Source organism: Salvelinus sp. IW2-2015, linkage group LG33, assembly GCF_002910315.2.
Source record: "Salvelinus sp. IW2-2015 linkage group LG33, ASM291031v2, whole genome shotgun sequence".
In the NCBI taxonomy this organism is placed as follows: Eukaryota; Metazoa; Chordata; class Actinopteri; order Salmoniformes; family Salmonidae; genus Salvelinus; species Salvelinus sp. IW2-2015.
In genome coordinates this window covers 15,207,948-15,280,036 of record NC_036872.1, presented here as the reverse complement: position 1 = coordinate 15,280,036, position 72,089 = coordinate 15,207,948, and the positions used below count along the sequence as shown (strand labels likewise).

Sequence of the window (72,089 nt, the reverse complement as noted above, 5' to 3'; positions counted from 1 at the left end):
ATCCATGTCTCCTTCCCTCTGTGTCTACTAGGGCTCCTCCCCTCCTAATGAACAGTGATCAGTAACCATGGAAGTGTTTGTCTGAAGTACTATATGCCTGTCCTTTTTAGCTGATTTATTGACAATGCCACCAGAGGGGGCTAGAGGTTAAACATAAATGGCAGTGCCCTGTTGATGCAGAATACAAAGACATAGTTGTAGTAGGCTACCTGTATGTTTATGCGACTTTCCTTACTATGCATTGATTGAGGAGAGCAACAGGAAATAATGAATTGTTATTCTCCCCTTTTTGATTGTGATGCTAGACAAGGCTGTGATCATAAAGAGGGTCGGTCACGAAAAACTCCTGGCTTTATAGGCTTCTCTTCCTCTTTTGGTTTAATTAAAGCGGTCACCTTGTCTGTTTTGGTAAAGCTGAGGGATGAACCTGAAGAAATGTAACCACAGTTATGTATGCAAGGGCTGACCATACATGATATCAACATTATAGTTTTAACCCTGTTTTGAGGCTATGTGTAACAAGCTTATATTTTGTGTTCTGATGGGGTATGACAGTTGAACTAAGCTCATGAGGCATTTATAAATTATATTCTTCAATGGGTATATCATTCATATGTCCAAAATTGTATGTAGCAACTAAGGATTCTAACTTTAAGCCTACTTGAATAACAAACTTCAAAGACAGTATGACAAGATGAGACTGTCTATATTGACGTCATTGAGTAGCCTATTTAGAGGAGGATAATGAGGTTACACCGGATATTATGCTTGAGTTTAAAGTGGCTGCATGTGGATTGACTTACTGCTCTATTTTCTGTTTTGGTCCAGAGGAGGAGGGGATGGCTCTGATTGAGGTACTGAAGATCAGAGAAAAGTGAGATGACCTCATTTACTAATATTTAGTAGACCAATAGGCCTATTTGTTTTGTACTCTGCTTGCTTTGTTAAGCTTTAGAAAATAAATGGATGCTTATGATGAAATTCAGTTTCAATTTCTTTCCTAAATAACATGATAACATAAACTGAGGCAGCTGAAACCTGAGTTTGTGGAATCCCAGTCACTGAGCTTTTGGTTGTGAAGCCTAGCTGGCAGTGAGCTGACCCACATTACTTTGACTGATGAGGCTTAATGTTAGAGCGTAACATAAAGTACATTTACTACCAGCAGCCCCTTTTTTCTTCTCAGTCTCCAGTTGAATGTTCTGTTTAATGTTCTGCTGTCCGCATAGTTTTAACATATGCATCCACAGTGGAAGATACAGTAGATTCATCAAGTTGCACAGCTGTGCAACAGCTAGGTCCCATGCAGACAGTGTCAGTGTGCTATGATTTTGGGGCCCTAATCATTCGATCTGAGAATGAATTGGACTTAAATGGAGTAAATGTCAGGGAGACCTTGCCACATCTATCATCTGCCATGGGTTTAAATGGTTTTCGATCACCTTTGCAGAGTGGATTTCACAGTTGTCATGTCCCACTGTTGGTATTCAATGGTTTGCCAATGTTTAATTGCACCAAAATTGGTTTCTACTAAGCCTAGTTGTCTTCGGAGTTCATTATTTTTAAGTGGATAAAGATTTGCATGTTAATTTACTCCTATTACTGTACTCGTCTATTTGATTAGGGACTTCCTGCTTTTTCCATACCACAAGGTCACATATTATGTGAAAATGTATTCAATATTGATAATATGGTTTGTCCATGTTGAATTCAGGAACCGGGGGAAATATATTCTCATCTGAGAGTGCTGAGTCCACTCTACATAATTGTATAGGCTAGCCTAGGCATATAACCTGGACAACTCTGAGATTTTTTGCAATAAAAGTATGAGTTTTTAATGGTGCAGATTGTTTTCCCACAACTGCTTTTTGGCATGTATATGACTATTTATGTATGCTTTTGTTGGCATTATATCATATTATGGGCTGTCATTGTTTAGTAATGTATCAGCGGCAGTAGCCTCCATTTAACAAAGCAGATGTGAAATGTGCTTTCAGTCGTAGTTGAGGTTGCATACACTCAGTAACTAAATCATTAAACAATCTGATCCTGAGATGACACTTTAAATCACTCTGTTCAGTGAAATAAAGAATACAAACGCACCACACAATGAAAACCTAGGACACCCTGTAGTAGTGTTTTATTTAGCTAACAGGGTTCAAATAAGCACTCAGACGGTGATGTACTGTAATGGCCATGGCTGCTCTAAACATTACATACTGTAAACCTGATGTTAGAATTTCACAGGCCTACTCAGGCTAGGACAGGGGTTATCTTACCGTCACTAGCAGTTGTGGCTGGGTCTCCCTAATCTGTTAAGATGGTCACAGGTCTTAGTAAGATGTTTTAAATCGGAGTGAAATCAAACTTATTTTTTWAAATGTTATACACAAGTGTATTTTTTTATTGTATTAAAATTATTGATTACAGCTTTCAACTCAAAGATGAATAGGCATTATACAGGTTGTTATAGCAGACTATAGCAACTGGTTGCCAGTTGTTCCACGTTTACGTCGTCAGAGCACTATGAAGTTGGAAGTACATTACCAGTCAAAAGTTTGGACACCTACTAATTCAAGGGTTTTTCTTTATTTTAATTATTTTCAACATTGTAGAATAATAGTGAAGACATAACTATGAAAAAACACGCATGGAATCATGTAGTAACCAAAAAAGTGTTAAACAAATCAAAATATTTTTTATGATAAAAATTCTTCAAATTAGCCACCCTTTGCCTTGATGACCGCTTTGCACACTCTTGGCATTTTCTCAAACGGCTTCAGGAGGAATGCTTTTCCAACAGTCTTGAAGGAGTTCCCACAGATCCTGAGCACTTGTTGGCTGCTTTTYCTTCACTCTGCGGTCCAACTCATCCCAAACCATCTCAATTGGGTTGAGGTCGGGTGATTGTGGAGGCCAGGTCATCTGATGTAGCACTCCATTACTCTCCTTGGTCAAATATTCCTTACACAGCCTGGAGGTGTGTTTTGGGTCATTGTCCTGTTGAAAAACAGATGATAGTCCCACTAAGCGCAAACCAGATGGGTTGGCATATCTCTGCAGAATGCAGTTGTAGCTATGCTGTTCAGTGTGCCTTGAATTCTATATAAATCACTGACAGTGTCAGCAGCAAAGCTGTGGTTTCTTTGCTGCAATTCRACCATGAAGGCCTGATTCACGCAGTCTCCTCTGAACAGTTGATGTTGAGATGTGTCTGTTACTTGAACTCTGTGAAGCATTTATTTGGGCTGCAATATCTGAGGCTGCTAACTCTAATGAACTTATCCTCTGCAGCAGAGTTAACTCTGGGTCTTCCTTTCCTGTGTTGGTCCTCATGAGAGCCAGTTTCATCATAGCAATCGATGGTTTTTGCGACTGCACTTGAAGAAACTTTCAAAGTTCTTAAAATGTGTCTTAAAGTGATGATGGACTGTCGTTTCTCTTTGCTTATTTGAGCTGTTCTTGCAATAATATGGACTTGGTCTTTTACCAAATAGGGCTATCTTCCTGTATACCATCCTACCTTGTCACAACATAACGGATTGGCTCAAACGCATTAAGTAGGAAAGAAATTCCACAAATTAACAAGGCACACCTGTTTATTGAAATGCATGGCAGGTGACTACCTCATGAAGCTGGTTGAGAGAATTCCAAGAGTGTGCAAAGCTGTCATCAAGGCAAAGGGTGGCTAATTTGAAGAATCTTTATTTTTAAATATATTTTGATTTGTTTAACACTTTTTTTGGTTACTGCATGATTCCATATGTGTTATTTCATAGTTGTGATGTCTTCGCTGTTATTCTACAATGTAGAAAATAGTAAWAATAAAAACCCTTGAATGAGTACGTGTGTCACAACTTTCGACTGGTACTGTATGTTTGGTCCAAATGTCACTGAAATGGCCAAGTCTGGAGGTGTCTAAATATTTCCTTCAGAAAATCGAAGAAACAGAGACTGTTTCTAGTGGTTCTTTGAGGCGGTAAAACACTAGGCTATACCAGGACATATAATTTATGTATTTTCTCTGGGTAAATTTTGACATCTTATTTTGAAACTTAAGTAAAAGTATGACTTTTGCTCATGAAGAGGAAATGTTTATGACTGCCTGATTCAGATGTAGCTTGGTCATAAAACCCCATTGGTAAAACAGCCTATGCCAACCATTCTTAACTGGCGGTCCGAATCTGGCTTTCAATTTAATGCCGTTGAGCGTTGTAATAGTACTAAGAACGCAATTTCGGAATTTGGCAGTGCATGGGCAGTTTTCATCTTATGTCATTAACTGACAGATCTTAGAGAGCTATTTGTATGTAACCTGTCAGAAATGTCCAGTTGATCAACTARCCCATGTTGGCTAGGCTGGTAATTTAGGCTAACCAGTTATCTAAGTCTTGTAGTTATCAGGGCTAGATTATGTGCCCATGCGGGCCTCAACCACCTGGCTTACGTTGATTTTGTTGAGTCACTCCGGTACTGTATCATATAAATACACACGGCACGGCAAAATGTGTAGAATTGCAGAAAATGTGCTTTAAAACTGCAAAATGTTATTTCTGCCAACAAGAGGGGTTTGAACCATTTGGGGTCGCGAGGTGGGAGTTTGTTACTACGCCGAAAAATGACAATATCCATCCGGACCTTTGGCATCTAGGAAATGTATGTGACTGAACCTGGCCTATACTATATCTCCMTTTTTAAATTGAATCATCTCCTTCTCTGGGTCTCCTGTTGCCCGTACTGACGTACCCTCACTGTTAGAGCACAGCATAGCTTTTGTGCCATCCAGTCTTTATTTGGTGAATGTGGATAAATGTGTAAGAAATTAAAGGCTATTTACAGTAGTAGGCTATCCATGTATGAATCCATGCTCAGTTTGGTAGCTTTTGAGCTGTGCCCAAACCTAAGGAGTATATGAAAGAGCTATTGGGCCTGGATATTAAATTGTGGCTGGCCTTTTTCCTTATGCTCCATTACAGTATGTTTATAGGTCCTGCTGGTGCAATATTTCTAATGGCACTTAATGAAGGGGCTAATTGCTCTGGTTATTCCACTTTGATATTTTGTGACATTACAAAAGTGTTTTGGTTTCATAGTTGGCACTTTTTCCAGTCATATTTTCCATATTTTTCTGTAACCCAAGAGTCATTTGACATTTTCAGATTTGCATTTGTTGTCGCTGTATTTGAGGAGTGACACCGGCATTATTTATGGCCTGTTTAATAGGAGGAGTGGCTGTGCTGAAATTATAGACATGATGCCTCTCTCTGATTTTGCCTGTTAAATCATTATTAGGAACTCTATTCAGCGATGAGGCTCTAAATTATTCACCCCATTCCTGCCTTTATTACTCTCTTAAGATGATGTTTTAATCACCAKAAAATGCATGAACGTAGGCCTATACATTGAAGGTTTGTGTTAGTACAACAGTAAAGTAGATTGATAGCTTGGCCATGGACAGAAACACATGTCATAAACTGGAATATTTAGAGATGATCAGTCATTGATATTACATGAATGAAAGCTGTAAACGTTAGGCTTGAACAAGGGATAGCACGAAMAATATTTCTTTGCCTGTTGACAGACATACAGTTATTGTAGCAATGTGCAAAAGATCATGAATTGTTTACTGATGTGTGTTCACAACTAAATAAATGAGCTCATTCACCACTGGAACATTAAAACATAACTTTGATTGAATGTTCGGCTACAGTTTATATTAGCTGTGGAATTCAAGACATTGTTTAACTGTTGTGTATAATTTATCACGTTTTGCTTGAATCGCAACCGTAAAGCTAAGCTTGACTGATTTTGGGATGTCACGCAAACCCAAAGATGGACAGGGGAATGTTATTGTCCAGATTCTTAGTTAACATGTTATTGTTATAATTGTGGCATATGTTGAGCTGATCTCAGACCATTTCCATAGTTACACATAAATTCCAACCCTAGACATTGGAATAGATAATGAKGTATTAAACCATTTGGAAATGTAGAATCCTATGTCATCAACCATATGTCAGCTGTGACCCAGAACCATGTATCCCACATCACGCCAAGCATTTGCAGGGAGGTTCACTTCACCTGCTTTCCTAAGAGTGCAAAATGTAATTTTTTGTTGTTGTTGTACTTTTACCCCTTTTTCTCCCCAATTTCATGATATCCAATTGGTAGGTAGTCTTGTCCCATCGCTTGCAACTCCGCTACGGATTCAGGAGAAGCGAAGGTCGAGAAGTCCCGGCCGGCCAAACCCTCCCCTAACCCAGACGACGCTGGGCCAATTGTGCACTACCTCGGGTCTCCTGGTCACGGCCGTCTATGACACAAGGAAGACATCAAACCCTAACTCTAGCCTCCCTTTGCCTTGATGACAGCTTTGCACACTCTTGGCATTCTCTCAACCAGCTTCATGKGGTAGTCACCTGGCATGCATTTCAATTAACAAGTGTGCCTTGTTAAAAGTCCATTTGTGGAGTTTCTTTCCATCTTAATGTTTGAGCCAATCCATTGTGTTGTGACAAGGTAGGGGTGGTATACAGAAGATCAAGTGCTATGATGAAACTGGCTCTCATGAGGACCGCCATAAGAAAGGAAGACCCAGAGTTACTTCTACTGCAGAGGATGCGTTCAYTAGTTACCCGCCTCAGAAATTGCAGCCCAAATAAATGCTTCAGAGTTCAATTAACAGACACATCTCAACATCAACTGTTCAGAGGAGACTGCGTGAATCAGGCCTTCATGGTTGAATTGCAGCAAAGAAACCACTACTAAAGGACACCAATAAGAAGAATAGACTTGCTTGGGCCAAGAAACACGAGCAATGGACATTAGACCTGTGGAAATCTGTCCTTTGGTCTGATGAGTCAAAATCATGGAGGAGGAGGTGTGATGGTGTGGGGGTGCTTTGCTGCTGACACTGTCAGTGATTTATTTAGAATTCAAGGCACACTTAACCAGCATAGCTACCACAGCATTCTGCAGAGATATGCCATCCCATCTGGTTTGTGCTTATTGGGACTTTTTTTGTTTTTCAACAGGACAATGACCCAACACACCTCCAGGCTGTGTAAGGGCTATTTGACCAAGAAGGAGAGTGATGGAGTGCTACATCAGATGACCTGGTCTCCACAATTACCCAACCTCAACCCAATTGAGATGGTTTGGGATGAGTTGGACCGCAGAGTTAAGGAAAAGCAGCCAACAAGTGCTCAGCATATGTGGGAACTCCTTCAAGACTGTTATAAAAGCATTCCAGGTGAAGCTGTTTGAGAGAATGCCAAGAGTGGGCAAAGCTGTCATCAAGGCAAAGGGGGACTACTGTGAAGAATCTAAAATATATTTTGATTTAACACTTTTTTGGGTTACTACATGATTCCATATGTTAAGTCATAGTTTTGATGTCTTCACTATTATTCTACAATGTAGAACATTTTAAAAATAAAGAACAACCCTTGAATGAGTAGGTGTGTCCAAACTTTTGACTGGTACTGTCAGTACCCGTAGAACACTCCTATTGTTTCAGACCCTATCAGCTGCGTGGAACCTGCTGCACTGTAAAAGGGTTACTGTGAATTTGACAGTAGCTTACAGGCTGCTTGATGGTTAGTAAAATGATGTATTTCATATTACAGTACAGCTACTGTAATATAAATATGGTATCAAAGCAAGTACTGTGTAATGACACACAGTACCTTTTAAAATATACTGTATTACATTGTAAAAACAAACAAACAAAGGCTTCCAAACTGGAAGCGACTGCAGGGCAAAACAGACCAAAAGGACATGGTAAAATGCTCAACCATTTTAAGGTTTAAGACTTGCTGCCAATCTGTCCCCTATACATCTTACATTGATGTGGCATTATATCCACATAGGAGCTAAATTGGTACCGCATTCTCACTCACAAGGTGCATCAAATATAGCCTCTTACAAGGCACGCTTCAAAATATGTTAATGAGACTGGAAACAACACCATGCACCCACTAGTGGTCATTTGGTTTTTGACGCTCCAAAGATACGGTACGTTACGGTTCTCTATTCTGTGGGGTAGAATTACAGTACCATTTGAAATACAGCAATTCTTTCCCCGCTCCCAACATTTTCCCACAATGCAACATAATGTACAATATGCTGCAGTAAAACATTTCAAGTTATTTTACTGCTGATAAAAATGAGTGTATAATTTACAATTTACTGTTACAGTATGGGTTACAGTGTGGGAAAACAACAGTTTGTTCTGCTCTTAGCTGATGGACATTGAAAGGGGTAAAATTGTATTGTACTGTTGATCTTGTATCTTCTCTTTTCCCTTTTCTCTCTAGTAGGCAACGCATTCCTTGAATTCATGTGATCATTTTAAGTGTTATTTCCATTTCAAGGGAAAATCTAGTTCATGCGTTTTATTGGACTTGCAGCTGTCATGGGAACACTTATGAAAATGGGATTTAGTCCACAATGTGCTCCATGTCAGTAACAGACTAGGAGAGCTGATAGCTTTAAAGGAAATCTTATTTTTTTTTTTTTTTTTACTGTAACACATTGGTATACCATTCTACAATACGATAAATTCAACTCTAAAGGGTACAACAGCAGTGTGTACTACTGTATATCTGTGTTATGACTCTTTCCAATTCCTAATCTCTCTTCTCCTTTTGATCATCACATGTCAGTTAGCATGAGTGTGTTAAAGGTAATGGCTAAAGCAGGCGCATTGACAACAAAAACAAAGAGTTCCTTCTGGCTTTTCTCCTACAAMGAAAGCCAGCACAGTGCTACAGACCGGTCACCCTGTGGAAATGAAGAACGTGGCAGAAGAATGACATCATCCACCCCAAAAATCTGGAAAGGAACAAACGACTGAAGATTGCACAGAGGTCAATAAATCATTGAGTTTATTGAGGATGTAAGGAAGTAGGATGAAAGCAGAGTCTCAGTATTACAATTAAATGCATTTGAACTTGTAATATTTTATTGTTTTTGTCTGCTACAAAGCCGTACACTGTTGTGAATGCTTATAGCAAGCCATATAATGCATTAATAGCTGTCTCATTTTTGAAAACTTGATGCTCTTCTCTGTTTGTCCTGGAACTGAATGACCTATGTTCTCTTTTCTCTGCACTTTAGATCTTCAGACTCAGACAGACTTGGACGGCATGACATGGTAGGAYAGTAAGAAGTTGCTCACTGCATCACACCCTGCTCYAACTGTTTCAAGAAGTATATGATCGAATAGTCTATTCAAACACAGGACCGATAAGAATGTCCTCACAGAGAAAAGGGAACAGAAGTGGGTTGGAAGAACTTGAAACTTTGGTCATCAGTTTTTACCCCAGGTTTTACAGCTATCAGATCTAGACATTACCACATTTTGAAGCCAGTTCAAGCTCAGTTCAATGGTTTTGGTCATTGAGAAAGTTGAATTATTCCACATTTGATACTGACAAATGCAATAAACAACTAAGGATATTTTTCTTCAGCCAGCTACACTGCATTAGCCAATATACTATGTGTGATTCTCTGTTTCTAAATGTTTCCAATGACTACCATATGGATGATAATACTTTTGTGACCATCATTTGGTGTGGTTTGGATATAGACAGGGAAAAATATACTGGTTAGTCTTTTATTGCACACTATTTATTATTAGAATGATTCCACCCATGCTGTTTAGAATTGTGTTTTTGCTGATTTGTGAAGTGGTACCATTCTCTGCTCTATTCAGTGACATGCTATACTGCATGCTATACTGTATGTCGCCTCCATGGGAAAGTCTTTGTTACGTGCCAGTTTCCTTTTCCCAGTCTGATGTAGGGCATATTTGTTTATATATGAAAACAAAGGTCAAAGAAGAATACTCTAGTATGACCAGACTGGCTGAGGAATGTTCTTCACATTACCCATAACTGCATGTCACCATTAAGAGTGGAATATGGTACATTTGGGCTTTAAAAAAAAAAAAGGCACTTAACATCAGAGCACTTTGCAGTAAATTATCTTCGTAAAGTTGTAAAATATAGGCCTATAGACATTCTTGATAGAGGCCCTAACTAACACTGATGCCTCTCAACAATGGGCCTATGAGATCATAATGTCCATGCATTTCTCATTCTGTGGTCGGTTAAAATGACTCTATAACTGTCTGCCCTGGAAGCTTTGACAGATTTACAGTATGTGTTTTACATTGTGCTGCATGGATGCGTTCAGATTTCAGAAAACATTTGCACATGCCTAACGCCTTGTACACACATGGATGGAATTCCATTGACTGTACGTCCTTTTCATGCAGTCTTGCCCCACTACTGCTCGGATAAGTCAATGCAAAATAATTATAAAACAATATTGTTCATCTTTTTGTGTTTCATAATTTTCCTTCACTTTGCAAGTGGCTGAATCTATCTCACTGTATAGTGTTTATAATGCAAGATGGAGGAGAGCCCGTCTCTCGTCAGATTGCATTTATTTTGGGAGATTGAAAAATATGGCCTTTTCAGTCAAGACAGGAGAAACATATTGTTTCAGGTGAAAATAAAACATGTTTAGTTACTTTTTCCTCAACTTGTTTCTCTTAMTTTCTAGCAAGTCAAGCTAGCATACACAGAGCAACTAAAGTTAGCTACTGTAGCTAGCTACCTAGATCGTTTGTGTGTATGCATTGATATGTAGGCTGTGTGCCTTTTWAAAAAATGTATGTAGTTCTGTCCTTGAGCTGTTCTTGTCTAATGATATTCTGTATTATGTCATTCTGTATTATGTTTCATGTTTTGTGTGGACCCCAGGAAGAGTAGCTGCTGCTTTTGCAACAGCTAATGGGGATCCTAATAAAATACCAATACCAAAAGCTAGACTAGATTGAAGATTCTGTAGCTACACCTAATAATTATCATCATAAACAAACATCATTACCATCACAATTTCTTCAGCTTCCCTGAAACATTGCCTCAGATCAGAACCTGTCTGCAATTGCTGTATTGTACCATGATTGTTGTTGCAGGCAGATAACTATGTTGACAGCACAGCAACCCCTCATCAGCTTGGTTCAGCCTTCACTAGGTTGCTCAGCAAAGACTGTAGTGTACTGCAAGGCAGAGATTGTCTTATGATACAGTACCTTTGTGAAAGCTACATGACAGAGATGGAAAGATAGGAGAAGCAGAGGTGAGGGGTAATTCAAACGCCAATAGGAAAACATGACTATTTTATCAAGGTCCGCCTGAAAGCCTGTGGAGTTTGAGTAAAGAGGGAAGGATGGAGAGCTAAGTGTGCACTGGTGCTCATCAGGTGGAGGGGAGAGAGTGATAGAGTGATAGATGAGGGTATGCTGGCATAAAGACTGATGATATACTACTGCTGGCTGTTTTTAGCTGTTTGTATATAGACCAAATGCCTTTTAAATTATACTGAACAAAAAATATAATCAGTCAATTGAAATAAATTCAATAGGCCTTAATWTATGGATTTCACWTGACTGGAAATACAGATATGCATCTGTTGGTTGCAGATACCTTTAAAAAAAAGGTGGGGGCGTGGACCAGAAAACCAGTCAGTATCTGGCWGTGGTGGGAAAAGTACCCAATTGTCATACTTGAGTAAAAGTAAAGTTACCTAGAAAATGACTCAAAAGTGAAGGTCAACCAGTAAAATACTACTTGAGTAAAAGTCCAAAGGTTTTTGGTTTTAAATATACAAACACGGGGTCAGATTTACCAAATGGAGGGCGAGTTTAACAAAAAAAATACAGATAGGAATAAGAAATAAAAGTAACAAGTAATTAAAGAGCAGCAGTAAAATAACAATAGCGAGACTATATAACAGGGGGAATCTGCAAACAACTGTACAGCAGAGAGTCCGTCTTTTTTTTGGCACTCCAGACATACACACAGAAACAAATCCAGTGTAGTCTAMACAGACAAAGTATTTGTATCAAATCAAATTATATGTCACATGCCCCGAATACAACAGGGTGTAGACTTTACCGTGAAGTGCTTGCTTGCAAGCCCTTCCCAACGATGCAGTAAAACAAAACAATCCAGAACATCCCAAACATGCTCAATGGGTGAGGTGTCTGGTCAGTATACAGGCCATGGAAGAACTGGGACATTTTCAGCTTCCAGGAATTGTGTACAGATCCTTGCGACATGGGGCCGTGCATTATCATGCTGAAACATGAGGTGATGGCGGCGGATGAATGGCACAACAATCATCCTCAGGATCTCGTCACGGTATCTTTGCATATTCAAATTGCCATTGATAAAATGCAGTTGTGTTCGTTGTCCGTAACTGATGCCTACGCATACCATAACCAAACCGCCACCATGGGGCACTACAACGTTGACATCAGCAAACCGCTCGCCCACACGACGCCATACAAGCTGTCTGGCATCTGGCCGGTACAGTTGAAACCGGGATTCATCCGTGTAGAGCACACTTCTCCAGCGTGCCAGTGGCCACCGAAGGTGAGCATTTTCCCACTGAAGTCGGTTACGMCGCTGAACTGCAGACAGGTCCAGACCTTGGTGATGACAACGAGCACGCAGATGAGCTTCCCTAAGATGGTTTCTGACAGTTTGTTAAAAAAATATTTGGTTGTGCAAAACCACCTGTTCATCAGTTGTCTGGGTGGCTGGTTTCAAATGGTCCCGCAGGTGAAAAAGCCAAATGTGGAGGTCCTGGGCTGGCTACAAGTGGTCTGCGGTTGTGAGGTCGGTTGGATGTACTGCCAATTTCTCTAAAACGATGTTGGAGGCTGCTTATGGTAGAGAAATTAACATTAGATTCTCTGGCAACTGCTCTGGTGGACTGTAGTCAGCATACCAATTACACGCTGTGGCATTGTGTGACAAAACTGCACATTTTAGAGTGGCCTTTTATTGTCCCCAGCACAAGAAGCACCTGTGTAATGATCATGCTGTTTAATCAGCTTCTTGATATGCCACACCTGTCAGATAGATGAATTATCTTGGCAAAGGACAAATAATCACTAACACTGATGTAAACAAACATTTGGGAGAAATAAGCTTTTTTATGCGTATGGAAAATTTGGGGTATCTTTTATTTCAACTCATGAATCATGGGACCAACACTTTACATGTTGCGTTTATATTTTTGTTCAGTATATATTCCATTTTGGGGCGGCAGGTAGCCTAGTGGTTTGAGTGTTGTGCTAGTAACCGAAAGGTTGCTAGATCGAATCCCTGAGTTGACAAGGTAAAAATCTGTCATTCTGCCCCTGAACAAGGCAGTTAACCCACTGTTTCTAGGCCGTCATTGTAAATAAGAATTCTTTCTTAACTGACTTGCCTAGTTAAAAAAGGTTACATTTAAAAAAAARKTTTTTTTTCCTGTGGTTCCACTCCTTGTCCTTACTACATGCAGGGTTGGGGAGTAATGGATTAAATGTAAAACCACAGATTTCATAGTGGTCTCTCTTGTGGCCAGACTCGCTCAGGTGGAACACTTTTTCAATGCTGATTTCAATGTCATTGAGGAACAGAGAAGTGTAAATATTTTTTYCGCAAAACATCCTTTCTGAATTTAAAAGTAATATWTTTTTTTAAGTAATACAATATTTTTTTTTGCTAACGTAACAAATTATAGTTACCGTTTTTTTGTAATCCCTTACATATAAYTGATTACATGTAAAGGGATTACAAAAACGGTAACTGTAATTTGTTACATTACCAGAAAAAATACTGTAATCAGATTACAGATACTTTTGAAAAACTAGATTATTTCGAGGATTACTTTTAAATTCCGAAAGGATGTTCTGCGAAAAAAAATATTTTACACTGTTGGGGAGTAACGAAAATCAGCATTGAAAAAGTGTTCCACCTGAGTGAGTCTGGCCACAAGTCAGAGATCACTATGTTAACACACCAAATGTGTATGATGKWTCGYGGGAAAAGAGCATGAGTAGGCTTTTGTAGGCTACAGTTCAAGGTATGTCTTCCAATGGTGCGACTGCTGTCGGCATCCAAAAGATTATCCAACTTGAATAAACGCTTGGAGGTAAGGATGGCAGCAGTGGTGTAGTCTACGGCGATACGGATATCACTTATTATTGATATCTACATAGCGCATTGATGTGAATCACACTGCTGCTCTCTCATTTAGCTATTTGCGCCTTACGGATTGTGGTTGTTGTAGATTGCTGTTCACAAATCTAAATGTGTATTTGAACCCARTAATGGTTGAATTCAAGAACTTTAAGCTGCCTATCAATCATTGCTTTTGAAAACCAGTGGACAGGCAGTGAAATATGCGCYCTTGCAACAGCTGCATAGTGCGGATCCCAGCCTATGGGCTTTCATTGCTCAATCTAATTCATGCTGATAATTTTTTTAAATCCATAGTCCTAATGGAAATGTGCTCAAACTCACACACTATTGATACACATAAAAGGGCAATATGTAGTTGCTATATCAATTTTTTGACTTATTTAAGCAATAAGGCACTAGGAGGTGTGGTATATGGCCAATATACTACGGCTAAGGGCTGTTCTTATTCACGACGCAACGCGGAAGTGCCTGGATACAGCCTTTATGTGGTATACTAGCCGTATACCACAAACCTCCGAGGTGCGTTATTGCTATTRTAAACTGGTTACCAACTAATTAGAGCAGTAAAAATAAATGTTTTGTCATACCTGTGGAATACGGTCTGATATACCACGGCTGTCAGCCAATCAGCATTCAGTGCTCGAACCACCCAGTTTATAAATATATCCATTGAATCTTGAAAAATATAACATATATGCCTCATGAGCTTAGTTAAACTGTCACACTCCACGAGAACCTTAAATATAAGCTTGTTTTTCTCCAATGTTTGTAAACATTTTAAATGTAAACAATCACTGTATAGCTTCATAAAATGCTAAAACAATCATTTCGATATCATGGATGGTCAGTCCTTGCATCCATAGCTCTGTCTATTATTCTTAGTGGTTACATTTCTCCAGGCCCATCCCCTATCTAAGTGTCACCAACAAAAAGGTAAACCATACGCCTATAGCAAATGTAGCAAATGGCATTCATTTTTCACATGTAAATAATTTTCAGTAGCGCTCTAAGCATGCCATTCCATGAACGCAGCATTTATTGTTCATCTAGAATCAATGAGCCCAATCAGTCCTCCATGACAACAATCATAAACAACAGAGTAGGGCTGGCTAATAAGTCCTTAGTTTTGGGGTCATGCTCAGGTTAACAATTTGGYTAATCTATACTTCCATATTTCCAAGTCCTATTCTTGAAAATCAAGTGGTATAACATTTACTAGAATGACTGGAATTCTGATAGACTTTGGTTTTCAATGTAAAGATATAATTTAACCATGTGTCAGAAGAAGCCTACATACCCAACCCTTAAAGTAAAATGTATGGCCAGCAAAAATACCCCCCAAAAAGTAAAAGATAAGAATAACAAATAATTAAAGAGCAACAGTAAATAACAATACCGGGTCTATATACRGGGGGTACCGGTGTCGAGGTAATTGAGGTAATATGTACATGTAGGTAGAGTTATCAGATTACGTTACTGAGTTTGGGTAATCCAAAAGTTACTTTACTGATTACAAATTTGGACAGGTAACTGTAACGGATTACATTTAGAAAGTAACCTACCCAACCCTGACTACACGTACACTGCCTTACAGACAGACATGCACTGATACACTCCTGCTACATAGCCTTTAGGCCCAAAGCCACAAAGACTGACTGCAGGGAGCCATGAAATGCATCTAATGGAAATGATCTCTCAATGCCCTGCCACAGCCATTGATGTATGAGGTATTAAGATCTCTTGGAACCTCAGGGAGATACTGGCATCAATGAGCCTGAACAGCAATATGAGTCAGTCAGCATCATTATATGTGTATATGCAGATTCAACACTAGAACATGGTTTTGTCTGTTTGGGAGGATGCAGTGGCGGTTGGGACTCTGTCAGCCTCACTGAATGGGTTTTTCCATTGTGGTGTCACCTCAAACAGACGCAGCGGCAGCCGGAGTGGCTGTTCTGTTTATGGAGACGATGAGACACCTACTCTGTTTTGGCAAAGTTGAAGCTGGCTGATGAGCTGACACTATATTTAGCTGACAGTTAGGCTACACTCACATTCATGTCCATGATATACCTCGCTCCTCAGATTTAGATCCATAAATGGAACTCTCTTATACCATTTCACTTACCGAGATACAATTTGAAGATAAACAGATCTGCTTAGACCTGAGCATATGAGTTCTTGCTTAAGGTTGAAGAGATGACATGTTTAGGCCTGTTTCTGAGTGCCACTCTAGTAGATTCTTGACCCAGCAGGTTGGTTGGTTCTTCACCAGGCTGGTTAAGGCTGGATGTGCTTACTCAACTCAGTGTGAGTGAATAGCTGATTGAGAGCCAGCCCACTGTCAGAGCAGCTTTACAGTCCACYTTGGACATAGACTGTTACATAAGAAATTGTATTTGTGYTCTTCTGGCAGAGACCTGAACATGAAAGGGGGAGGATGAGCTTGTCTTAAGTTGTCCTGTCTCATCGGTCTATGCTGATATGTGACACACAACTACTTCCATACTTCCATTCATTTGTATGGGTTACCTTCGGTCAAGTCACGTGAAACTTGTCGGGAAACGGAGAACACCGTCATGTTTGTGGGATTCTCATCTTTCCATAGTGGTCATATTAGTTTGTAGGCCAGACGTTTTCCATTTTTGGGATGTTTCACGGTCTGACAAATGCGGAAGGCCGACATAGGCGGATGTGATGGATTGAGACGCAGCCCATGCAAAACTGATATCTCTAGCTTAAACTGACGGAATTTAATGGATTTTTTTTTTTTACCCCTCTTCGGGGGACACAGCTTTGTTTTCTACAGCTTTTTTGTTACATATACATACATTTTAGATACATATTTTGCATACATTGTACTTTTATAGAAAGCAATCACATAACAACACATTACCAAACATACGCTCTTTTATCCCACCCCTCAGCTACTCTCAGCCCATCCCACCTATCACCATAGACTACCCTCGTTTGGATTCCATGTGCCATATATTTTTCAATTGTGCTGTGATGTTTTACATCTTTTTGAACCTTTCTAATCGTATAGTGTCCACAGATTGTGAGCTAAAGATGAAAACCTTTCCTATGAGTATTATGTTATTTATTGATTGACTATGGCTTTCCAAATCGCCCAACACTGCTATTTGTAAGGTTCATTTTCAGTGAATGTGATTTTTATCCATTCCTGAACCTGTGACCAGAAACAAAGGGTCAATACCAGAATAAATAATCTTGTGATTCTGTCTCTTCGCAGCAAAATCTACAGAGCTGAGATTGTTGTATGCACTATATATATATAGCATTCTGTTGGTGGTAATAATTTTGTATAATTTAAATGGAAAAACTTGAAGTGATGAATCAAGTGTAGTTTTTTGTATCAGTTCATATACCATGTGTCATGGAATCGGTACATCGAAAATCTCTTCCCGTTTATTTTGCAATCTTTGTGGCATAGCTGTCAACATCTATGTCCTCAAATGAAACTGGTATATTTTTCTATTTATGCCAATTCCTTTCAGCCAATTTGAATCTTTAATATATGGCAGGCAAACAAGTTCCCTACTTTCTCCCTTTTCCGCTTTCGTTCTCCATTTTTGTGTTAATGCTGCAATCACTTGGTTCTAAGTTTGGATTGAGCAGACATTTCCATATCTTTTCGATAGCTGCATATGTTACATAACTCCACCGTTTCTTAGTAAATATATATCTTTTTTAATTCCATGAAGAATGTTTTTTTAATCAGTATATCTGAGTTTAACCATAACATTTGTTGTAATATTTTTATTTTCTGGAGGATAAAACTGAAATTGTAACTAGCTTTGTATGGCTTCTTTAAGAAAGAACGATACTTTTAAACAAAATATAGTTTTCAATTAGTCGGAAATGAGAAGTTGTAATCTGTATAAAGGCAAAAAGGCAATTTTTTAACAAAGGATGAGTCTTTCTTAATAATCTACTGGAGAACCGTTTTGGGTTTAAGTATAACTTAAGTATGAGTGAAGCTTTAATATTTAATCATTTTAGCCCCCCAAACTCATATTAATCATAGAAATAGGCACGTTTAATTTTGTCTGGCTTAGCGTAACAAATAAAATGAAAAATATTTTTGCTCATATAATTTTAAAAAGTTAGTCGTCTGGAGTAGGYAGCGCCGTTCGTAGGTAGGTTAACTCTGATAGGACCAAAGAGTTAATCAATGTGATTATTTTCTATAAATAGACAAGTATCTACCTTTTCATGGTTGCAGAATCATATCTATTTTTGCTAACTTTCTATTGAAATTTTTTGTGGTAAGTGAATACCAAGTATGTATACTTCACCATTCACCATGTGCCCATTTTATTGGTAAACTACAAGGTAGTGTAAACACTGTGTCTTTTAAATATGTAATATGGTACTCTTGTCATATTTAGGTTTTAGTCCAGTCTATAAAGAATTATCAAGATCTTCAATGAGACTGTGCAGGGATCAAGATTGCGGACTTAAGAAAAAACTGGAGTCATCGGCATACATKGACACTTTTGTTTTTATCCCCTGGATTTCTAACCCCTTGATGTTCTTGTTGGATCTAATTTTAATAGCTAGCATTTCAATGGCCATAATAAATAGATTTGGAGACAATGACCAGCCTTGTTTTTCTCCTCTTAAAAGCTCAGTACTTTCTGAGAAGTAACCATTATTTCCTATTTTACATCTGGGGTTGCTGTACATAACTTTAACCCATTGTATAAGAGATTCACTGAAATTAAAGTAATCCAGGTATTTATATATAAATTCTAGTCATACTTTATCAAACGCCTTTTCAAAATCTGCTATGAAGACCAGGCCTGATATCTTTGATGTTTCATAATGTTAAATTGTATCAAGTAATTGTTGCATAATATCTCAATTATGTCGTTCATGTATAAAACTGTCTTATCAGGATGAACAATATCTGGTAAAACCTTTTTTATTATATTTTCGCATCACAACATTGAAGTGTAAGAGGCCTCCAGTTTTTTTAAATGGACTGGACCTTTATACTTACCACCTGGGTCCTGTTTTAGTTGTAATGAAATCAGAACTTCTTGTTGAGTATCTGAAAGTCTACCATTTTTATAGGAGTAATTAAATAAAGAAAACCCTGGAATGAGTAGGTGTGTCCAAACTTTGGACTGGTACTGAGGCAAAAGGAATGGCAAATAAGTCTGGCTGCACAACCAATTGGCAAACATACTGCAAATTGAGAAATCATGTGACTAAACTGAATAAAAATAAGAGGAAGCTACACTATGAAACAAGGTGAAATGACATATAGAATGATACTAAAAAGCTTTGGAGCACCTTAAATGAAATTATGGCCAAAAAGGCAAACTCAACTCCATCATTCATYGAATAAAAAAAAACACTGAATTTGCCAACTACTTTAATTATTTTTTTCATTGGCAAGATTAGCAAACTTAGGCATGACATGCCAGCAACAAACGTTGACACTATACACCCAAGTTAAGCTGATCAAATTATGAAAGACAATTTTATTTTTGAATTCCGTAAAGTGAGTGTGGAAGAAGTAAAAAATTACTGTTGTCTATCAACAATGACAAGCCACCGGGGTCTGACAATTTGGATGGAAAAATACGGAGGATAATAGAGGACGATATTGCCACTACTATTTGCCATATCTTCAATCTATGCCTACTAGAAAGTGTGTGCCCTCAGGCCTGGAAGGAAGCAAAAGTAATTCAGCTACCCAAGAATAGTAAAGCCCCCTTTACTGGCTCAAATAGCCAACCAATCAGCCTGTTAGCAACCCTGAACACAAAGCTTTGGGGAAAAATTGTGTTTGACCAGATACAATGCTATTTTACTGTAATCAAATTGATAAGACTTTCAGCATGCTTATAGGGAAGTACATTCAACAAGCACAGCACTTACACAAATGACTGATGATTGGCTGAGATAAATTTATAATAAAAAGATTGTGGGGCTGTTTTGTTATAATTCAGTGCGCCTTTTGACATTATCGACCATAGTCTGCTGCTAGAAAAACGTATGTGTTATGGCTTTATGTTATGGCCCCCTGCTATATAGGATCTCCCGGCTGGCGCAGTGGTCTCTGGGTTCGCGCCCAGGCTGGGCTGGGTTCGCGCCCAGGCYCTGTCGCAGCCGGCCGCAACCGGGAGATCCGTGGGGCGATGCACAATTGGCATAGCGTCGTCCGGGTTAGGGAGGGTTTGGCCGGTAGGGAGGGTTTGGCCGGTAGGGATATCCTTGTCTCAGTATGTAAAAATGTAATTAAATGTATGCACTCTACTGTAAGTCGCTCTGGATAAGAGCGTCTGCTAAATGACTAAAATGTAAAAAAAATGTAAAATGTATATTGTGGATAAAGAGTTACCTGTCTAACAGAACACAGACAGTTCTTTAATGGAAGCCTTAAACATTTAAATAGCTTGTCAGCAGATGTTTTTTCTGGACGAGCACTTCAAAAAAGGAGAAATTGAATATTTAAAGAGGAGCTGGGTTGRAGAGGCCTATGATGCCACCTAATGTAGTAACAGCAGAGGTGTAGGCATCTTGATGAATACGAATACACCCTTTTTCCTTATATCCCAGCATTGAATTATACCTTACATGGGGGAAAAATACACATTGATTTCATTGTGTATTTCCCAGGGGAAACCTGGTATTTTTTAGATAGAATTCAAGCTATATTAGATCAAACCCAGACAGATACTATTATTTCAGCAGGTGACCTAAATCAAGCATTCAACAAGTTAGACAGACGTAGCAATACTAAAGGGAAATTCATGGAATCTCCAAAGAGGCTGAAAAATGTCATCTCTACAAGTATTTCACAGGACACCTGGAGATTATTCCGAACTCTGAAAATGTCTCTCTTTTTTTCTCAAAGTAAGAAAAGCTATTCACGAAATGACTGCATTTGTTTTCTCCAAAAATGCGCTCAACAATATACTTGGTTCTAAAATTCTAAAATCGATGATAAAGTGATATCGGATCATTCTCCTGTATCATACTTACACCAACAGAAAGATACACACTGACAGAATATGGAGAACGAGCATTTTCAAGACATTAAATATGTAAACGAAAAAATAAAGACCTTTATCATTATAAATCTAGACATAGAGGACAAAGAACAGCTGACCCCGACAACATTTGGGATGCTTTTAAGGTATACATTCGAGGAATGATAATCTTATACTCAGCTAAAATTAAATCTGAGTTAGAAACTAAAATGAAAGATAAATAAATCACTATATTAGAAAAGGCCTGTAAAACATCTTTACAAGGTAAAGAAGAATATACAATTTCTGAATTTAAGCAGGAATACGATCTTTTACTTTTGAAGAGGGCCAACAACTCCAGGTTAAACTCAAATAAAGCATACTATTTAATGGGAAGTAAACCTGGTAAACACCTCACAAAACCAATACATGCCAAACTAGTTATAATTTTCAAAGATAAGGATACAAATGCTTTAATTAGAAACAACAATGCTATTAATAACAATTTTAAAAGATTCTATTCAAATCTATTTAACTTCTTATGGCTGCATCCCGCTACCGAGATCGATATGACAGCAGCCAGTGAAAGTGCAGGGCGCCAAATTCAAACAACAGAAATCTCATAATTAAAATTCCTCAAACATACATGTGTCTTATATCATTTTAAAGGTAATCTTGTTGTTAATCCCACCAAAGTGTCCGATTTCAAATATGCTTTTCAGCGAAAGCACTACAAACGATTATGTTAGGTCACCACCAAACCACAATAAGCACAGCCATTTGTTCAGCGAAAGATAGCAGTCAGAAAAAGCAGAAATAGAGATAAAATTAATCACTAACCTTTGATTATCTTCATCAGATGACACTCATAGGACTTCATGTTACACAATACATTCATGTTTTGTTTGATAAAGTTCATATTTATAACAAAAAATCGGAGTTTACATTGGCGCGTTACAYTCACTAGTTCCAAAAACATCAAGTGATTTTGCATAGCCACATCGTTTCAACAGAAATACTCATCATAAATGTAGATGATAATACAAGTTATACACATGGAATTATAGATATACCTCTCCTTAATGCAACCGCTGTGTCAGATTTCAAAAAAACTTTACGGAAAAAGCAAATCATGCAATAATCTGAGACGGAGCTCAGAACAATAGCTAAATTAGCCGCCATGTTGGGGTCAACAGAAACCAGAAAATACATGATAAATGTTTCCTTACCTTTGATGAACTTCATCAGAATGCAGTCCTAGGAATCCCAGGTCCACAATAAATGCTTGATTTGTTTCCTTAATGTCTGTTATTTATGTCCAATTAGCTACTTTGGTTAGCGCGTTAGTGGTAAACAATTCCAAAGTCACAAAGCGCATCCACTATAACGTGACGAAATGTCCAAAAGTTCYGTAACAGTCAGTCAAAACATGTCAAACAATGTACTGAATCAATCTTTAGAATGTTGTTAACATACATCTTGAATAATGTTCCAACCGGAGAATTAGATTGACTTCAGAAGAGCGGTGGAACGGAGGTCCTCCTCATGTGAAGGCGCGTGTTCAATGCGTGGTCACCTCATGGCAGTGATGACTAATTCCTGTCTCCTTCGGCCCCCCTTCACATTAGAGTCATCAGACAAAGTTCTATTGACTGTTGACATCGCTGTAATTTCAATGAGAGCTTGGTTGAAAATCTGCCACCTCAAAAACAATTCAAACAGGAAGTGGAACTTCTCAGGTTTTTGCCTGCCATATGAGTTCTGTTATACTCACAGACATAATTCAAACAGTTTTAGAAACTTAAGAGTGTTTTCTATCCAATATGAATAATAATATGCATATATTAGCAACTGGGATTGAGGAGCAGGCAGTTTACTATGGGCACCTCTGTGCACCTTTCATCCAAGCTACTCAATACTGCCCCTGCAGCCAAAAAAGGTAAATCAGAATTTAATAACAGTTGGACTGATCCTACTGCCGCCTTAGACTCAATAACCCTGAAGCAACTATCAGCAAAAATGGAAATCACCCCAACATTTTTGACACTGTTAAAACATTTGCACTCAGAAAAGCTTTCCCATAGAATTGTATTTCATATTCTGGGACAAAGTAGCATCCCAATTTACTTAAATAACACAAGTCACTCAATTCAGTGCTTCCGAGTTCCATGTATCTAACAGTTATTTCAGGAAAAGTGTCCTGCAGATTATAGACCCTGAAATGTAATAAATTTCGACAATAAAAGAATGGCAAAACTATTACCATACTTATAAAAAATGTACACTATTTTAGTACGTATTTTAGTATAATACAGTACGCTAAAAAACAAGTTGGGAAAGATGAACAGAGCAAAGTACAGAGAGATCCTTGATGAAAACATGCTCCAGGCTGCTCAGGACCTCAGACTGGGGCGAAGGTTCAACTTCCAACTGGACAATGACCCTAAGCACACAGCCACGACAACGCAGGAGTGGCTTCGGGACAAGTCTCTGAATGTCCTTGAGTRGCCCAGCCAGAGCCTGATCGAACATCTCTGGGGAGACCTGAAAATAGCTGTGCAGCGACGCTCCCCATTCAACCTGATAGAGCTTGAGAGGATCTGCAGAAAAGAATGGGAGAAACTCCCCAAATACAGATGTGCCAAGCTTGTAGCGTCATACCCAAGAAGACTCAATACTGTTATCGCTGCCAAAGGTGCTTCAACAAAGTACTGAATAAAGGGTCTGAATACTAATGCAAATGTGATTTTTCCGTTATTTATTTTTGTTTGCAAAAATTTCAAAAAAACAGATTTTGCTTTGTCATTATGGGGTATTGTATGTAGATTGATGTGGGGGGGAAAACTATTCAATCCATTTTAGAATACGGCTGTGACGTAACAAAATGTAGAAAAAGTCAAGGGGTCTGAATCTTTTCCGAATGCACTGTATGTATCCCTATGTGTCCCCCCAACCCACAACCTTACCCTAAACTGGGTTCGTATCCTCTACCAATTTTGTTACCCAACCCTTCATCCTCTTTTTATCTGTTTAGTCTGGTCTTTTGATAAAAATGTTACTTTTATTAATGCAAATGATTTCATGATCTTATATACTGCACTTGCTTGTATGTAGGCCTACTTTTAATGTAAGATGTCCTTGAGTATCCTGAAAGGCATCCACCAAATAAAATKTATTATTATTAATATTACATACTGAAGATGTGCATGCTCATCCCCAGAATCCTGAACATGAACAACTTCTTAGTGAAGAACACTATAACAACATGGAAGAAAATTAAATGGATTCTACAAGAACCAATATCACGCCCAAAAAAACACCCCTATGGAATAATTATTGGATAGCTTTTCAGAATCCACAGATAAATTGGCCCACATTTTTATTTTTTATTTTTATTTTACCGTTATTTTACCAGGTAAGTTGACTGAGAACACGTTCTCATTTGCAGCAACGACCTGGGGAATAGTTACAGGGGAGAGGAGGGGGATGAATGAGCCAATTGTAAACTGGGGATTATTAGGTGACCATGATGGTTTGAGGGCCAGATTGGGAATTTACACATGAAAAACTAAAGGCATTACACATGAAAAACTAAAGGCATAGAAACTGTGGTAATTACATGGTAATAGAAAATACAATTATTTACATAACAGAATTAAAAAGCAATTTTGGACTGACCAATGAAGCCATTTTCAAATATGCAACTTAAGTTTTAAATCACTAAGTTTTGACCTGAAAGCTTTAGAAAATCAAAGCAATGTTGAGGGAATCTTATTTGAGTCAGAAAATATACTCATATGATGAGATATACACAACGTTACAGAGAGCCTAACCAACTGACAATCTCTTAGAAAATATATAAACTATTGGAACCAAGACTTTAAAATAACTGATATTAGCACAAGATGGAGGGAGTGTTGGAACATAATGAACAAACATGAATTACAGTTAATGAAAATCTACGCTTAATCCATTATAAACTAATGTATAGAATGTATTATACAACCAACCTAATTCACAAATTCTACAGCACAACAGCAGAGTCATGTCTTAAGTGTAAAACTAACAAGGACTTAATAATTCATGCCTTCCGGGAGTGCTATAAAGTCAAAAAGTTATGGGCGAAGTTAGAACGTTGGCAGTCAGAAATTTTACAATATAAGTTTACTTTTAAACTGTCTATCTGCATATTTCAAGACATGGCATATGAGGTTACGGTCAGATACCCAATGGGGTGGACCATACTTTTCTCAACTACTTAAAAACTGGAAATCAAATGATCCTCCATCACTACAACAGTGGATGGGTCAAATGTACTATAATTTAAATATTGAAAAGGTGTGGGCTACAGATAAAAATAGAACAGTGCAATTTGAGGCACTCCCCATGGAGTAACTCCCCATGGTGAAATGTGTAGAAATGCAGAAAGCTTGCTTTAAAACTGCAACATTTTCATAACTCCCCATGGTAAAATGTGTAGAATGCAGAAAGCTTGCTTAAAAACTGCAACATTTTCATAACTCCCATGGTAAAATGTGTAGAAATGCAGAAAGCTTGCTTTAAAACTGCAACATTTTCATAACCTCCCCATAGTAAAATGTGTAGAAATGCAGAAAGCTTGCTTTAAAACGGCAACATTTTCATAACTCCTCATGGTAACATGTTAGAATTGCAGGAAATTCACCTTAAGCCGTTTTTATCTCAATATCAAATCATTTCTGGACAAGTAATTACCTTACTGTGATTGTTTTCAATTAAAATGGTCAAATGCAAACAAAAATAGCTTCTTAGCCACGAGCAATTTCTCAAGCAAGGATTTTGCTAGGACTGTCTAGGAGTGGTCTGAGTGGGAAGGAGAAAACTAGCTGTTATTGGCATAGAGGGTTGGAACTCTCTTTCTTATAGCTTAAACAGGCAGAAATTGCAGGCGGTCTGTTCAAACAGCTCTTACACTAAAAGGGCATTATCATAATTTTGCTAGGTGGCTGCTAGCATGCTAGGTGGCTGCTAGCATGCTAGGTGGCTGCTAGCATGCTAGGTGGCTGTGCTAACGTCTTTTAGATGATTTTATTCTTAATTAATAGCTGTTATAAATGAACATGCTCATCAAGCTTTTTCTCTGTTTATTATCGTTTGGACACGGCTCACTGGTTAACCGATCCCACTGGGCACAGATGTCAGTTTAACGTCTTGTTTTGATTTACATTTGATTGAGTTGTCAACTAATGTAAATTCACAAAAAAATGCACTATGTCATTGGATTAGGTAAAAATGTCAGTGAAAAAAAGACAATGTCATTACGTTGATGACTTTTTGCAAATCCAATTAGTTTTCCACGTTGATTCAACATCAGAACATATATTTTTGGTGTTGAAATGACATGGAAACAACGATTGAATAGTTTTTTGCTCAGTGGGATGGTTCTTTTTGATACATTTCATTGGATGGTTGCAAAGGATGTTCAGATGAAAAACATTGGATGAACCTCTTTTGATTGCAGTTTAAACATGCTTATCCTTTCTCTAGAGATGGGCAATATCCATCTACTACGTTTTGATATACCATTATAGTTTCTTAATGCATGAATGTCCTGTCATATCTCTCCTAAAGGGAAATATCAGACTGCATTACAAATGGCTTGCTTAACAGTTTGCCATTAGTCCGTGAATATGCTTCTCTCTCTCTTTCTCGTCATTTTCCACCCTGGTTTGGAAATCCCTGGTTCAGTCAAATAAAAGCACTGTYTGCTGTGAGGGAAAGGGACTGTAGCATGCCTGGGGTTTTACAGGCTGTCAGGTTTCATTTGTCATCCCATGTTCCACTGGCCCTGTGGTTGGTAAATGCTACGTCAGAGACAGAGACAGTGGCTCTGTCTCCTTAGTCACACGTGGCCTAATATTGTCCACAGGAGAGGAGAGCAGCTAGCTGACATCTTCATCGCAGACTGTCTGTAATTAGCTTAATCTCCATGGAGCCATGCCCTGTCTGGCTCGGCCTCTCAGACATTCTCTCTCTCTCTCTCTCTCTCTCTCTCTCTCTCTCTCTCTCTCTCTCTCTCTGTCTATCAATCTATCTATCTCTCTCTGTGTGTGTGTGTGGCCTGTAATACTAGATCCAAGACACATGGACATATACAAGATCATACAACAGAATGTCTGTACATAAAGCAAGAACTCCCAAAGAAAAGCAAAGAAGCTGCACATTGTTTATTGCAACTGTATAGTGATACATGTTAGCTTTGTTACATTATATTACAAATATATTTTATGTACAGACAAAATGTGTTGAGTCATTTTACACCAACAATACAGTATACATTGTTCCTTGGTTGCAAGCAAAATTGAGTTTTCATGTCAGAAAGCAATATTGAAATATGACAGCTGCATGTAACCTTTATATTTGATGAAACATCACTCTACCATCTAGACTTATGATCAAGTCAGTTGTCATTGTATAGTCGTGGCCAAAAGTTTTGAGAATGACACAAATATAAATTTTTGCAAAGTTTGCTGCTTCAGTGTCTTTAGATATTTTTGTCAGATGTTACTATGGAATACTGAAGTATAATTACAACCATTTCATAAGTGTCAAAGGCTTTTATTGACAATTACATGAAGTTGATGCAAAGAGTCAATATTTACAATGTTGACCCCTCTTTTTCAAGACCTCTGCAATCCGCCCTGGCATGCTGTCAATTAACTTCTGGGCCACATCCTGAATGATGGCAGCCTATTCTTGCATAACCAATGCTTGGAGTTTGTCAGAATTTGTGGGTTTTTGTTTGTCCACCCGCCTCTTGAGGATTGACCACAAGTTCTCAATGGGATTAAGGTCTGGGGAGTTTCCTGGCCATGGACCCAAAATATCAATGTTTTGTTCCCCGAGCCACTTAGTTATCACTTTGCCTTATGGAAAGGTGCTCCACATGCTGGAAAAGGCATTGTTCATCACCAAACTGTTCCTGGATGGTTGGGAGAAGTGTCTCTCGGGGGATGTGTGGTACCATTCTTTATTCATGGCTGTGTTCTTAGGCAAAATTGTGAGTGAGCTCACTCCCTTGGCTGAGAAGCAACCCCACACATGAATGATCTCAGGATGCTTTACTGTTGGCATGACACAGGACTGATGGTAGCGCTCACCTTGTCTTCTCCGGACAAGCTTTTTTCCCGATGCCCCAAACAACCGTAAAGGGGATTCATCAGAGAAAATGACTTTACCCCAGTCCTCAGCAGTCCAATCCCTGTACCTTTTGCAGAATATCCGTCTGTCCCTTATGTTTTTCCTGGAGAGAAGTGGCTTCTTTGCTGCCCTTGACACCAGGCCATCCTCCAAAAGTCTTCGCCTCACTGTGCGTGCAGATGCACTCACACCTGCCTGCTGCCATTCCTGAGCAAGCTCTGTACTGGTGGTGCTCCGATCCCGCAGCTGAATCAACTTTAGGATACGGTCCTGGCGCTTGCTGGACTTTCTTGGGCGCCCTGAAGCCTTATTCACAACAATTGAACCGCTCTCCTTGAAGTTCTTGATCATCCGATAAATGGTTGATTTAGGTGCAATCTTACTGGCAGCAATGTCCTTGCCTGTGAAGTCCTTTTTGTGCAAAGCAATGATGACGGCACATGTTTCCTTGCAGGTAACCATGTTTGACAGAGGAAGAACAATGATTCCAAGCACCACCCTCCTTTTGAAGCTTCCAGTCTGTTATTCGAACTCAATCAGCATGACAGAGTGATCTCCAGCCTTGTCCTCACACCTGTGTYAACGAGAGAATCACTGACATAATGTCAGCTGGTCCTTTTGTGGCAGGGCTGAAATGCAGATTAAATGTTTTTGGGGGATTCAATTCAYTTGCATGGCAAAGAGGGACTTTGCAATTAATTGCAATTCATCTGATCACTCTTCATAACATTCTGGAGTATATGCAAATTGCCATCATACAAACTGAGGCAGCAGACTTTGTGAAAATGTATATTTGTATCATTCTCAAAACTTTTGGCCACGACTGTACTTCGGTTTTACTGGACCCTGTACCTTGGACTACTGTGCCACACAAGCATTATGCATAGTTGAATGATATACATCATTGTTTACTGTGAGTTTGTAAGACAGATATCAGGTGATGATTGTTGACAGTACCAGACTATTGTATCTGTGCCTCCTTTAACATCCGTGGTAGACATTAGATTGTATATCTTAACAAAGATGATGGCTAATGGTGAATGAATTGCAGGTATACACAACAAGAGTACCTGTACCAAGAAATGTGATTATTGTTTCCTATAAATTACTCACTTGAAGCGCTTGCTTTAAACAAAATAAGGCTAGTCACTGGATATAATGTCCTGTGTCATCTTCATTCTAATAAAAATATTTATTGCATTATAATACATACGGACTTCAATATAAGATTGCAATCCCAAGCTCCTTAGTGTAAGTACTGTGAACTGACGTACTCTCTCCTAATTTTCTTTTTATCTTTGTTTTATCCCAAATGAATCACACCGTTCCACCAGTTCTAAGGCAGCAGTACACCTTAACAGCCACATTTGAATAGAATTTGAAGGGAAAGAAGCAAGCATACAGCTGTGCTAGTGCATATGTTTGTCTTTGGAGCAACATTTGTTTTTATTATGGATCCCCATTAGCAGCAGCTACTCTTCCTGGGGTCCAGCAAAATTAAGGCAGTTATATACAATTAAAAACACAACATTACATTTCACAACACATTAAATGTGTGTCCCCAGGCCACTACTCTACTACCACATATCTACAACACATAATCCATGTGTACGTGTGTGTATAGTGCGTACGTTATCATTTGTGTGTGTGTGTGTGTGCCTCTTCACAGTCCCTGCTGTTCCATAAGGTGTGTTTTTATCTGGGGTTTTAACTGCTTGCATGAGTTACTTGATGTGGAATAGAGTTCTATGTAGTAATGTGTGCCTCCTATAGTCTGTTCTAGACTTGGGGACTGTGAAGAGACCTCTGGTGGCATGTCTTGTGGGGTATGCATGGGTGTCGGTGCATTCAAYATGTAAATACGTCTCACAAATACAAGCAGTGATAAAGTCAATCTCCTATATTTTGAGCCAGGAGAGATTGACATATTAATGTTAGCTCYCCATGTACATTTAAGAGCCAGCCGTGCTGTCCTGTTCTGGGCCTGTTCTGTCCAGTCGCGTGGCACCTSACCACACGACTGGACAGTCGTCCAGGTCCGACAAAASTAGGGCCTGTARGACCTGCCTTGTCAATAGCGCTAACAAGGCAGAACAGCACTTTATTATGGACAGACTTCRCCCCATCTTAGCTACTGTTGCATCAATATGTTTTGACCATGATAGTTTACAATCCAGGACCATTCCAAGCAGTTTAGTCTCCTCAACTTGCTTAATGGGCACATTATTCATTACAAGATTTAGATGATTCTTAGGGTATAGTGAATGATTTGTCCCAAATACAATGCTTTTAGTTTTTGAAATATTCAGGACTAACTTATTTCTTGCCACCCATTCTGAAACTGACTGCAGCTCTTTAAGTGTTACAGTTATTTTACTTGTTGAAGTGTATAGTGTTGAATCATCAGCATACATTGAAACACAGGCTTTACTCAGAGCCAGTGGCAGGTCATTAGTAAAGATTGAAAAAAGTAAGGGGCCTAGATAGCTGCCCTGGGGAATGCCTGACTATACCTGGATTATGTTGGAGAAGTTTCCATTAAAGAACACCCTCTGTGTTCTGTTAGACAGGTAACTCTTGATCCACAATATACCAGGGGATGTAAAGCCATAACACATACACTACCGTTCAAAAGCTTGGGGTCACTTAGAAATGTCCTTGTTTTTGAAAGAAAAGCAAATTTTTGGTCCATTAAAATAACATCAAATTATTGATCAGAAATACAGTGTAGACATTGTTAATGTTGTAAATTACTATTGTAGCTGGAAACGGCAGATTTTTTTATGGAATATCTACATCGGCATACAGAGGCCTATTATCAGCAACCATCACTCCTGTGTTCCAATGACACGTTGTGTTAGCTAATCCAAGTTTATCATTTTAAAAGTCTAATGGATCATTAGAAAACCCTTTTGCAATTATGTTAGCACAGCTGAAAACTGTTGTGATGATTAAAGCAATAAAAATGGCCTTCTTTAGACTAGTTGAGTATCTGGAGCATCAGCATTTGTGGGTTTGAGTACAGGCTCAAAATGGCCAGAAACAAAGAACTTTCTTCTGAAAGACATCAGTCTATTGTTGTTCTGAGAAATTAAGGCTATTTCATGCAAGACATTTCCAAGAAACTGAAGATCTCGTACAAYGCTGTGTACTAYTYCCTTCACAGAACAGTGCAAACTGGCCCTAACCAGAATAGAAAGAGGAGTGGGAGGCCCCGGTGCACAACTGAGCAAGAAGACAAGTACATTAGAGGGTCTAGTTTGAGAAACAGACAAGTCCTCAACTGGCAGCTTCATTAAATAGTACCCTCAAAATACCAGTCTCAACGTCAACAGTGAAGAGGCGACTCCGGGATGCTGGCCTTCTAGGCAGAGTTGCAAAGAAAAAGCCATATCGCAGACTGGCCAATAAAAATAAAATAATTAGATGGGCAAAAGAACAGACACTGGACAGAGGAAGATTGGAAAAAAGTGTTATGGACAGACAAATCTAAGTGTTCGGATCACAAGGAAGAACATTCGTGAGATGCAGAAAAAATGAATAGATGCTGGAGGAGTGCTTGATGCCATCTGTCAAGCATGGTGGAGGCAATGTGATGGTCTGGGGGTGCTTTGGTGGTAAATTGGGAGATTTGTACAGAGTAAAAGGGACCTTGAAGAGGGAAGGCTATCACTCCATTTTGCAAYGCCATACCCTGTGGACGGCGCTTAATTGGAGCCAATTTCCTCCTACAACAGGACAATGACCTAAAGCACAGCTCCAAACTATGCAAGAACTATTTAGGGAAGAAGAGGTCAGCTGGTATTCTRTCTATAATGGAGTGGCCAGCACTGTCAACAGATCTCAACCCTATTGCGCTGTTGTGGGAGCAGCTTGACCATATGGTRTGTAAAAAGTGCCCATCAAGCCAATCCAAYTTGTGAGAGGTGCTTCAGGAAGCATTGGGTGAAATCTCTTCAGATTACCTCAACAAATTGACAACTAGAATGCCAAAGGTCTGTAAGGCTGTAACTGCTGCAAATTGAGGATTCTTTGACACAATTATTATTTAAATTAAAAATCATTATTAATAACCTTGTCAACGTCTTGACTATATTTGCTATTCATTTTGCAACTCATTTCATGTATGTTTTCATGGAAAACAAGGACATTTCTAAGTGACCCCAAACTTTTGAACGGTAGTGTACGTTTTTCCAGCAGCAGATTATGATCGATAATGTCAAAAGCTGCACTGAAGTCTAACAAAACAGTTCCCACAATCTTTTTATTATCAATTTCTCTCAGCCAATCATCAATTATTTGTGTAAGTGCCATACATTTTGAATGCTTTTCCCTATAAGCTGTTGTTTACTGTGAAAATGCATTGTATCTGGTCAAACACTTTTTTTGTTTGTTTACTAAGGGACTTTGAAGCAGCATGATGCTTCTCCTTTATTGCTTTTCCAAGGCTTAGATATTGCACTTTCTATGTCATCGTCCTCTTGATCTGGTTGTGTGAGGTTCCATTGTATCAGAGTTCAAGAGCTGTTTGAATTTAAGTTCGTGGAAAGGAAATAGTTTTGCCATGGATACTTAATGAAAGGTGTTTGGGTTCGGTCTTATCATCATAGATACTTTCTTCAGGGAGTAGGCCCCTCCTCTGAATTCAGCCCAGTAGACTCCATCTTGGTAGCGACTGCGGTAGTGTCCACCTCTGTACCATACTCCATTGAGGTTAGAATGGGCACATGCATTGTACCACCAGCCTCCCTTCTGGTAGTGGGCACAGTTACCTGGGTTGAAGCAAATATTAGTTAGACATCATTGTTGAATCTCAATCAAAATCTATTGTCGGCCTATGCACTAGGTTAAATGTCAGTTAATTTGGCAAATTGTCAGAACACTGAAGCTTTTATCTCACATTTCTGTTGTTATAGTGATAGTGCATGCAACTGTATGATCTTGACATTACCTGTATACACATCATGGTCTCTGTCCAACGTAGTGAACTGTTTGCCRTTGTGCCAGGTGAGGGAGTCTCCGGCATTGCCATGGTAGCGGCCCACCCTGAGTTTGTAGAAGTCTGCCTCAGGTTCCAGCCTGAAGCTGGCGTACTCTGCAAACACCTTCCTACCAGACCAGTCCTCCAGAGTCACCAGCAGCTTGTAGTTCCCCTGGTTGGTCAGCCAGTAGATGTTCTCCAGGCCCAGCCAATACTCTCCATCTATGTTTCCAAAGCCTTGCTATGAGGGGAAAAGATACAWACAACACAGTCAACATGATGGGCTTTACACAAGTCCCGTCAGCTGTAAGCAGTTGATCTGGAGGTCTGGGGGATAATTCAGAGGCTCTACTCTTTTTAAAATAGGTTTTATTTGTATTTAACTACAGAGGCTCTACTCTACTCAATGCCCTGGAAGTACTGAGAGGAACAGTCCCTCTAGAACGCCCTGACAATTAAGCTCCATGTGAATCTGTCTTAGAGTGTTGTTTATTGTCAGAAAAAGTAACAGCAAATGGCCATGAACCAACTACACCATAGCCAGCCCGGTATTAAGTGGTTAGTTCTTCACTATCTTTCATTTATCAAAMACGTATTGATGGCCTGTGTAGAAGAGTGGGAGATCTGTGAGCTTGTTACAAGATGTGTRCTGGTCTGGACTGTTCTGCCTCAGCTCTGCGCCAACCTAAGTCCTAGGATGTAATATGGCTTACATTACATTGTAGATGCTTTGTTTCATGGGATGATCTGGCTATTGTACACATTTAATTCCCATGTGTTTTAAGGTGTATTGTAAGGTCTTGGATAGTTCKCTGGCAAAGATTTAAACAAGACCCTTGCAAATTGTCTGCCCTCTGATGTTCACCCTTCAATTGCTTCACCCTTTTCTAGTGCTTTAGATCCTTTTACTGGCTCAGGAAAAACACTGGCAATAGTCATCCCTTAGTATTTCATGCTGTCCTCATAAATGCCTGTGTAAAGTTGTGTAAATGCCTGAATTCATCAATGTCTTTTTCCTCATAATAAACCATTGCCATGACGTAAATCTAAATAATTTTTATGGACCATGAATTATTTTACAGTGGGCTGTTTTTTTATTGTGGCATTTATTTCCAGTATGGCAGCCTCTCGTCTACACGTTTCTCATTAAGTCTGTATGCGTCCTATGTGGACTAATTTCACAAAGACCCAACTCATGTTGGAGTCATAGGCCAGTGGTGTGACTGACAGGTGCAGAACCCTGTAGGTAGCAGAGCAGGCAGTGCAGGGGACCATTCTCCTCAAACCTCAATAATTACATTTCATTATTAGTACAGATCTGTATAACGTCAGACACACCAGACATGTCACCTGTTTCACTCAGCCACGACATACAGAGACACAAGTCTACATTGAACCTGCCTCCCTCTTTACTAAATTAGTTTGCCGTAGTGTGGAGTTGTTTACCTACCTTGTAAGTCTCCCAGTTCCTGAAGAAGTTGACTGATCCATCCAGCCTCCTCTGGATGACAGTCCAGCCACCAGGGTCGTGTCTCTGGTCACACCACACCTGCATCAGTCTGTTGGCGTTCTCTGGCTTCACTAGGTACATGCCACTAGCCGTGTGGCCATCCTCCAGGGCCTGCAGGCAGTCCTTCCATGGCCCTGTATGGGACAGGACAGGAGACAGAAACCATGGTGGAGTCAATGGAGGTTGCCAAATTATAGATTTTTCTAYAATATGAGTCACTCGCTTCTTTAGTCTTCATATATTCATAATGAATACAACTGTATTATTGTGTGACTATCACAGTATTAGAGACAGAGGCTATGTAGCCTAATTGACCACAGCATGATCTACTGTTACAGATGCAGGATCTTCATTTGATCAGCCTGTTGCAGGACTGGAAAAACGTTCAGTGTATTTGAGCTTTAAAAGGGCTTCTAAAGTTTGTAATTTCCACTTTGAAATGTCAGAGTTGATTTCCACGAAAAATGTATCAATATCTACAAAAATGTCCATTAATTATAATCCACATAATAATTAACATTTCCATTTGTTGAAGGATTATTTTCCTGCTCTAGCAAAGTGGCTCAAATTAATATCCTACATCTGTAATGCTGCTACTACCATCTTTCAGTAGGAAAAGCTCTCAGCTTAAGGCCAGCGTTGACTTTGGCTGCTGCTCTCACAAGCGAAATGGCTGCAGGCAGTGCAGCCAAGAGCAACATTGGCATATGGCTAAAGGGAGACCTGATTGCTGAATGATGCAACAGTAGCAGATGGATCAGCAGGGACTCTAAAGATCCCTTGGTGATGAATGACATCAAGGGCATTGGGCTTTAAGAAAATTCTCTTTCATTGAAATAGAGTTAAAAAATCTAATATTTGATGTCTTCCTAAACCCATTTAGGATGCAGCAACTATCATAGTAAACCTCTGAGCAAAATGGAACAAACTATAGACAGTACTCGCTGTAGGTGCCTCTCCTTGATTTCATCCATTAGTATGCATGTTTCCCATGTTGTTATTGTCAGTGGGTGTTTTTGACCTACCCCGGTGGAGGTAAAACCATATCCTGTACTATACTGACCCAGAGAGCTGTTATGCAGATCGGAGACATTCCATCAGGTTATATATGAAAACTATAGGGTTTTAATCTAATCTCAGATATCAGCCATGTCTCTGCTGAGACAGTGGTCTCCTTCATCAAAATGCTTGTGCGTTTACGTGGGTGGTGTGGCCTTGAAATGAAGCCTCTCACCAGGACACAGCATGGCACTACATGCCACTCACAACCACACAATGTGACATACAGCTGTCTAAATGCAAGCGCCATTTCCCACTCAGAGAAGTACACATATCTTCTGGTAGGGGTTGGAGGGTGAGGGGGGGAGTGATTAAATAAAGGTGTTTGGGTAAAGGATGTTGAGTGTAAGTAGGGGGAATYCTTCTTTACCCTTCTTCCTCCCCTTCATCTACACTGATTGAAGTGGATTTAACAAGTGACATCAATAAGGGATCATAGCTTTCACCTGGATTCACCTGGTCAGTCTGTCATGGAAAAAGCAGGTGTTCTTAATGTTTTGTATACTCAGTGTATAACAGACCCAAATGCGAAGATGGATGCCCTGACAGAAAACAAAGACTGAGCAGGATGTGTTTTATATTGCTCTGCAGTATATGATTTAACGAGGAATGAAGTTTATGTTAAATTCTGCTTGTGTTTGGTTTATTCGTTTGTCTTGGTGTTCTGGTTCATATCTGTAAAAACAGGAATTGGCGTATTGCCTGTTAGCCATTACTCTCCCCCTCAAAAGATCTTTAGTCCGCATACATGGAAACAGTCTTCTATAGGGCTTCTGACTCCACTTTTTTAATTGGATGTGAAAGTATTAACCTATTCAAGAGTTTACACTGATGTGATTCGCCAAATGACCCTGTTTAGAACACGATGGACATTTGTACAGAAACAGGAGGAAGAGAGGTATCCACACAGAGGCAGAAGTGGCTGGTCTGCATCCAGCCAGGGTAGGGAGAGAGCAATATGAGGAAAAGGCAGTATGTGAGAGAGGGGTGATGGAGAGAGAGGAAGACCAGACAGGGAGATGTCAGGCTTTCATAAAGTGACCACAGTGACAGCCTGGCTGTATCAGAATATAAAGGAGGAAAACATGGAGCTAATTCCAAGCAGGACTGTCAACCACAAGGTTTCGCAGAGTGTCGCACAGTGTCACACAGAGACATATGAACAAAGGTTCACATTGTAAACTGATAGGCTAAACGGCTATAGTCACTTCTATAAAATAGGTTTTGCTAAAATGGCATGTGAGAAGTAATCCATTAGCCAGCCACCTCCTCTCCAGAAAGATGTATGTTGTTCAGACATAAGCCAGAGCACTGCACTACTGATAAACCCTGCCACTGTGGCAGAACATTTGATTGATACAAGCCTGGGGGGCTGGAATAAATTACAACACACATTTCCTCTGTCTTTTCAACCTCCCCCTTCCTTCCTTCCTTCCTTCCTTCCTTCCTCTTTCTCTCTCTCTCTCTCTCTCTCTCTCTCTCTCTCTCTCTCTCTCTCTCTCTCTCTCTCTCTCTCTCTCTCTCCCCCACACCTCTCTCTCTCTCTCTCCCTCCACCACACCTCTCTCTCTCCCTCTTTTTCTGCATTGTACAGAACTCTCTTTTTGTGTGGTGAGTTTGTATAAACTTTGGGGTGTGAGTTGCAGTTGGCCCTGACAGGAAATTGCTTGCCTCCCTTCAAATAAAATAAGAGTTTAATTGTCACATGCTTCCTAAACAGCAGGTATAGATTAACAGTGAAATGCTTACTTACAGGGCCTTCCCAACAATGCAGAATAAAAATAAAATAAGATTTCAGCCACACCCATTGCTAACAGGTGTAGAAATTGAGCACACAGCCATGCAATCTCCATTGGTTAACATAGGCAGTAGAATGGCTTTACTGAAGCGCTCGGTGACTTTCAACGTGACACCGTTATTGCTGTCTCTTATACACATCTAGATGTGTATAAGAGACAGATTCTGTGCTTTCAACTTTGTGGCAACAGTTTGGGGAAGGCCCTTTCCTGTTTCAGCATGACAATGCCCCCATGCACAAAGCGATGTCCATACAGAAATGTTGGTTGAGATCGGTGTGGAAAGAACTGACGTCAACCCCATCGTACACCTTTGTGATGAATTGGAATGCCGAGCTCGAGCCAGGCCTAAATGCCCAACATCAGTGTCCGACCTCACTAATGCTCGTGGCTGAATATAGAAGCAAGTCCCTGCAGCAATGTTCCAACATCTAGTGGAAAGCCTAACCAGAGGAGTGGAGGCCGTTATAGCAGCAAAGAGGGGACCAATTCCATATTAATGCCCATGATTCTGGAATGAGATGTTCGATGAGCAGGTGTTCACATACTTATGTAGTGTATGTACATAATGTAGCCATGTAGTGTATGTACATTTAGGCAGGGGTAAAGCTGTCTCTTATACACATCTAGATGTGTATAAGAGACAGAGTCTAAGATCACCATGTGCAATGCCAAGCGTTGGCTGGAGTGGTGTAAATCTCGCCACTTTTGGACTCTGGAGCAGTGGAAATGCTGTTTTTCATGGTTCTGGCTAGGCACCTTAGTTCCAGTAAAGTGAAATCTTAACGCTACAGCATACAATGACATTCTAGATGATTCTGTGCTTTCAACTTTGTGGCAACAGTTTGGGGAAGGCCCTTTCCTGTTTCAGCATGACAATGCCCCCATGCACAAAGCGATGTCCATACAGAAATGTTGGTTGAGATCGGTGTGGAAGAACTTGACTGGCCTGCACAGAGCCCTGACCTTAACCCCATCGTACACCTTTGTGATGAATTGGAATGCCGAGCTCGAGCCAGGCCTAAATGCCCAACATCAGTGTCCGACCTCACTAATGCTCGTGGCTGAATGGAAGCAAGTCCCTGCAGCAATGTTCCAACATCTAGTGGAAAGCCTAACCAGAGGAGTGGAGGCCGTTATAGCAGCAAAGAGGGGACCAATTCCATATTAATGCCCATGATTCTGGAATGAGATGTTCGAYGAGCAGGTGTTCACATACTTATGTAGTGTATGTACATAATGTAGCCATGTAGTGTATGTACATTTAGGCAGGGGTAAAGTGACTAGGCAACAGGATAGATAATAAAGAGGTAGCAGCAGCGTATGGGATGAGTGTGGAAGTGTAGAAGTATGTGTGTGGGCCAAATGTGTGCCTGTGTGTACGTGTTATGTGTGAGTGAGTGAGTGAGTGAGTATGTGTTGAAGTGTCAGTGTAAGTATGTGTGAGTCTGTGTATAGTCCAGTGTGTGAGCATAGAGTCAAAAATAGTTAGTGCAAAAAGGGTCAAGGCAGATTGTCCGGGTAGCTATTTTGTGAACTATTTAGCAGAGTACAGAGCACAGTGTCTACACATCAGTCAGGAAAGCACACTGTGACACAGTGTCGAGGGAAAGAGCTTACCATGGTCAAATACTGTATAGCGTAAGCCAATGTGACCTACTACATTCAAATGACATGGTATCTAGTGGAAGTATCTGTTAACAAGAAAATACTAATCAAATCACTTTGAGATGATTGAGAGCTCTCCCTAGAGTCCCATACATCCTCTGGCCAATTCCTGCTGCTAGCTTGTGGTGGGGTTTCCCCTCATAACTGAAACACTATTCTTACCATGGTCAGGGTTAGATTGACCATGAAATGCAGTGTAAGCTGGCTTTGCCCCCTCGGCAGTGGGCTTGTAGCCCATGGTGAGTTGAGACCACACAGAGCCTGTCTCTAGACTTCCTCTCATCTGGTGTCTGTTTCTGCTGAGACACATGTCTGTCTGTGGCTCAGCCCTCCCATCCAACAGCAATAGTCACTGGCACAGGCATACGAACTAACACCTCACTGTTAACAGTTAAATACGAGCAGGATAATAAATACAGCAAGGTTTGTGAAAGGGATGAGACTTGAGGAGAAATCACAAGAACATGATATACTGTAGTTATTAGACATGCTTTGTTAGAAGACCACTCTGATTATTGTACTTCTATTATCAGCTTAAGACCATAGTTAACTCGCCACACAGACAGTTAACGAGCGTGACAGTCAGTCTCATCCACATCTCTGTTGTATTCAGTCAACTACACAGTTCACCAAGTTGCCAAGTAATCATCCAGTAACTTAAGCTTCTAAATGTACCAAATCAATGAGGATGGTTTCAGACAGCTCCACTTTCAGTGGCCTCAATACCAGAGGGCTCCAGTCCAACCATCCATGAGCATACAAAATATGTGTTTTAAGATGCTTTGTGGATTGTCATCAGCTGACTGTAGTATCAAGCCCATTAGATGATATGCRTCGCAATGGCTTTTAAACAACATCAGCTCTGTTCTCCCCTAGAGGCCTTTTCTCAGGGAATGTTTGAGACTTATTATTCCCATAGACAATAGTGAGAAGAATGGATAAAGAATAGATAGCTGCTGTTGTCTGGTGATTAATGATTTAGAAAGACCAAACTAGTCTCACACACAACCCTCTGTTTCAGACTGTCTGACATTAGTCTGGTGAGGGTTCATAGAACATGCCAGCTTCTCTTTTTCCGCTTGATTCCTCATATACAGTGAGCTCCAAAAGTAATTCACTTATATGTGTATTAAGTAGTAAAAAGTKAAGTATTTGGTCCCGTTTTCCTAGCACGCAATGACTACATCAAGCTTGTGACTCTCCAAATGTGTTGGATGCCTTTGCTGTTAGTTTTGGTTGTGTTTCAGATAATTTTGTGCCCAATAGAAATGAATGGTAAATAATGTATTGGCATTTTGGAGTCACTTTTATTGTAGATAAGAATATAATATATTTCTAAACACTTATACATTCATCTGGATGCTACTATGATTACGGATAATCCTGAATGAATCGTGAATAATGATGAGTGAGAAAGTTACAGACGAACAAATATCAATATTTGTGCGTCTCACTCATCATTATTCATGATTCATTCAGGATTGTCCGTAATCATAGTAGCATCCAGATGAATGTAGAAGTGTTTAGAAATATATTATATTCTTATTTACAATTCAAGTGACTGAATGGTAAAGCGCTGYGCCCGAGCTCACTGTAAATGTAACTTCAGACCAGATCTGTATCAAGGAATATTCATTTCAATAGGTGACTATAAGCATGCAGGCTGCTCAATGAAACAGAGCGACTCACCAGAGGGTTTGTTGGTGGTAGAAGGGCTGCCTGTGCCACTGGGCATGGTAGGAAGGACAGGCAGCACAGACTTCTGGTCACTCTGAATCTCGTTGGTTATCTGGTTGGTGAGGCGTGGGTCGGTGGGAGGTTGGTAGGGCTTGTTGATGGGTGGTGATGGTGCRGGTGGGGGTGGGGGYTGWGGCCTKGGCTGGGGKACRGGRACWGGGCGAGGGKGGCTGACSGGCCGACCCTGGCACTGCTCCTCCAGCAGGGCGATGAGGACCGACTGGTTATTGGCCAGAGAGGCCAGGTGCTGGTACTTGTGCTCCAGGTCCTTGTAGCGGTTAGTGAGCTGCTGCATCTCCGAGGTCTGGTTGAGGATGCGGTTCTCCATCTGGGACAGCTCCAGGGCGTTGTCCCTCTTCCTGATGATCTCGTGTAGCAGCTGCATGTAGAGCTGGGTCACCCTGGAGTTCATGTTCCTGCTCTCCTTCCTCAGCAGCTTGACCTCGTTGACGATGCCTCCGTCCACCTCCACTAGCTGCTGCAGCGTCTCGATCTGCCTCTTCTGCTTCTGCAGCTCCCCGTTCAGCAGCTCCAGCTCCTGCTTGTTGACGCGGTTCTCCAGCACTGCGTCCGGCTCCTTGCGGTTCACACAGATGGCCCCTGTCACCTTCTGCTGGGGAACGATAAAGGTGTATGAACACCTGTCAGGTTGCTGGGAGTCGGCGAGGGCCCGTCTGCTCCTCCGCCCAGAATACAGGAACTCTCTCTCCAGGCCATCCTCACTGCTCTCAAACTCCTGGGACGGGGCTCTGCCCTGGCTCCTGGCCTGGGGGTTGCTCTCCTGGCGGTTCCCCTGGCCCTGGGGCTGCTGGGCTCCAGACACCAGACCATACACCAGGAACAGCAGCACCACTGCAGGGAGCTCCATCAGTCTGGGAAGGGCTCTCACTCACACACACCTTAGGCTTAGGAGGCAGAGGGATATGAGAGACAGGGAGGTCATTGCTGTGGTATAAAATACTGAATTATTACACAAATACTGTGAYACACCAACCAGGTCAGCTATCTTGTTCAAATTATCTCTAATTGTGTTATAAATCAATGTGTTATAAAGCCTAAACGGTTTCCTTTGTATTATTTCAACTAATTCTCATATTCACATCTTGGGTTTAGTGTGTCTCCAGTGAAAGGGTTTTGTTTGGTCAGGTATTGTCACCCTGGTAATGRTGTTTTCCATGGGTCTTGTCTGAACAGGCTGAGAGAAACGACATGCTGATTCCAACAAGATCTGGCATCACCTATTCTATGCTTGTGATATCATTGAGTGGGTTTCACTAAACCTCCCACTATTATCAAACAGTGGAAATCTCAACTGCGAGCCAGGTTCGATTTCATTAAGGGGCCAAGCTGGTGTGCCATAATAAGGCACCAGGCTGATGGTTTAGGCTGTTTGTGAGAGCATGGCTGGCTCTGGCTGTCTTAGATTGGGTATGATGAAACCTTTTTCCTGGCCTGCCTGTTCAGTCCACCAAGGCCCCTTTTGGAGACCCATAGGGCTGGAGTCTACTCTTACATGGACAGGACATCAATGGGAGGCTTCACAGCACCACTGATTGGTACCAGAGGCAGCCTGTCCCTTAGGATGGCTTCTTCCTAGTCTCCATTACACGAGAGGGCCAGGCAGACACACAGCTCAGGGAGCAGACATGCTCTGTCCTGGGACCCCCTATTCATTCCAGATCCCAGCCCAGAATCCATGGCAGACTGGGGGTTGTTAGGGCTAAAGAAATATAGRCCACCATAAAAGGAGGCCTTTCCCATTAAGGATGCTGTGACTTTGTATTATATAAGGTATATATAAAGTACTCAATTCTCATACTTGAGTAAAAGTAAAGATACCTTAATAGAAAATGACTCAAGTAAAAGTGAAAGTCACCCAGTAAAATATTACTTGAGTAAAAGTCTAAAAGTATTTGATTTTAAATATACTTACTGTAAGTATAAAAGTAAATGTAGTTACTAAAATATACTTAAGTATCAAAAGTAAAAGTATGAATTATTTAAAATTCCTTATATTAAGCAAACCAGACAGCACAATTATTATTTAATATTGTTAAATGTGCAAACACAGGGAAAAGAACTCTGGACCACCTATACTGTATCACAATTCCAGTGGGTCAGARGTTTACATATACTAAGTTGACTGTGCCTTTAAACAGCTTGGAAAATTCCAGAAAATGATGTCATGGCTTTAGAAGCTTCTGATAGGCTAATTGACATCATTTCAGTCAATTTCAGTCAATTTGCTTGACATCATGGGAAAATCAAAAGAAAACAGCCAAAACCTCAGATTTTTTTTTTGTTGACCTCCACAAGTCTGGTTCCAAACGCCTGAAGGTACCACATTCATCTGTACAAACAATAGTACGCAAGTATAAACACCATGGGACCACGCGGCCGTCATCCCGCTTAGGAAGAAGATGCGTTCTRTCTCCTAGAGATGAACGTACTGTCACGGCCATCGTAGGGAGGAGACCAAGGCGCAGCGTGTTATGCGTACATTCTCTTTATTATAAGAATGAACACTGAACAAAACTAACAAAACAACAAAACGAACCGTGAAGCTATACAAAGAGTGTTGAACAGGCAACTACACATAGACAAGAACCCACAAAACCAAAAGGGAAAATGGCAACCTAAATATGATCCCCAATCAGAGACATCGATAAACAGCTGCCTCTGATTGGGAACCAATTCAGGCCACCATAGACCTACATATACCTAGACATACCAAAACCCATAGATATACAAAAAAAACTAGACAATAGAAAAACAAGCATACCCACCCTCGTCACACCCTGACCTAACCTAAATAATAAAGAAAACATAGATAACTAAGGTCAGGGCGTGAAAGTACCACCCGCCCCCCCCCAAAGGTGCGGACTCTCGACCGCAAATCTGAACTTATAGGGGAGGGTCCGGATGGGCATCTACCCTCGGTGGCGGCTCTGGTTCTGGATGCCGCCCCCAATCTTTACACTGATCCCTCCGCCTTTGTAGATCCGGACCGCGGATCATCGCCGGAGGCTCTGGACTGCGGATCATAACTAAGGTCAGGGCGTGACACGTACTTTGGTGCAAAAATCCCAGAACAACAGCAAAGGACCTTGTGAAGATGCTGGATGAAACAGGTACAAAAGTATCTATATCCACATTAAAACGAGTCCTATATCAACATAACCTGAAAGGCCGCTCAGCAAGCCAGACTACGGTTTGCAACTGCACATGGGGACAAAGATCGTACTTTTTGGAGAAATGTCCTCTAGTCTGATGAAACAAAAATAGAACTGTTTGGCCATAATGACCATCGTTATGTTTGGAGGAAAAGTGGGAGGCTTGCAAGCCGAAGAACACCATCCCAACCGTGAAGCATGGGAGTGGCAGCATCATGTTGTGGGGGTGCTTTGCTGCAGGAGGGACTGGTGCACTTCACAAAATAGATGGCATCATGAGGAGAAGAATTATGTGGATATACTGAAGCAACATCTCAAGACATCAGTCAGGAAGTTGAAGCTTGGTCGCAAATGGGTCTTCCAAATGGACAATGACCCCAACCATACTTCCAAAGTTGTGGCAAAATGGCTTAAGGACAACAAAGTCAAGGTATTGGAGTGGCCATCACAAAGTCCTGACCTCAATCCTATAGAAAATTTGTAGGCAGTACTGAAAAAGCGTGTGCGAGCAAGGAGGCCTTCAAACCTGACTCACTTACACCAGCTCTGTCAGGAGGAATCGGCCAAAATTCACCCAACTTATTGTGCTTGTGGAAGGCTACCCGAAACGTTTGACCCAAGTTAAACAATTTAAAGGCAAAGCTACCAAATACTAATTGTGTGTATGTAAACTTCTGACCCACTGGGAATGTGATGAAAGAATTAAAAGCTGAAATAATATATATATCATTCATTCTCTCTACTATTGTTCTGACATTTCACCTTCTTAAAATAAAGTGGTGATCCTAACTGACCTAAGACAGGGAAGTTTTACCAGGATTAAATGTAAAGAATTGTGAAAACTGAGTTTAAATGTATTTGGCTAAGGTGTATGTAAACTTCCGTCTTCAACTGTAGTTAGTAGGGCTGGGCGATATGACGATAGAAAAACGTCTATCGTTTTATATTATTTATTTTGTTGTGTCGCAAATCACACTCTTTACGGCAATATTTTTTGTCAATTGGACGAAGCTTTGCATTCTTCCACATGTGCCGTATCGGGATATGAAATTTTGGCCATATCGCCCAGCCCTAGTAGGTAGGGGTAAAGTGACTATGCATAGATAATAAACAGCGTGTAGCAGCAGTGGGGGGTCAATATAAATAGTCCGGGTGGCCATTTGATTAATTGTTCATCAGTCTTATGGCTTGGGGGTAGCTGTTAAGGAGCCTTTTGGACCTAGACTTAGCGCTATGGTACCGCTTGCCGTGCGGTAGCAGAGAGAACAATCTATGACTTGGGTGACTGGAGTCTTTGACACTTTTTGGGGCCTTCCTCTGACACGCCTAGTATATAGGTCCTGGATGGCAGGAAGCTTGGCCCCAGTGATGTACAGGGCCGTACGCACTACCCTCTGTAGTGCCTTACGGTCGGATGCCGAGCAGTTGCCAAACCAGGTGGTGATGCAAACGGTCAGGATGCTCTCGATGGTGCAGCTGTATAACWTTTTGAGGATCTGGGGACCCATGTCAAATCTTTTCAGTCTCCTGAGGGGGAAAAGGAGTTGTCGTGCTCTCTTCACGACTCTCTTGTTGTGTTTGGACCATGATAGTTTGTTGGTGATGTGGACACCAAGGAACTTGAAGCTCTCRACCTGCTCCACTACAGCCCGTCGATGGGGTTATGTTCGGCCCTTCGTTTCCTGTAGTCCATGATCATCTCCTTTTTCTTGCTCATGTTGAGGGAGAGGTTGTTGTCCTGGCACCACACTGCCAGGTCTCTGACCTCCTCACTATAGGCAGTCTCATCGTTGTTGGTGATCAGGCCTACCACTGTTGTGTCGTCAGCAAACTTAGTGATGGTGTTGAAGTCGGGCTTGGCCACTCAGTTGTGGGTGAACAGGGAGTACAGGAGGGGACTAAGCACGCACCCCTGAGGGGCCCCCAATGTTGAGAATCAGTGTGGCAGAGTTTTTTCTCTCTGGTTGCACATGTGACATGCTGGTAGAAATGAGGTAAAACTGATTTAAGTTTGCCTGCATTAATGTCCCCGGCCACTAGGAGCGCCGCTTCGGGATGAGCATTTTTATGTTTTCTTATGGCCTCATMCAGCTCGTTGAGTGCGTTCTTAGTGCCAGCATCGGTTTGTGGTAGTAAATAGACGGCTACGAATAATACAGATGAAAACACTCTTGGTAGATACTATGGTCTACAGTTTATCATGAGGTACTCTACCTCAGGCGAGCAATACCTCGAGACCTCCTAATATTAGACCTCTCGCACCAGCTGTTACTGTCAAATAGATACACACCCCCACCCTTCGTCTTTCCAGATGTAGCTGTTCTGTCCTGCCGATGCACGGATAACCCAGCCAACTGAATATTATCCGTGTCGTCGTTCAGCCACGACTCGATGAAACATAAGATATTACAGTTTTAAAAATGTTGTATTTTATTAGGATCCCCATTAGCTCTTGCAAAAGYAGCAGCAGCTACTCTGGGGTCCACACAAAACATGAAACATAATACAGAATAACATAATACAGGACATTATTAGACAAGAACAGCACAGAACTACATACATTTAAAAAAAAGGCACACATAGCTTACATATCAATGCATACACACAAACTATCTAGGTCAAATAGGGGAGAGGCGTTGTGTCGCGAGGTGTTGCTTTATCTGTTTTTTGAAACCAGGTTTGCTGTTTATTTGAGCAATATGAGATGGAAGGAAGTTCCATGCAATCAGGGCTCTATATAATACTGTACGTTTTCTTGAATTTGTTCTGAATTTGGGGATTATGAAAAGACCCCTGGTGGCATGTCTCGTGGGATAAGTGTGTGTGTGTCAGAGCTGTGTGTAAGTTGCCTATGCAAAATGTTCCGTTGGTAGGATAGTGTCGAGCGGATTTCATCCAGTTTATTTTCCAGTGATTGCACGTTGGCCAATAGAACGGATGGTAGAGGCGGGTTACCCACTCGCCAACGAATCCTCACAAGGCAACCCGATCTCCGCCCCCTGTATTTCCGTCTTTTCTTCACATGAATGACAGGGATTTGGGACTGGTCTCGGAGAAGCACTGGATTGGATTAAGAAAAAATCTACATTCAGTTCGAGGTGAGTAATCGCTGTTCTTATGTCCAGAAGCTCTTTTCGGTCATAAGAGACAGTAGCAGCAACATTATGTACAAAATAAGTTACAAACAATGCAGAAAAAACACACAAATAGCACAGTTGGTTAGGAGCCCGTACAACGGCAGCCATCCCCTCYGGCGCCATTATCTCACTTGATGTCAGGTGAGTGTGTTTAGCTAGCTGTCCTGACTCTGGCTCTCTTGGGTGACTGCCACTGTTAAGAGGAGTGGCTTCACACTGCGTATGGAAAGTTTGACACAGAGCAGCTGATGCTATTCCTGCGCCTGTTTTAAGATATTGATCAGATTGCATCAGGCCTGAACCGTTTACCAAGAGACAGGTAATACGGCTCATTCACAAGATAAAGCACACATCCTTGTCTATACAGTATATTATTTCCTATATGTATTTAGAATATTGGAATTTCAATCTAAACTTAACCTGGAAAGAATGTTGAACTCTTAGCTAAACCTTCTCTGGACAATTACATTGCTCTGTTAAACAGTGTAGAGGGAATGTTGTCTAATTACAATCTTACCTGATACAGTTTATCTCTGGACAGAGGTTGCATTTAAGTAGTGTGATTAGTGCACAAGAACTAACTTTTAAGATGCAACGCTTAGATTTTCACAGGAGTTCATGAAAAAGAGACACTTTGACTGTTTGTTCCAGATTTCAAAGAGCCTTTTTATTAGAAAAATAGCCGGGCAGCAGTTGAAGGGGCTGTGGTGCTATTGGAAGCGGAGGGGATGCCACTGAGTGCAAAGGAGAATGTGACCGCAGTGTAAGGATAACAAGGGCCTGCACCCCTTGGGTTCCTTAATTGAAAGCTGCTGCAGATTGGATTACAGAGGAGCCCTGTGCAACACCTCCCCAGAGTCAGGACAAGCCTTTCTGATCTCATACCTCTAGAGTGGGAGGCTTGGTGCAGGGCAGGCGCATGGCTGCTGGCCTGATTCTGTTGACTCTATTTAGTTTAGAGTAACTACATTACCTGCTCAGTAGTTACTGCTAGAGGTCTGACCCAAAGGAGAATCACGTGCAAGATGTCCAGACAGCCTTCAGAATCAGAGGGGAGAACACTTTTGTTTTTGCCTTGCTATTCTGGGCATGGGGCCAGCCCATTAGGTTGAATAGACGGAGAGCAACTGTCCAAGATCAAGACCGGTGGAGATCTCTGGCTGGTATGAAGAAAATTWGTGTCGAAGATACTGTATGAAAGCGATAAAGACATGGAGTGGGAGAGACAAACATATACTAACTTACTTWAAACTGTTTGAGCTGTACATGTTCTAACACATTTCAAGCTCTATATCGTCGCTGTCCGATTTGGCAATTTKTCATTTGTTACATTTATTGAAAGCAGTAACTCTCCTCAATATACTCTAAACATTTCATGACTCTAGGACAAAGAACATTTATTCAAAATAGCTTCTGAAGTTTCATAATTGTATGTTCTTAATAGAATTTTTGGTTTTGGAGGTTTTCATCAGACATCAACGATATATGTTGTYCTCATGAATATAAGAGTCTATTTTTTCCTACCAGTAAAAGTTCAAAAGAAGCCATGGTTAGGTTTTGTTTTACTGTGAAACACTCCTCCGATACAGTATGTGGKTCTCTTTCATGGAGTTCATCACTAATCAAGCCATATGACATCATCACAGCAAGTGCTGATTGACAAAGAGAAGGTTGGATTTAGCTACATTATCTAAACACAGGCTATAAGTCCTTATTAAGAACATCTGCTGAGCTCTTTGTGGGATGTAAAACAGAAAATAAAATGAATTCCTCAGGGGGAAACAGAGGACAACAACASTTGATAATGACCAATCAGGTCTAATAAAACAGTCACGGTCTCCACTCTGTTAATGGCCTGGGACTACTGTGATACTGCTGTGGCTTCCCTCTCTGAAACATGAGCTGTCTGTTTGAGGGAAGTTATGCGCCAGCCACTTCATGACTGCAGAGGAGCCCCATAATACCATGCGGTTAGCCAGGAGTCTCCCAGCCACCTCAAAGCTGGAGGAAAATGTCTGAGCTTGTGTGTGTGTGTATTCAGATAACACCACATGCCAGACTCAGGCTCCCAGGAACCAGAGAGATTCCCATCTGCCCAAGAAAATCACCCTGTTATTAACCCCTGAGGCAACATGCTCTCTCCTCCTTCATTCCTATACACAGACAGCGTACTGACTGCCCTTATTATTGTTGTGACATCATTTCTGTTTAAATGAGCAGCCATTGACTGCTTGGCCACTAGCAATGTGTATGATTTACTGATGTTGAGTAGCTTCATATACTGTCGGGCACAGAGGACACCACAGAGGACACCACAGAGGACACTGAACATCTCTGTGTCAACACTCACTGGATAGGTGTTGAAGAGGACAGTGATACTGTAGACAAATAACTACAGTAGCTTTATGGATGATAGTGCCCTTGAGGTAAACAGTGTTCTTAAGTAGGGCTGTCTTGCTCGTTAGCATGTCTGTCAAATTGACAGGTCGGTAGTGACTTTTTCTAATAGTGTGACAGGTAGTGCTTTGTGTGGTTCAGTGTGGCTGTGAGCAGCAGCATGCTCCAGGGTTTTTGTTCATGCTCAGCACATAGTAATTAGTAGGTGAGCAAAGCGGACCGGCGGGCCCGGCTGATGTCCCTCTCCCCAGCCCCTCTCATTTCAGAGTGAGCGTGGCATTCCTCACATTCTTAGCCACCTCATTAGAGTGAGCTGCCACAGACACTACAGACAGACACACTGGTATTCGCAGAGAAAGAAAGAGACCCCTCCTCTCTGCCCCAACTCTTCTGTACCTATACGTCAGCTCTGCCTCCTGCCCTACCACACCACAGCAAGTCATACAAACATCAGAACTCTGTTATCTCAACTACCACCCCCACTAATACAAGTGCACTTCAATCTTCACAGTTTATTACTAGTCACAACATATAAATTCAACACCTCCCAAACTACAGCACTGCAGSACTGTGCAAAATGAGGCACCCGAACATGCTCAAATTAGGAACAATTATAGTGAGCCATAACAGTGCTGGTTGTATGACATGCAATATGTTTTGGATCAGAATCAAGTTAACTTTGCACATGGTAATCTGGGTTATTACTTTATCTAAGGTGACCACATTATTTCCTCATGCATGTAATCCTGGTTAGCCCATAACATAACACTGTAGACATAATTCAACTTAGCCCCAGACTCAGCCTAAACTATCTGCWCGGTCTGATTGTGTTGAGTCTGAAGCTGATGGAAAGCCGCCATTGTTATGGCTTTCCACAGCACAGAATAGTTCTGATGATCATTTACCACATTTAGTAGGGTTGCTTTATTTGACTCTTTCTGGCTTGTGTGTTGTTGTGTGGTGTGGTTTGTTGTTTTGGCTGTCACATTTCCTCTGATGGTGTCAGGCAGGGGGTTTCAGGAACCGTTTCAAAACATTTATAAATGCACCCTCAAAGCCATCTTATCCAAGCACAGCCCTGACAGCAGAGACAAAGCAGAGATTCAACAGAACAGCTCTCCTCTTCCCTGTCCACTTCAGCATGGGGGAACATCCTGACGCAGGGGAAGGCTGTACCCAGTACTCTATGGATCATTTTAATAAAATATATCTATCTATATCCATTAATGTACAAATGACAGCAAACTCATTTAGACTAAAATTAAACTGTGGAAAATTCTTGGGTTGGAATTTGGAATTTTGTGAAGTGAAATATTTTATTTTTATGAATAATCAAACATCTCAAACAAACAACTTCTGCTGGTGTGAACCATATCACAAAAAGAGGGCATAGTTTTTTGTGGCTCTGCTTACAATCATGAATGAATAGATGTTCCTATTAAAAAGCCCAGGCTCCTGCTATTGGCACTATTCACTAGCAGCCTATCTTTGTTGTTCGAGTACACCTTTGGAATCCTCTGTGATGATAMACGGCGTGTTTATCAGTAGTTAACAAGCCCTTGCYCTGGAAAGCCCACGACTTTAGTCTCTCTGCTTTGTGTTGACCCCTATCTTCTGAGTCTATATCAGATCCAGCTGCTTCGTTAATCCAGACAGGGGAATTAACCCTGGACAACAGACCTCTCCTTGTAGCTCCATATAGATAGCACCCAGGTGCTAAGCTTCAAACTGGTCAGCAGGAATCTCTGGCTAACTCAACACAGAGTGGCCAAAGCCTGTCTGACACTGTGCAGCTCAGTGGTCAATTTCAAACAAAGTTACTAAATTATCAACTGATAATCAACAGGTTAGACAAGTGAGCGAATTCAATCAGTGAAAAGTTCATCTTGAGGCTCTACTTAGGCGCAACACTAGCAACACTTACAGAAGTATGAGCAAGCCATGCTAGATTACTGCATGTACACATTCAATACAGAGAAAGACACAGTGAAAGTCAAAGGCCACTGAATCCTTACCAGATAATTGTCAACTCTAGCTTGTTATCCCTGGCAACACTGATTGAAGTGTCCCCTTGAAGAAAGTCATCACCGGTCTGTGTGAAAGCTGTTTGGGGCTGTCCTCTCTCTCGATCACTTGTTTTTTGTCACCTGCATCCGTCCTTTCACTTAAAAGTGGACTGCGGTTTGAAGCCTGTTATTAAAACACCTTCATTCTAGAACCAGGAGCTGCACTTGTCGGGAAGATGTCCTTTGTACTGAAGGCATTGAGCAAATATGAAAAAATCCACTTGAAATTACTGAATAGAGTAAATCCACATTTGTTTTTAGATGTAATGTGGAGATTCCTCACAGGCAGTGAGAACGCAGGAGACAGTGAGAGGTCAGTGTGCTTTCTGTAGCCCGGTAGGAGAAGAATGTCACTTTCTGAGTGCTGAGTCCATCACTTCTGCCTCACAGCTCTAAGACACAGTATTTTTCTGCTGCCCTCCTTACCTCCCCTTTCCTTTCTCTCCCTCTCTCTCTCCTCAGTGCATTTACATGATGAAAAATGCTCTGGCACAACGTTTCAGTAAGCTGACAAATTGAGCACAAGCCCTCCCCTGTCTCCTCCCCTTGGCACAAAGACATCCACAAGTATGAGATACAAGCTCTGACTACACATACACCACACACCTCTCTCTCAATCACGCACGCACACACACACACGCTCGCACACACACAGACACACAGTTTCCCAGCACTCTCTCACCCTCTGTTGGTTGTAACAGCAGGGAGTGGTGATGTCACAGCAATCAGAGCCTAATTGGGCTCTGATGTATGTGAGCCAGCGCTGTAGGAGGAAGGAAGCTGGTTAAAGACATATGAAGAAAAGCACCCGAGCATTGGTTTGAGATAATAGTGGTTGAGCTTTTGATTGGACGAGTGAAAGTAGATCCTAGACCAGAGCTAAGGAGCAAGCTTTCTCTGTTGTAAAGCAGGCTGCTCTGAAGAGGGCTCCAGATTGGGCTGAAGGGGTGATGAGGATGATTGAAACTGTTTCTTTATTTCTTCAGTTCCTCGTCTTTCTCTACCCAGGGTTACTTTTCTTGTTGTTTGCATTATTGTGTTTGTGTGTTTGGTTTGTTGATGTTGTTTGAAGGAGATGACTGGACTTGGTTGTGACTGGGAACATCTTGCTCAATATGAACAGAGTCATAGTGTGTTCATGATATGTCAGTGTGTAGACAAGCTTGCCAACGCTCTGAGAAAAGCAGTCATGCAGAGAATTGGCATTGACAGTCTTCACCTGGCTGTAGTCAAATGGGTTTTGTTGTTCTCTTATTTAACTTATTTAACTTTTTCTCAGAGAAATAGTATTGTTATCAGGTTTAAGGATTCCACTTTAGTTGTTTATGCGTTTATTCTGAATGCTGTACGATTCAGGGTGATTAGCAATTAAAAGCATTTGTTGAATTGCTTTTTTCCAACAGTGAGGGCTTACAGTTTTTCTCGATTGCTTAAACACAAAAACTGGTTCCTGTAGCACAAAAACCCAAACCCATACCCTTACGTCATTCCCAAAAACACACACACATTTCCCATAACCGTAAACACTATTCACTTGTTTCCACGCATGTTTCAACATTCAAAACTCTTTCTGCAAAACCTTACACAAACGTGGCTAAATAAATCATTTATTGCATTATATATTCATTCAGCCAGCACATGCTCTCAATATAGTTAACTCAAGTCATCACAACCTACATCACACCGTTCTCCAGGTGCAAACACTAAGCCTCAAAATTTGTAACACATCAATTAGAATTGCAGGATCAATAAATAGGGCCTAGAGGCATGTCCGTGTGCTTTGGAACAATGGATCCTAACAATGCTGATGTTGCAAGACAACAGAGAGGAAGAGGACGACGAAGACAACAACAAAGACAAGTAATCTCAGATGAAATCCGTGCCACCCTAGTTCATCATGCGAAAACAGATCATTTGCCTTGTTGTTACTGTGATACATGTAATGCTGTAGTGCGTATAGACTGAATCTCCACTTTGTTCTCAGTGTAGTTTTTACCACAGTAATGGATTACCATAGGTCAGTAATGGAGAAATACATTTTTGCTGAACTGAGAGGCGGCCATCTATTGGAGGTAGGCAGAGACTTCTCACAGCTGAGCAGGAGACTGTCCTGGTGAATATGGTGATTGCCAGTAATGCCATCCGTTTGAGGGAAATTCAAACCCAAACAGTTGAAGACCAGGTAGTCTTCCAAGGAATTGACAGCATCAGTATTTCCACCATTGACCAGATCGTTCAGAAGAACCACATATGGACAAAGCAGCTGTACCGTGTGCCTTTTGAAAGGAATTCAAACAGAGTTAAGGAGCAAGGATTCCAATATGTGCAGGTAATTGCTATACTGTACAGAGGTTTTACAGTATGTAGAGTATGGCCCATCTCTCCAGCATATCAATTCAGTACTGTACAGTAATGTGTTACAGTATATGCAGTACACAATCTTTCATTCCAGTACAGTAGTACACTATAGTACTGTATTTGTAGTACAGTAAAATGTGTGTTTTTTTAAACTTCTGTAGAGAATCTTTGAGCTGGATGCCATGGCTGACCCACAGGAGTACATCTTCATCTTCTAACCAAAAGGCGCAAAAGGGGGCGCAACATCATTGGTCACCGTGCCATCATACAAGTTCCTGGCCAGARGAGAGGCAACATCACCCCATGTGCAGCCATCAGCAATCGTGGTGTCCTCCACCGCCATGTCAAAGTGGGTCCATACAACACAACACAACTCCTTCAATTTCTAGATCAGCTGCACAATAACATTCTTCAACAGGAAGGGGAGCCAGGGCAACCAGAGCAAGCCCAATATGTTGTCATTTCGGGTTAACATGAGTTTCCATCGGGCTGCTCTGGTTCGCGTCTGGTTCAATGACCACCCCAGGTTCACCATTCATTTTTTGCCAGCATATTCCCAATTTCTGGATCCGACTGAGGAATTTTTCTCAGCATGGCAGTGGAGAGTGTATGACCGCAACCCCTACGCACAGCAAAACCTCCTGGAGGCAATGGTGGAYGCCTGTGATGATGTGTCTGTGGAGTCTATCCAGGGTTTTCTAAGTCACACAAGGGCATTTTTCCCATGCTGCCTGGCAAGAGCAAACATAATGTATGACGTTGATGAGATATTATGGCCTGACCCAGACCTGAGACGAGATGATGAGAACGCTGAAGCTGAGTAACCTGTACATTTTCTGCAATTGGAAATAAAGCTTTTGGAAATTGGGTATTTTACTGTGCATGGACTCTTCCTTACATGTTTTGTCAGTGTGACATTTCAAAGGTCAGGTTTTTGACCAAAACAGCATTTACAGTAGTATTCCCTTATCCACTATTGTAAGAGGTATTTATTACAGTACTGTTTTGAATTTCTCTTGCCAGGGTGTTCTGAAAGGGTTATCTGTATAATCAGTGCTGTGATTTTACAAAGTTCCAAATGATTTCTCTGAACCTATTCTAAACATKTTGGTAGCAGTGTTTTGAAGTAATCCATCCAGTGTGTAACAAACAATCATGTAGTCTGTGTTTTTGACAGCTTGTGTGTGTTGTCTGAGTGCAAAGTTTGAATTGGGACACAGATGTTAGATGTTTGTAACGTTGGTTGTGAGTTTTTAAAATTGTGTGTGAAAATTTGAGAAAATTGTGAGTTGTTCCAGGAATTGTGTCTAAGCAATTGAGAAAAACTGTAATAATAACTAAATGTAAGTAGTTGCCATTGTTCTTGTTCAGACTTGATTCGTGATACATGATCAAAGATGACTTCAGATGTCTATGCCTAGGCTAGTTGGTCAACTGAAACAGCAGGCTACGACATTATTAAATGCTACAAGGTTATGTAAATATGTTACTTCTCTGCTTTTTATTATTGGTTGGTGTTATAATATAATCATTAAGTTAAACTGTGGGTTTTTACAATGTACAGGATGTCTGACTTTTCCCTTGAGCTGCATCCATTATAAATGTGATTCAGATGTTGCCTCTCACTGCTACACTCTTAGGGAAAAAAGGTGCTATCTAGAACCTAAAAGGGTTCTTTGGCTGTCCCATAGGAGAACCCTTTGAAAAACACTTTTTGGTTCCAAGTAGGACCCTTTTGGGTTCCATGTAGAACCCTTTGCACAGAGGGTTCATACCATCCACCACTTTCCATCGCTTCTGAGTATATTACTCCCAAATGTTCAGTCTCTGGACAATACAATTCTGCTGTACATATACTATTCGACAGATATACTGCATATACTATCCATATACTGTCCATGTTGTCTATACATCCCATCACATACAGTACCAGTAAATGTTTTGACACACCTACTCAGTCAAGGGTTTTTCTTTATTGTTACTATTTTCTACATTGTAGAATATTAAGGAAGACATCAAAACTATGAAATAACACATWTGGAATCATGTAGTAACCAAAAAAATAGTTAAACAAATCAAAATATATTTTATATTTGAGATTCTTCAAAGTAGCCTCCCTTTGCCTTGATGAGGCACTTTAGTTCATTTTCTTGGTTGTTGGTGCATTGGGGGGTAGGGAATGGAATGAATTGTCTTTTTTGGGGGGGGGGGACTGTGGAAGGATCTTGGAGGGTTCGGGTTYACATTTTTTGGCCTGGTGGGAGATCTGTTAACGTGCCCTAGAGCAGGGCATTGACCCTGGATGCTTCTGTGTGTCGCTCTGAATGGGAATCTGTTGGATGACTGGTGTGGTGTAGTTGTTGAGCGGCTTCTCTGCAAGTATATTGTATGTTTTGGATATTCAATAAATAAAATTAAGTATATTCTTATTATTGTCCTTTAGTAGGGGTTTCTTTGCAGCAATTCGACCATGAAGGCCTGATTCACGCAGTCTCCTCTGAACAGTTGATGTTGAGATGTGTCTGTTACTTGAAGTATTTATTTGGGCTGTGTATTTATTTGAGGTGCAGTTAACTCTAATGAACGTATCCTCTTCAGCAGAGGTAACTCTGGGTCTTTTTTTCCTGTGGCGGTCCTCGTGAGAGCCAGTTTCATCATAGCGCTTGATGGTTTTTGCGACTGCACTTGAAGAAATGTTCAAAGTTTTTGAAATTTGTCAGATTGAGTGATCTTCATGTCTTTAAAGTAATGATGGACTGTTGTTTCTCTGTGCTTATTTGATCTGTTCTTTGAAATGCATTCCAGGTGACTACCTCATGAAGCTGGTTGAGATAATGCCAAGAGTGCGCAAAGCTGTCAAGGCAAAGGGTGGCTACTTTGAAGAATCTCAAATATAAAATACATTTATATTTTTTTGGTTACTACATGAATCCATATGTGTTATTTCATAGTTTTGATGTCTTCACTATTATTCTACAATGTAGAAAATATTTWAAAAAATGTAAAAACTTGAATGAGTAGGTGTGTCCAAACTTTTGACTGGTGCTGTATTTATACTCTGGACTCCAACATTGCTCATCCTAATATTTCTATATTTCTTCATTCCATTCTTTTACTTTTTAGATTTGTGAGTATTGTTGTGTATTTCTGCACTGTCGGAGCTAGGAACACAAGCATTTTGCTACACCCGCTATAACATCTGCTAAATATGTGTATGCCACCAATACAATTTTGATTGATTCGATTTCTACATGGAACCCAGAAGGGTTCTACCTGGAACCAAAAATAGTTATCCTATGGGGACAGCTGAAGAACCGTTTTGAAACCCATAGCTTTTTTCTAAGAGTGTATGGGTATACATGAGCCCTAGTATAGGCTAGAAGCCTCCCTTCCATCAGGCCAGCCCTAACCTCTCATCCACCAAATAGTAAAAAACAAGATTTACATTTATAACCCTCTATTGTTTAAACACGAAAAGCATTGTTTGTGAGCCCGAGTTAATGTGATACTGACAACAATGAAATGGCCAGGTTATAACTTGACTGTAACCTGATAAATTATGTTTAATGCCATAGCTTACCACCTTTCTCAATTTAGAGTAGGTATTTTTGCTTTCACATCAATCTCTTATAACACTGAAGTTATTATTTTAACAGCCAATAAGAAACTTAATAGACCCTGCCTATATTGGGATTATACTGATTTGCTGCTTAACTGTGAAAGTGCAGTAGGCCTGTATCAATGAATTAAATAGTTTGCACTTATGCATTTTAAGATAGGACAGGAAAAGCTATTTGGAAAAGGTAAAGAGAGTGCTCTGGTGTTCTTCTTGGCTTTAGCTTTACTTARCTGGAAAAATCCATGGAAAATGTTTAGTATATAAAAGTAAATGTATATTGTGGATTCAAAGGTATTGAAAATAAATGACAATATCGCAAAGCCATTAAGAGAAAGTAGCAGTTAGGCTTTGACTGGAAAGCTTCCCACTGGGCAAAAACTGTCTGAATCAACTTTGTTTCCAAAATTCAATGAGATGAAGATGAGATGAGATTCAATGAGATGAGATTGAATCAACATGGGAAAACTGATTAGATTCGCAAAAAGTCATCAATGTAAGGGAATTTCGTCTTTCTTTCACCCAAGTTTTAACCTAAATCAAATGACATAGTGAAATGTTTTGTTGATTTCACATTGAATTTACTTTAGTTGACAACGCAACCAAATGTAAATCAAAATTACAAGTTGAAATGATGTCTGTGCCCATTGGATTGCAGCTCACAGAAACCACCTACCATTTTGTTATGCTGGTGAATGAGGACCCAAAAGCGACGTAATGAAAACAGAGTCTTTATTCCAGTATCAAACAAACAATGATTTACTCCGGGAATATCAAAGGTAAACCAAAACACGGAAACTGAAATCCTCTCGTCAGTAGAGAGGAACGAACTGGAGACGCGACCACAGACTGCAAGTCGCTTCAGGACAGGCACAGGCCGTAGCTGACATACGACACCTGCTCACGACGCAGCATCTGAAGAAGGCAAAAACACGACAGGGCGGAACAAGACACAGGACAGCAAACACAACAAGTAATGCCGACAACGGACAGAAAGCGGAAAACAGAGGGAGAAATAGGGACTGCTAAATCAGAGGGAAATAGGGGGACAGGTGTGGCCAAAGAGTAAATGAGGTCGTTAGGAAGAAATGAGAAACATGGGAGCAGGAACGGAACGCTAGAGAGAGAGAGCGGGAGAGGGAGAGAGGGAGGAAGGGAGAGGAGGAGATAGAAAGAGGGAAAGGAACTATAAGACCAGCAGCAGGGAACACAGGCGACAAGAACCATGATGATCAAAGACAAAACATGACAGTACCCCCCACTACACCGAGCGCCTCCTGGGCAACCCAGGAGGAACCTGGCGCAACGAAGGAAATCATCATCAACGAACGTCCCAGGCAACGTCCCGAGATTGGAACCACACTCCTCTCCTCAGGACCCGTAACTCCCCATTCATAATGTACTGTACCACGTCCCCGAGAACGCCATGTCCATAGATCTTCCGTACCTTGTAAATAGGAGGCCCGTCGACAAGGACGGGGGGGGGGAGGGAAAAACGAACGGGGGCGCGAAGAAAAGCTCTACACAAGAGACATGGAAGACAGGGTGGACAGCGACGAAGAATGTCGCGGAACGAAGCAGATCGCAAGCGACAGATTGACGACCTGAGAGACACACGACGGACCAATGAACCGCGGAGTCAACTTGCGAGAAGTCTGTCGTAAAAGGGGGAAAGGTGTACTGGAGTGGAAGCCAACACTCTCTGACCTGATCGACGAATACCTAGGACTTTAATCCTATCGTTTATTGCGGCCTCCCACGTCCTCTGCGCCCTGTAACGGCAAAGTGGCAGACCTGACCTCTTCCTCCAGGTGCCTCACAACGTTGGACAATAAGCCTGAGGGAGGGAACGCTGGACTCGGCGGCTGGGAACGAGATAAGAGGAGGCTGGTACCCAAGACTACTCTGAAACGGAGATAGCCCCGGTAGCAGACAAGGAAGCGAGTTGATGACGGTCTCCAGCCGCAGGGGAGTTCTGTTCTGCCCAAGACGCAGGGTTTCGAAACGAAAGGCTGCGTAAATAATGCGACCATCGAGCTGATTGGCCTTTCTGCTTGACCGTGTAGACTGGGGATGAAACCCGGAAAGAGAGACTGACGAAGCACCAATCAAACGACAGAACTCCTCCAAAACTGTGACGTGAATTGCGGACCTCTGTCTGAAAAAGCGTCTTAAACGGAAGGCCATGATTCTGAAACATCTCATGAATGATTTGTGCCGTCTCCTTAGCGGCAGGAAGCTTAGCGAGGGGAATGAAATGTTGCCGCCTTACGACTATCGATAACCATAAGTAAGATCACAGTCTCCCCGCAGGACGAAGGCAGACCCGGTAATAAAGTCTAAGGCGATGTGGACCATGTCGAGAAGGAAGGGCAAGCGGCTGAGAACACCGCAGGAGGAGAGTTACCTGATTACGTCTGCGCGCAGTCCGAACAAGCAGCACGGAAACGGCGCGTGTCCCGCTCCTGAGTAGGCACCAAAACCGCTGCGCGAATAGACGCAAGCGTACCCCGAACGCCGCGGGTGGCCAGCTAACTGTGGCAACATGAGCCCAACTGGAGAACAGACCCCATGCCAAGACGAGTTAGCAGGGCCAGTACATTGGAACAAACAGAAGGTTTTACTATGGTACAAGCGCCCGCTCTCGGTTCTTCTTCCCTGGTGGTCTAACCGGAACCGACCCCAGTGTGAGTGAAGCCTGCTTGCTTTACCTGTCCTCTCAAGCCAGGGGATCATGCATCAGCTCACCCCCGTGAACAAGCGACACGCTCTGTCTGGGAGTGAGAATCCCCGTCGCTGGAGAATTGAGACGGACCACGAAGGAACTATAAAAGAGGACCGGGAGATAACAGACCCACAGCCTTGGCTGATCTTCTTATGCGTCGGGCCCCGGGCGATAGGGAAATCAACGAAACTCGAAACGAGCGAAAAACAAACGCCCAACGAGCTTGACGTGGGATGTCCAATGTGTCCGTTCTGGACGAGATGAAGCCCGATCTACTCGATGTGTGTTCTTACTCGCCTGTCAGTCCAATACGATCACTAAGGAACCGGTCGCTCTGGCCCCTGCCAATCCTATCGTCCGCCACATTGGGCGCTACTCGCATAAGCGATGCGACGCACACAGTTAAGCTGGTCGCAGCGCTTCAGCGCCGCCACTCGGAAGTGTGCTGTTCCGACTGGCGACCAGGCTTCGATATGAGACAAGCAGCTAAGCAAGCAAGGAGTTGTGGATCCGTGTCCACTTCACGTCAGACGCGCGAGGAGCAGCGCGTCGTTGGTTTATCAGGGAGCCCACGTCCCACGGCTCTTCCTGAAGCGGGCTCTAACCTGCGACTAAGAATTGTGCATGGTTAGTGACGTCAGGCTAAGCAACGGACTAGACTAAAGTCAGGTAACTCTCCTCCGGGCCGGGTATGTAAAACCGTCACGATTGCAGGAGAGTCAAAACGGCTCCTCTGGGCCAGGATACCTTCTCGACATAGGTCTCAGCATCGACTTATAAAGCAGAAGTATTGACACGAAGTCAGAGCTAGTTGAGAGCGCGAGGCACTTCTGGCCTACCGATCCGTATCATGCGGGGACCTGAAACGACCTGTATAAGAATGTACGAATTAAACTGGTTATAGTCGATAGATCCGAGAAAAGCGCTGCAACCGACCACGTGACTTAGGAACGGGCCAATCGCTGACAGCCTGACCCTTGAGCGGGATCACTCTGAATGCCTTCAGCGGGAAATAACACAGACCGAGAAATGACAGAGGGGGAGACATGAAAGGCGCCCTTCTCAGCCTTCACGTAGTAGAGACTATATTCTCTAAAAGGCGCTGCGAGGTACACGTCCTCGAATCGTGCTGAACATGAATTCTCGAGTGACGGTGAAAAAATCAGGATATTCGTCAAGTGATAACGAAAAAACAAAGATGTTCAGCATGTCTCCAGTACATCAATTAACTATGCCTGAAAGACACGCTGGAGCATTAGCGAGACCGAACGGCAGGAACAACCGGTAATTCACATAAATGCGTCCTAACGGAGTGTTAAAACGCCATCTTCACTCGTCCCCTCTCTGATGGCGTATCGAGATTCGGTAAGCGCTTACGAAGGTCCCATACTTAAGTAATGCACCTGGCTCCCTGCAGAAAATCTCGAAGGCGACGACATTAAGGGGCAAGCGGATACACGATTCTTAACCGTTATGTCATTCAGCCCTTCGATACATCCACGCAGGGCGGCTGCAGAGTACCGTCCTTCTTTCTAGAACAAAGAAAAAAACCCCGCTCCGGCGCGGAGAGGAAAAGGCACCCACGGTCCGCGCGTCGAGAGAAACAGACAAGATAATCCTCCGGAGAGCCCTTACGTATCGGTGGAGCCGACACAGGAGTATAGTCTCCCCGAGGGGGAGTCGGCCCCGGCAAGGAGATCAATTACAACAATCATACGACCGGTGCATGGTAGGAAGATGAGTTGCGCTCTGCGACCGACTGAGAGACGTGCGTAGATCATGATATTCCTCCGCACTCCTTGTGGCAACATCAACAGGTTCCTCCTGAGTAAAGGGACACAGAAAAACAGGAGGGATAGCAGACATTAAACACTTCACACTGAGGTCACAAAATTGAAATACACGTTCCAGGGATAGCGAATGGATTAACAGACCTCTAACTATGAGCACGAGGATTATGAACATACTCTGCTCAGGGAGACCCAAAATAACAGGTGTAAAAGGGTGACAACGACACAATAAAAATGGATAAGTGTCTCCACTGTTGTGTTACGCAGATACTGTTGAGGGTTAAACTGACATGTTGTTCGTTCACATCTGATATCTAGGGGAGAACGACCACATCTAAGCGATACATTGCGGCGTCGGGGCTTTCCCTAAGGATTCGGTCTGAGAGCGAATTTGTCCAGTGTCCGACGCCATGCTTCGTCCAATACAAACAACCCCTTCAGCCCAGAGCTCTACCAAAGCATGCAGGAAGCAAGCCGAACCGGTCCAGCGTAGATGGCCCGACACAGGTAGTAACAAGGATCCTCGATGAGACTGACTTGAGGTAAGTAGCGCTCTCACCAGTTAGCCCTCGCTTACCTGATGACGCTCTGGCCTTTCTGGACATGACATGTAAAATATGGTCCAGCAGAACCGCAACTAGAGGCAAGGCTGGTTTGTTGATTCTCCGTGTCCTCTCCTTAGTTCTAGATGCGAATACCTCCACTGCATTGGCTCAGTCTCTGAAGCCAGGTGGAGGGAGATGGTTGAGATGCGGGAGAGGGAACCACCGTTAACGCGAGCTCTCTGACGAAGATCTCTCCGTCGTTCTATGCGAGGCGTAGTGCAATCACAAGTAGTCCACGCTGGAAAGGAACCTCCCGAGAGAATCTCTCTTAACCCTAGCGTGAAGTCCCTCTCAGAATTAACGAGCGAGCAACCCGGCTCGTTTCCATCACTGGAGGCAGCAAGAGTGCGAAACTCTGATAGAGTAATCCGTTATGGATCGGATCACCTGACATAGGAAGCCAGGGCCCTGGAGCCTCCTTCCCAAAACAACGATTCAAACGTTCCTTAAGTAAACGTTAGAACTCTGCCTGTGCAGAAGCTGTCCCCATCCCGAGCACAAAAGAGTTTACTGCGATCGATGGCGTATCATTACGTGTTGCTGGTGACACATCATGGTCAATTGAGACAGCTCAGTGGCTGCCCGAGTACAGGGGGCTATTACCAGTTCGGAGACTAGGTGAGAATCCACAGCCGCCCTTAGCTCCAGACTGCTCTGTGCGCCACTCGACCGACTCAGAATGGACTCGATAACGTGCGATCCGAGTTCTCTCTGAGTACGGTGGGCTCGGTAGTGAGCCAGTTCAACGGGAGGTGGAGGAAGCAGCCACATCCTTCAGTGGGTCTTTGCCCTCAGTCAGTAGGACATTTGTATTCAACCCTGGTCGTGTCCCTGGAACCGACAGTACGCTTGGTGTGCAGGAGAGACTCGAAACTTCAGAGAGATTCGAGACTCCGCGGCCTTCTCAACGGCTGAGAGCCAGCAACAATCTCCTGTCGTCTTCCTCGCTCAGGCTTGTCCGTGCAGGAACATCCGCAACAGTGTAGAGAACCATATCAGACGTCCATCTTGTACGATTCTCCTTATCTGCGATGTTAGGCCAAAGTCCACTAATAACAGATCTTATTCCAGTTCCATGGATTCATACTGCTGGTTTCAAAGGTAACTCATCCAATACACCAGGCAAAACTGAAACAGATCCTCTCGTCAGAAGATAGAACCGACTGGTTTAGTACGCGGACCAGCTCAGGACTGCCAGTCTTCGCTCTCCAGGAAGGCACGATGGCCCGTTACGCTGACATAGACTACTGCCTTCACTACGCAGCATCTGAACTGGTAATGGCATAAAACGACGACACGAGGGAAGTCATGTTGACAAAAGAGACAGCAGGAGAGACATCAAACAAGAATCCGAACAGGACAGAAGCGGAAAACAGAGGGAGAAATAGGGACTCTAATCAGAGGGCAAAATAGGGGACAGGTGTGAAAGAGTAAATGAGGTCGTTAGGAGAATGAGAAACAGCTGGGAGCAGGAACGGAACGATAGAGAGAGAGAGCGGAGAGGAGGAGAAGGGAGGAGGAGAGAGAGGGATAGAAAGAGGGAAAGAACCTAATAAGACCAGCAGAGGGAAGCACAGGAACAAGACATGATGATCAAAGACAAAACATGACAAATTTAAGAGGGTTTCTTCTCACTCACTTGAAGACTGCATGAGATCCATCTACAAACTAAGCATTCTCATACAATTCCAAGTGCAAACCCTCACTGAGCTAGAGCAAGTGTTTTACAATACTGACTGTGTGTTCATCATTATTGATCATTTTAATGAATGTCACTTCCAAGAATGAACCTTCTCTTTCCTCCGAATGTCAATGGAAAAATCTCAGGCATCTTTACTTGTACTGAGAATATACAACTGTCTGTGCGGAAACAAAGGGCCTGGGGAAGAGGAGAAAGACAAAGGAACCAAGACAAATGGTATTTTATATCACTACTATTTTACAAGCTAATCTCTTGGAGCAAGCTTTGATCAAAGTAACTTTTATTAAAACACGAACATACTTTTCACCACATGTCCCGATGGAAATCTGTCTCCAGAATGTGTCAGTCAGTCTCTTTCTTCCTGCTCATTAGAATAGCACCTGCATCTGACAAGCAGTTTGATGGTGTATGAACCCATCTCTGGAGATGGAGAGCAGGTGTTCAGCAATAGAGTGACTCCCAGGTCTTCCTCCAGAATCACGGTGGTGTTACACTGTGTATCACTTCTATTTCCTCTCGAATCAAATCAATCAAATCAAGTTTATTTTATATAGCCCTTCGTACATCAGCTAATATCTCGAAGTGCTGTACAGAAACCCAGCCTAAAACCCCAAACAGCAAGCAATGCAGGTGTAGAAGCACGGTGGCTAGGAAAAACTCCCTACTTGAGGGGTGGCAGTCCTCTTCTGGCTGTGCCGGGTGGAGATTATAACAGAACATGGCCAAGATGTTCAAAATGTTCATAATGACAAGCATGGTCAAATAATAATCAGGAATAAATGTCAGTTGGCTTTTCATAGCCGATCATTAAGAGTTGAAAACAGCAGGTCTGGGCCAGGTAGGGGTTCATAACCGCAGGCAGAACATTTGAAACTGGAACAGCAGCAAAGCCAGGTGGACTGGGGACAGCAAGGAGTCATCATGCCCGTTAGTCCTGACGTATGGTCCCTAGGGCTCAGGTCCTCCGAGAGAGAGAAAGAAAGAGAGAAGGAGAGAATTAGAGAGAGCATACTTAAATTCACACAGGACACTGGATAAGACAGGAGAAGTACTCCAGATATAACCAACTGACCCTAGCCCCCCGACACAAACTACTGCAGCATAAATACTGGAGGCTGAGACAGGAGGGGTCAGGAGACACTGTGGCCCCATCCGATGATACCCCCGGACAGGGCCAAACAGGAAGGATATAACCTCTAATCTACAACAGGTGTAAGAAGAAAATCCAATACAAATGTCAGAGGAACATGTTACTCATATTGAAATAGTGACCAATCAATGCATTATAAACCAAATATGCACACATGGGATGAATCAAGGAAGAGTGGGTTCTTACTGGAAATGTTTCACAGATGGGCTTCTTTGTTAGTGTGTTGAGAAGCTGTTTGGTTATTAACGGCATCCGTCAGAGCAGGAGTTAATCTGGGAAAGAACGGAAGAGGAAACTGCAGACAAATGAGTTGTTCCAGCTCAGCTCAGCTCTGTCCACCGATGAGATGCCCATCAGCGTGGGCGCCATTGTGAGGACAAGCAGGTGTAAACCAAATGTGGCCTACCTCTGTAAATCACATGGACCTCCTAACATACAATGCATTCGAAAAGTATTCAGACTCCTTGACTTTTTCCACGTTACAGTCGTATTCTAAAATTCATACAATTTTAGTTTTCCCCCCTCAATCTACACACAATACCCCATAATGACAAAGCAAAAACAGGTTTTTAGATTTTTTTGAAAATGTATATATAAATCACATTTGCATAAGTATTCAGACCCTTTACTCAGTACTTTGTTGAAGCACCTTTGGTAGTGATTACAGCCTGGAGTCTTCTTGGGTATGACGCTACAAGCTTGGCACACCTGTATTTGGGGAGTTATCCCCATTTTTCTCTGCAGATCCTCTCAAGCGCTGTTAGGTTGGATGGGGAGCGTCGCTACGCAGCTATTTTCAGGTCTCCAGAGATGTTCGATCGGGTTCAAGTCCGGGCTCTGGTTGGGCTACTCAAGGACATTCAGAGACTTGTCCCGAAGCCACTCCTGCGTTGTCTTGGCTGTGTGCGTAGTGTCGTTGTCCTGTTGGAAGGTGAACCTTTGCCCCAGTCTGAGGTCCTGAGCACTCTGGATCAGGTTTTCATTAAGGATCTCTCTGTACTTTGCTCCACCCATCTTTGCCTCGATCCTGACTAGTCTCCCAGTCCCTGCTGCTGAAAAACATCCCCACAGCATGATGTTGCCACCACCATGCTTCACCGTAGGGATGGTTCCAGATTGTATCCAGCCGTGACGCTTGGCATTCAGGCCGAGGAGTTCAATCTTAGTTTCATCAGAGCAAAGAATCTTGTTTCTCATGGTCTGAGAGTCCTTTGCCTTTTGACAAACTCCAAGCGGGCTGTCATGTGCCTTTTACTCAGGAGTGGCTTCCGTCTGGCCACTCTACCATAAAGGCCATGATTGTAGATGGTTGTCCTTCTGGAAGGTTCTCCCATCTCCACGGAGGAACTCTGGAGCTCTGTCGGAGTGACCATCGGGTTCTTGGTCATCTCCCGAACCGAGGCCTTTCTCCCCCAATTGCTCAGTTTGGCCGGGCGGCTAGCTCTAGGAAGAGTTTGGTGGTTCCAAACTTCTTCATTTTAAGAATCATGGAGATCGCTGTGTTTTGGGGGACCTTCAATGCTTCAGAAATGTTTTGGTATCCTTCCTCAGATCTGTGCCCCGACATAATCCTGTCTCGGAGCTCTACGGACAATTCCTTCGACCTCATGGCTTGGTGTTTACTCTGACATGCACTGTCAACTGTGGGACCTTATATAGACAGGTGTGTGCCTATCCAAATCATGTCYAATTAATTTAATTTACCACAGGTGGACTCCAATCACATTGTAGAAACAGCTCAAGGATGATCAATGGAAACCGGATGCAACTGAGCTCAATTTCGAGTCTCATAGYAAAGGGTCTGAATACTCATTCAAATAAGGTATTTCTGTTTTAAAATGTCTAAAAACCTGTTTTTACTTTGTCATTATGGGTAGATTAATGAGGAAAATGTTTTATTTAATCCATTTTAGAATAAGGCTATAACTTAACGAAATGTGGAAAAAGGGAATGGGTCTGAATACTTTCCGAATGCACTGTATGTGTCCCTGAAGAAGTCCATTAACAGTGTTGGATACCGGTTATTAATCCTTAAGAGTCTATTGACACACCTGTGCGTAACATAATAAAAAAATCCCCATAAAACTCTGTCAGTTTAAGCTAGAGATATGAGTGTGTTTTTTWWTTTTWTWTTTTTATTTCACCTTTATTTAACCAGGTAGGCTAGTTGAGAACAAGTTCTCATTTGCAACTGCGACCTGGCCAAGATAAAGCATAGCAGTGTGAACAGACAACAACACAGAGTTACACATGGAGTAAACAATAAACAAGTCAATAACATGGTAGAAAAAAAAAGAGAATCTATATACAATGTGTGCAAAAGGCATGAGGTAGGCAATAAATCGAATAAATACAATTTAGCAGATTAACACTGGAGTGATAAATCATCAGATGATCATGTGCAAGAAGAGATACTGGTGTGCAAAAGAGCAGAAAAAGTAAATAAATAAAAGCAGTATGGGGGGTGAGGTAGGTAAATTGGGTGGGTAGTTTACAGATGGACTATGTACAGCTGCACGATCGGTTAGCTGCTCGGATAGCAGATTTTTAAAGTTGTTGAGGAGATAAAAGTCTCCAACTTCAGAGATTTTTGCAATTCGTTCCAGTCGCAGGCAGCAGAGAACTGGAAGGAAAGGCTCCAAATGAGGTTTGGCTTTAGGAGATCAGTGAGATACCTGCTGGAGCGCGTGCTGCGGGTGGGTGTAGCCATCGTGACCAGTGAACTGAGATAAGGCGGCACTTTACCTAGCATAGCCTTGTAGATGACCTGGAGCCAGTGGGTCTGACGACGAACATGTAGCGAGGGGCAGCCGACTAGGGCATACAGGTCGCAGTGGTGGGTCGTATAAGGTGCTTTAGTAACAAAACGGATTGCACTGTTATAAACTGCATCCAGTTTGCTGAGTAGAGTATTGAAGCTATTTTGTAGATGACATCGCCGAAGTCGAGGATCGGTAGGATAGTCAGTTTTACTAGGGTAGTTTGGCGGCTGTGAGTGAAGGAGGCTTTGTTGCGGAATAGAAAGCCGACTCTAGATTTGATTTTGGATTGGAGATGTTTGATATGAGTCTGGAAGGAGAGTTTGCAGTCTAGCCAGACACCTAGGTACTTATAGATGTCCACATATTCTAGGTCGGAACCAGTCCAGGGTGGTGATGCTAGTCGGGCGTGCGGGTGCAGGCAGCGAACGGTTGAAAAGCATGCATTTGGTTTTACTAGCGTTTAAGAGCAGTTGGAGGCCACGGAAGGATGTTGTATGGCATTTGAAGCTCCGTGGAGTTAGATAGCACAGTGTCCAAGGAAGGGCCCGAGAAGTATACAGAATGGTGTCGTCTGCGTAGAGGTGGATCAGGGAATCGCCCGCAGCAAGAGCAACATCATTGATGTATACAGAGAAAAGAGTCGGCCCGAGAATTGAACCCTGTGGTTCCTCCCCCATAGAGACTGCCAGAGGACCGGACAACATGCCCTCCTGATTTGACACACTGAACTCTGTCTGAAAGTAGTTGGTGAACAGGCAAGGCAGTCATTAGAAAAACCGAGGCTACTGAGTCTGCGATAAGAAATATGGTGATTGACAGAGTCGAAAGCCTGTTGCCAGGTCGATGAAAGACGGCTTACTAACTGTTTTTGATCTGGATGTGCTGGTTTGTATGTATCGTTTAGTACTTTGAGCGTGCTGAGGTGCACCCGTGACCGGCTCGGAAACCGGATTGCACAGCGGAGAAGGTACGGTGGGATTCGAGATGGTCAGTGATCTGTTTGTTGACTTGGCTTTCGAAGACCTTAGATAGGCAGGGCAGGGATGGATATAGGTCTGTAACAGTTTGGTCCAGGGTGTCTCCCCCTTTGAAGAGGGGATGACCGCGCAGCTTTCCAATCCTTGGGATCTCAGATGATACGAAGAGAGGTTGAACAGGCTGTAATAGGGGCGACAATGGCGGGGACAGTTTCAGAAATAGGGGGTCCAGATTGTCAAGCCCAGGCTGATTTGTATGGTCCAGGTTTTCCAGCTCTTTCAGAACATCTGCTATCTGGATATGGGTAAAGGAGAAGCTGGGGAGGCTTGGGCGATAGCAGCGGGGCGGGGCTGTTGGCCAAGGTTGGAGTCGCCAGGAGGAAGCATGGCCAGCCATTGAGAAATGTTTGTTGAAGTTTTCGATTATCACGGACTTATCAGTGGTGACCGTGTTACCTAGCCTCAGTGCAGTGGGCAGCTGGGAGGAGGTGCTCTTGTTTTCATGGACTTTACAGTATCCCAGAACTTTTTGGAGTTAGAGGCTACAGGATGCAAATTTCTGCTTGAAAAAGCTGGCCTTTGCTTTCCTGACTGACTGCTGTATTGGTTTCACTGATCTTGCCCACAACTTGAACAGATTTTGCGATATCGCTGAGAAGGGATCTCTGTGCACAGTGTTCTCTGTATTTGCAGCTGCCTCTAACAGGATGATTTGTCGTGCTGCTGTCAGAGGGGCGAGTACAGGTCTGGGCATGTGAACACAGGCTATATCTGTTCTTGGTTCTGCATTTTTTGAACGGAGCATGCTTGTCTAATATGGTGAGGAAGTAACWTTTAAAGAATGACCAGGCATCCTCAACTGACGGGATGAGGTCAATATCCTTCCAGGGTACCCGGGCCAGGTCGATTAGAAAGGCCTGCTCGCAGAAGTGTTTTAGGGAGCGTTTGACAGTGATGAGGGGTGGTCGTTTGACCGCGGACCCGTGGCGGATACAGGCGATGAGGCAGTGATCGCTGAGATCTTGATTGAAGACAGCAGAGGTGTATTTGGAGGGCAGGTTGGTCAGGATAATGTCTATTAGGGTGCCCATGTTTACGGATTTAGGGTTGTACCTGGTGGGTTCCTTGATGATTTGTGTGAGATTGAGGGCATCAAGCTTGGATTGTAGGACTGCCGGGGTGTTAAGCATATCCCAGTTTAGGTCACCTAACAGAACAAACTCTGAAGCTAGATGGGGAGCGATCAATTCACAGATGGTGTCCAGGGCACAGCTGGGAGCTGAGGGGGGTCGGTAGCAGGCGGCAACAGTGAGAGACTTATTTCTGAAGAGATTAATTTTTAAAATGCATGGTCTGCGTCTCAATCCACCACATCCGCCTATGTAGGCCTTCCGCATCTGCGGTGAAAGGTGGCAGAGCTAGAGCTCTGTGTTTGTCAGACCATGAGACATCCCTAAAATCGGTCTTCTCAAGAAAACTTCTGTAGCAGCCAAACAGTTTGGCCTATGGAAAGGGGAGACTCTCATGAACACGATAGTGTCACGGGACTCGTCTGAAGTCGCCAATGCTGATGTGCCAACTTCTTGTCTGTAGCGTTCGATCTGTATGAGCTACAAACCAATATGACCCTACTATGGAAAGGGGAGACTCTCACGAACACTGTGGTCTTCTCCGTTATGCTTGTCTGAAGGTAACCCATACAAATGAATGGAAGTATGGAGGTAGTTTTGATCCAGCATGTGTAAAAAAAAAAGTTAAATATGTGTCCAAAAATATATATATATATTTCCTGAGCTTTCTTATATATCCTAGATGTAGGACAGACACTTCAAAACATTATTCCTCATTATTTATTTTTTRACTCTTTTTTTGCCATTGAATGTGTTATTCAATGTGTTTCTTTGGGCTATATTATTAAATGACAAATTAAATATATTTTTTAATACCTAAAGGGGTCCTAAAATTCCAAATCAAATAGCTAAATGATCCATGGTATTACTATCTAAAAACAATTCCATATGTCAGCTTTGTCAGTGTTGTCTCTCATTAGTACTAGAAACAGAAGATTCTAGATATTATTTCTGGTGTCTAATTTGGCTGCAACTTGTCTTAGTTGATGTGCTGTCTACTCTCCATCTTGAGTCTAGACTCTAGACCTTCTTCCATTTTCTCCAATATTCAATAAGACGTTTTGTTTTATCGCAGTCCTAAATACTGTTTTAGTCAACAATATTTAGGAATGGATTTCTGGCAAGTATTTTTAAAGCCATCCAAAAATCTGCATGCAGTCCGAAGGAGGTTGCTAACTAGCGTTAGCGCAAAGTCTATCATAACTACTAGCATGCTAGTAAGAAGCAGTTACCATAGACTTCCGGTTATCGCGCTAACTCCAGTTAGCATTGGCTCACAAAGCTACTTCCAACTTCCTTTATACTGGATGCAGAGACATAAAAATGCAATTAGCTGCCCTCCCTATCCACAGACAGCCATTGTAAAGAGAGGCCTATACAAAGAAGAAGAGGTCTGCACTGCAGGGAGACAGGCTCTGTGAGTTGTCACATCCAATCAAAGACTCCCTTGCTAAATGTAACCGCATCTATTTAAGGATGGAAAAGAGTGTCTCATACAGAACACATTGTGCAA

The 72,089-nt window shown here is 42.0% G+C and overlaps 1 protein-coding gene across 2 annotated transcripts; it reads right to left on the bottom strand.

The window, feature by feature from the left end:
* Nucleotides 1–27,249: 27,249 nt before the first annotated feature.
* Nucleotides 27,250–52,282, bottom strand: LOC111957413 (angiopoietin-related protein 2). 2 transcript variants are annotated; one of them, XM_023978227.2, is made up of 6 exons: nucleotides 51,711–52,282; nucleotides 47,121–47,221; nucleotides 40,941–41,893; nucleotides 34,669–34,862; nucleotides 33,189–33,459; nucleotides 27,250–33,009 (listed from the first exon to the last, which is right to left on the bottom strand). In XM_023978227.2, the coding sequence occupies exons 3-6, from the start codon at nucleotides 41,854–41,856 to the stop codon at nucleotides 32,810–32,812; spliced, it is 1,581 nt and encodes a 526-aa protein (XP_023833995.1). In that variant the 5' UTR covers nucleotides 41,857–41,893; nucleotides 47,121–47,221; nucleotides 51,711–52,282; the 3' UTR covers nucleotides 27,250–32,809. The 2 variants fall into 2 exon arrangements, with proteins under 2 accessions (XP_023833995.1, XP_023833994.1); XM_023978226.2 differs by lacking the exon at nucleotides 47,121–47,221.
* Between the last annotated feature and the right edge of the window lie 19,807 nt (nucleotides 52,283–72,089).